Below are 72,089 nucleotides of genomic sequence, written 5' to 3' on the forward strand. Positions count from 1 at the left end.
TCGGGAGTGGTGTTAGGTATTAAAGAAAGTGATCATGAACCACTAGGGAAAATTTATCTTGAATGAGGAGGAGTGACTGAGGAATCAGTAGGCGATGAGCATCAGAGACTTCTGGTGGCTGATGTAGTCTGACGATGTGGAAAGAAGTTAAGCAGATTTATAAAGAAAAGAGGAAGAATGATGTGGACTTCAATGAAGCACAAGAAGGACGTTCAAACTATCTCTATCATCACTCCCAGGGGTACAAGAGGAAAAGGAAAGAAAACAGACTCATCTAGAGAAGGCTGAAAGGGAACCAGGGAACCAGGAGTCAGATCAGTCACAGGAAGAAGGTGAATTTCACGGAAATGGTTAAAAAGAGAAAGAATTTGTTGGTGACAGTGAGTTCAGTGGACACAATGAAGGGATTTAGAAGTCAGGGACAGACAGGAGAGGCAACCAGGAAGAAGGACATTCACAGACATTATAGAAATGAAAGCCAGGGGCTCAGGGGTCACCTGGGCTTCTGGGAGTATCTGTGTTAACACAGGAATAAAGAATATCATGGGGTGGGTGTTTATCCTGGGGTGGGGGTGGGGATGTGAATGTTAAAGAGCCTATGAGTCCTCCCTTCACTCCTACCAATGGCTACCAATGAGCCAGAGCGGACAATGGTAGTGTTTCCAAGAGGGACAGCAGCTGTGGGCTCCTTCTTGACTCCTGCAGAAGGAAATGTCTCTATCTGCCTGAATGCCGAGATAGAGCCATAGGGTCCTAAGTAAAGCCACACAAAAAGAAGAGGAAGAGGTCACTGCCCCACACTCACTGGCTCTTGTGTTTGCAGCCGAAAGAGGCAACAGAGCTACGAGGGAGCTCAGGAATTTCGGAATTGAATGTGCTCATTTTAGGGTGGGGGAAACTGAGGTTCAGAGAAGAAGAGGGAGCACATTATTAGTAGGAGCCTGTGTGATATCTCTTAGATAGTTTGCCTTCCAAAACCATTACCCAAGAAGAAAATATTGCACCACTTAAAGAAGTACTGATTTAGTATTTGGAAAAACTGTTAATGGGAGGCAAAACTTGCTTTAAAATATCACAACCTGCCTAAAATTTTTGCTAACAGCATTGTTATTGGTAGCTGCTTCATTGGCAGCACTAATAAATTCACATTACAAAATAATAGGTTTTTTTACATTTAGTATTACAGTCACAATTACTGTCTCTGAAGTAAAATATCCTAGAATAATAAATTTAGAATTTACCATCACAATAGTCTCAAGTAATATCTTTTGAAAAGCTATAAAAATACAAGTGAATTAAATTCTGAAAGCCTTTAAATAACACTAAAATTTCCCCAGATTTTAATTTTAAACAGTGTAGAAATAATAACAGATAAGCCAATATTTTTCTTAAACATATTTTGTTTCATTGGTAGTTGTAAAATTTCACAACTGTGATAAATCTAGTTTTTTTGGAAAGCACTCAAATAAATGCTATTTCTCAGGAATTACCTTGGCTATTTTGATAACCACAACTATAATACAGTATAAGCTGCTGGAATTCTGAATTGATACTTTGAGGGACAAAGTAATTCCCAGCATAAATGAAAGCAGCATTTGCAACAATTTTTAGAAAGCACAAATTGACTTTATGTAGAGTACCTTTTTGGGTTTTTATAATTTATATGTTTATAAAATTTATAACCAGAATGTTACCAAAAATCAAACTGTTTCTATAAGTAAGCAATAGGATCACATAAGTTTTGCCATAACTAGCTCTTGTCCATTGATTTGGAAACTGCATTCAAGATAATCCTCTTACCCAGAATTGGCCCCAGTGCGGCAATGAGGTGCCATTAACTATCATTTCCACTGAAGGCTGAGGTTGTGGTTTTGGATGCAGCACTTTTTTCCTTATGTGGAGTATAAAGTAACAAATGTTAGTAATGTAGTAATGTGAGTAATCAACCAAACCCATGGTTACTACCTCCATGAAAAGTTACCTTTCTGAGTAGATAGGTGTCATTGGTCATTCCTAAGATGTTATGTATGAACAGGAAAAAAGTCAGTATTCTTGGCCCTTACATTTTGTCTAGGAGATAAAACGTAACTCTTCACTTGTGGTCAAAGGCAAGTTTCTGTGTGACATACGCTGTTTTTGCATTAAAGATGAGCTAAGCAGGAAACAGCAGTCTAAGATGTATCATCTGTGAATTTTACACTTAAGATACTCACTTTAACAAATACAAGTAGTTAACATAAAAACCAATGTTCATGTACTTAGATATTTTCTTCTTCTAACTTCCTCAAAATAACACATGCTACATTAATGTATTGCTTCTTTAAACATTTTTCTTTTTTAAAAAATCCAGTGTTTGTTTTTGTTTGTGTTCCTCTTCATTGATTATACATTGATTCTTCCATTTTCCCATTGAGTTGAGAAAAGAGAATATGAAGACTAGTCTCTTTGTTTTTAGAATCATGCTTTGTTCTAGAGCCAGGAAAAATAATTTGGGATTGGATTCAGTTCAAGTGTCTGTAAAGTACGCGGTTGCTAAACCAAGGCGATAGCTCCAGTTTGGACCGCTCATACACTAACCTCCCAAAGCTTTCAGTATCCAACCTTCTCCCATCTCCACTGAACTTGCCGAATAAACTCCAACCCTACAGTCACAGCAGAGAGCCAGCAGCCACAGCTCAGTCCTGTATAGTTGGTCAGAGCCCCAGCTATATGTTCTGCTAAGTATTTTTATTAACATCTCTGTCTACCATCTTTTTACGACATAGTAGCCCAAGATGATCCTCTCTGCAAAAATCATGGTTGCCACTCCCCTGACTATAATGGTTTTATCTGGTTGATAACACCTGAAACCACTAATCTCTCTTAAGAAAAAGGAAACAACCAGGAATTACTCACTTTCTGAATTGATGCAATTAGGGAACTCACAGCACACCATGAGGAATTCTTGCCAGAAACCTCAAAACTCAATCTGCTCATGCCTCTGCATCTAATTGTCAGTTTACAGAGAATTTGCGGGGGAAAGGATATTAATGGTCCCTGTATGGGGATATCAGCAACACAATGCAGAATGTAGAAAATTCTCTAGGAAAAATGACCTGATTTATTCAATAACTACTAAATGGGGTGGGGGCTGTTATAGACTGAAGAAATATATCTATTCATTTACTTTGAATTTCAATTTAAGCAACACAAGTATAAAAAGACACTTATGAAATGTTAGATTTGATGCTGTTAAATAAGAATTCATTTTATGTGTGATAATGATATTCCAGCTGTGTTTTTAATGGTCCTTATTTTTTAGACATACTTAAGTATATGTAAGTACTATGGATAAAATTACATCAGGATTTTTCTTTAAAATAACCTGGAAGACTGGAGAGGTAGCATAATGATATAGCACTTGTCTAGCATGTGCAAGGTCTTGGGTTCAATTCCCAGCACCAGAAACAAAAATGCACTTCAAAGGGACCTCTCCCCTGAGGAACAAAGGGAAGAAAGAGTCAGAAGGCAATAAAATACAATATTGTGATTTTAGCAGGGCATGGCGGCACATGCCTATCATTCCAGTGCTCAGGAAGCTGAGGCAGGAAGATCACCAGGAGTTCAAGCCTGGACTTTTTAAGCTGAGTGCTGAATCTTGGGGTTTGTTGTTTGGGATATTTTTTCTTTGTATCTTTCTCTATTTTTTGGTAAGATTTCAAATTATGTAATAAAGAATTGATATGTCAATAAAAACAAAACCCTAAAGAATAAAATTCAAACTCCTCACCCTGCCCAACACCTACCTGATCAAGTTCCTTCACCAGCCCCATCTTGTCCCATTCACACTGCTGCTGTGCTCCAGCCACCCTGACCCCTTTTCTTCCTCTTGAACTGGCAAGGTCTTTCCCACTCCAAGGCCATTGGCCCTTGCTCTCTCCTCTGCCTGCATTGCTCCTTTCCCAGCCCCTCATAGAGCTATCTCAACTCAGATCCACCTGAAGTCTCAGCTCAAATATCTACGTCATTACTTCTTGGCAATCTGTCCTAGCACCCAATCTAAAACAGCCCCCTGCATACCCGGCCATCCTCAACCAGTTCCTTTTTATCTTACCTTGACAATTTCCTTCGTAACACTCTCACTTTCTGAAATTGCCTTTTTTGGTATTGCAGTTGTTGTTTGTTTGTTCCTTTGTTTGTTTTCCCCCATTAGATTGTAAGCACCTTAAGGATAGGGTTATCGTCTATTTTAATAGCTGTTTCTCAGCACTAGAAAATGACCTACCGTGGAATGAACACTCAATAAATGGGTATTGAATAAATAAATGGCTTGTTGAAAATTAATGAACAACCAGGAAAAAGAATCAGTATTAAATACCCTGAGTAAGCTAATCAATAGAGTATTGCTTCAAACTAAAATCCAGACAGTAGTATGAAGATTCCCGGGATGCAAGAGAATGGCTCAGAATATTCAAAAGTGTTCTTCTTAGTTGGCCCAGAGATGACTGTTTTCTAATAAGTGGAAATCTCTGAAACAATGGCTCAAAACAAATCCTTTGGTCACAGCAACAGAGAGCTGACTAACACAGAGTCTTTATTATACCACATTTACATCAAGAGGAAATGATATTCTTTCCTTTAATTACTGGTTAAAATGTCTGGGCTTCAATAGGATTGGGCCACCTTGAAATGAATTCCCATGGCCACTTCCACTGGTCCTGAGTTGCCTCAACTTTTCCACATGACAAGGGCATTGACCAACTTCTGTCCTCCCCCATCCCCACTTCTTTTCTTCTTTGTGTTCCTTTAACTTGGTCCATATCTCTGGCCACTCAAATATTACCCACTTGTGTTTTTCGATTTCTTGCCTATTTCTTACCAAATGAATATGAGCTCCATGATGGTAGAAATTCTTTGTTCCCTGTGCCCAGAATTGTACCTGGCAGAGTAACTACTTGTTGAATGAATGAGTGATGAGGGCACCATGAGTAGTGAATAGCTATTGAGGAAATAGAGGATAGCCGTACTGTTCTGGCAGCAAATCAGCTGTCAATAGGACTGTAGGGCTGTGGACAGACATTGGAGTAAGCTCAAGGCAAGGTTCCTTTTTATGAAAGAGATTTTTCCACAAGTTCATATGCTGAAGAAAGAAATCCAGGGAGAGTTTGAAGTATGAACTGTGTGCTCTTTTCCTAGTGAATGTACTTGGAGGAACAAAGTGTTTTCTTATTTTAAGAAGCAAAACAAATCAGTTTTAATCCCTATCTTCCTTTCCTTGAGTGATATCTAGAGTTAGGTCAAAAATACTCTTTTCTATCTCTGCTTCATCTCAACATTATCATTTATATGGATTGATGTTTCCCAAACTGTCTTCTGTAAAAGAAAAACAAAAGAAGTTCCTAAGTACCAATAAAGCTAACATATTCTTAAAGCACATAATCTTCTAGAAACTCATGTCATACAAAGTTGAAGAGATGGATTTTTTGAGGGGAGAGAGGGTTGGTTTTTTTATTTATGTTTTTATTTTTTGAGACAGGATCTTACCGTGTGGTTCAGGCTGGCCTTGAACTCATTGTACAGTCCAGGCTGGCTTCAAACTCATGGTGATCCTCTGGCCTCAGCCTCCCAAGTGCTGGGATTACACACATGTGCCACCACATCTGGCTAAGAAAATTATTAATATGATGGGGAATTGTTTAATGAGCCACAGAACAGAGTGAGAAAAGCTGGTTTCAGGCACGTTTGCCTTTTCTTAGGATCAAGATACTCTGCAGTTTGTGTCTAGTACTTACTGTTAGGTCCAAGGGACCTGTGTTACTATCATGGCCATATGTTATTGATTTACTGTCAACTTCAACTAACTCAGTCCCCATAAAGCACTTTAGAATTTTTCAGAGTTTCTTGTACAATTTTTGTTCAGAAAATATATTCACTAGCTATAGAGAGAGATAGTTTGGTGACTCAAGAGAACTTAATTTTCCAGTTAAGAAATTATTCCTGCCATTTATTAAGTCATCAGAGATAACTGAGACACCTGAGAAAAAGTACAGCCCAGCAGGTGATTCACAGAAGTATAAAGTCTTCTAGACTCCGGCCTTAGTCTGCTTTATAATCATTATGTAATATCACTGAAAGTATTTAACCTTCTGTAGCCGGTTTCCACATCCATGTAAATTATAAAAATCAACATCAGTAACACAATTGCAGTATATCCTGGTCATTATGAGACCCATCATATTACTGAGCCTTTTCTTGACCATATTCTTTATTTTTAAAATTCATTTATTGGTACATTTTAGGTATACAATATAATGACATTCATCATTGGAGATTTGTACCTGATTTTTGTTTTTCCCCATTCCCCTGCCCTTCCTTCAACCGGTCCACCCCTCTCTATCTACAAAGACTTTCTTTCCATTTTTTCATTTTCTCATATTAATTCCATTCCCTTCTTTTTGCACCTTTTCTTCCTATTTCACATTAGTATAGAACTAATTATTCTAATAGTATATTAGAACTAGGACTAGAGGTCCCATTGGATCTGGCTATTCCCTTCCTGAGGATCTTCCCAAAAGAATTAAAAGAATCATACCACAGCGATATATGTGCACCCATGTTCACAGCGGCACAGTTTGCAATAGCTAAAACTTAGAAACAGCCCAATTACTCATCAACTGGAAACTGGATAAAGAAAATGTGGTTTTTTTAATAAAATGGAGTACTACTCAGCCATAAAAAACAAGAAATTAGAGATATTTATCGTTTAATAGATGCCCATTGAGGTGATACTCTTAAGTGAAATAAATAGGACACACGTGTGTAAATACCAAATAGTTTCTCTGGTGTGAGAAACTGAAAGCATAAATAAGGATCAAAATATAATTGATCATTTTCTTTAAACAGCAGATTACCCCTGCCAGCCCCCTCCAACTCCCCTTACTTAGTTTCTGTTTTGTTTTGTTTTGTTACAGTGTTAGCCAAGCACTTCATATTCTATACCAGTGAGCCACATTGCCAGATTCTCTTTTCTTCTTTATATTTGGTGTCTTCACAATTAGAATATTTTAACCTGGTTAACCTTTAAGACACAATCTGACACATGATAAGTAAAAAAAATACATCTTTGCTATCTAAATGAATAAAAACTGCAATGAGATACAAGTTGTGAAATTACTCGTAAAGCTATATTAGAATAAATTGGCAAAATTGAAAATAATATCTACAAAAATCAGGTATATTATGAAAGTTCAAATATGTGTATATTCAAATCGTGGTGGTAACACTGGGCAATTAACTGAAAGGGAACTCTTATCATGGGCTATAGTAACCACAGAAGACTTTGGAGACCAGAGGAAACCATAAACAAAATACAGAATTTGATTGAAGTAAAAAAGTGAGAAAGACATAGCCATGAACAACACATGGAGACAAAGTGAGCAAGCATATCTCTTGTGGGGCCTGGGTTATTAAAACTGGGCTGGCCTCGAGGGAAGTGTACATGCCAAAGGGTATTGAGGGATGGATTTGGATAAGCATTGAGTCACTTATACTGAACTTTCAGGATGAATGATCACGGAGGCCAAAGACAGGCTTTCTGAATGTCAGCCTCACCAGTAGGGAAATGCTCATGCTGTCTCATGGGGTTATTTTAAGGATTAGCAAAATGGTGAACTCAAAGTGCCCTGTTAGCCACTTTTCTCTATGATTCTCTAAATCTGTATTGTCATTCAGCTAGAGACTGGTCTGGTGAAAGCAACATGTTAGACCATGCATTTAACCAGTTAGCCACAGCCAACGTATTTCTGAAGTTTACACGATGTGTCAGAATTTAGAAAGTACAATGGTGGGGAAAGTGGGAAAGCTATAAAATAGATTAAGTATCACCAAGAAACAGACCTGTTTCATGCTTTAAGAATGGAAACTACTAGAAATATGTTATAATGTCAACCTTTCCAAGATTGGACCCAGACTCTGAAAAACAAAACAAAAAAAATCTGTTGTGAAACTTAGAAAACATTCTTGTTACCTCATCTAGAAGTTGCTGAGTGGAAAATTATAAGTGACTTTTAAAAAGTAGCTATTTGCAAGATCCAACATCTACTAGAAATATTTAGAAAAAATAAACTTATGTCATACTCCTCAAAGCACTCTTCTGCCCTTGCTAGTTTAATAGCCAAAATCATTATTCTCAAAAGATCTATTATGAAAATTATTCCTATTTATTAGTCCTTATTTTCTAAAAAGTCCTTATTTGTGCCTCTTTCATTTGAACAAGCTTGTTAAATGCCTAATTCATCCATTTTACTTTTTTGAACCCCTATTATGTCCCAGGCTGTCACTTTAAATGCTGGTGATACAAAGAATAACAAGTTATACTCCCTGCTGTTAAGGAACTGTGGATTTAGAAATTCAAGAAAAGGAATCAACAAGTCAAAGGTTGCAATATAGTGTGACAAGCAGCAGATCACAAGCATTTAGTATTTACCAAAGCAGCAAGAAGAATCCAAAGAAGAACTCTAACTGGGGCAGTAATAACACTGAGAATGTCGAGTGGCAATAGTGAATAAACAGGGAGGATCATAAGCCACATGAGCGAGAACTCTATTTTTATGAAGCTTACACTTTAGTAAGGTCAGAAAAAGGAAGATAATGAACAAGAAACTCTATAAATAGATAAAATAATTCCTTAGAGTGGAGATAATATGAAGGAAATAAGCAAAGAGGGTGGATTCTCCCTAGGGGGAGAAGATGAGCCTTCTTTGACCAGGTCAGGAATGTCATTTCTGAGGAAAGGACACTGGAGTTGAGGTCTAAATGACGAGCCAACTGTGCAAAGAACAGAGGGAAGGTTTTCTAGGGAAAGAAGTGGCAAGTTCAAGTGCTCAAGACAGAGCTGAACTTGCACACCTCAAAAACAGAAAGGTCAACCAAGAGATGGGGTCAGAGAGGAAAGCCAGGCAGTTCATGTATTATTACATGATAAACTCCAAAAGACCAGACTATTTAGTCTTTTTTGGCCAGATAATAAGATTTATTCTCAGTGCAAGGGACAGTGTCAAAAGATATAAAATAAGTAGGAATATGCTTTGATTGTCACTTTCTAAGTTCTTATTGGAAGCTGTGATGAAGCTGGGTTTGAGGGCAGAGGAAGGGTGGAGACATGAAGACCAGCTAGAGGTAGGGCTTTGGCAGTATCCACCCAAGAGATGGCCCAAAATATTCGATCAGTGTAGGAAAGAAGAGCTTAGGGTATATTTGAGAAGTAGACCTGAGAGGAGATGCTGATGGATTTGGTTTGGAAGGGAGAAGAAGAAATTAAAGACCCTTGCAATTAAGATGTGTGACTCTAGCAATTGAGTATGTGGAAGTTTCTTATAAAATTTGTATTACATGCTAGTCTTGATTCTAACCATGCCACATATATTATCTCACTTAATCTTCACAAACACAGTAGCATCATCCTTATTGTAAAGATGAGAGAAGAGAGGAATATAGGAATTAGGCTCATTTAACTATGTTACAACCTGTATTTGAACTTAGATTTAATTAGCTTCAGAGTCTGTGTGCCTGAACATGACAACAGTCTACTAAGTTACCAAATGCAAAAAGATGAACTGATTTTAGAAGGATAAACAAAATCTATGGTTTTAACATTATTTTTGAGATGCCTGACATGGAAATATCAAATACACAGTTAAACTTGAAATTCAAAGAATGGGTCAGTCTAAGGGGCTTTAGCACATGAATAGTATTTACAGTCATGGAACTAAATTGGATAAATCTAGAGCAATAGATATTAGGAGATGCCCAAGGCCTAGCCCTGAGTCCTCTAATTTGTATTATTTCAGTAGAAAATGAACCCATTTGTGAGATCAGGAGGCAGCATTCAAGTGAGGGAGAAGGAATCCCAGAAGAGGGAGGATTCCTAGAAACTGAGTCATGAGCATGTTGGTCTGATTCTCAGTTAGGATCTGTCTTCCCCACAGTAACAAACTAGCTGCAGTACTTCCGGTTTATATCCTTTCAAACTTCACATACTTAGAAAAGAGATATTTTACCAGGGGTCACTGGCAAATCCTGGGCTTCACTTCTGATTGGGCTTTCTTGGATCCCAGGTGAATTGAATTCCTGAATTCCGTACCATGCATTTTGACTAGGGGACCCTTCGGTAGTGTCCCATGCATAATGCAGAGATGAAAAGCTGAAGCTCCACCATCCTCTACGCCCTGTTCCTTAATGGAAATTATCACCAGAATTTTTAAAATTATCATGACTGAAAATTACTGGAGGGATCTGAATTCTGTGGAGAGAATGCTTTCCCACAAGTTCCAAAAAGACTGTCCAAAGATCTTTTGACTATGCAAAAGTTAGAGGCACTTGGGGCTGTCCATCTCCTTTTAATCTTCTCAACCTAAGCCACTCCAACCTAATCATAAAAGACTCAATCACAAATGATGTGGGTAAATGGAAAATAGAAAGTCACCAGAGCCTCGTTGTGAATCAGCTGCTTTGAAAACCGTTCTGTTAAAGGAAATGTGACCACAAGTTAGGAAGCCATTTCACCCACTCCCCGCAAGAATTTCTATCCTGTCATAGAAGGTGAGGTTAGGGAACAGCTGCAGCTGGGATTTTTAGCATCCTTAGCCACAGGGGTCTCTGGGTTTTTCCCTTATCTCTGAGCACACCATCCACTCGCTTATTTACTCAACAGAAGTTTGTTGAGTGTCTTTTCATGTAAGACCCTGTTCAGATACTAAAGATAAAAGAGCAAACAAGACAAATGAAAATCCCTACATCAAAATTAAATTCTAGTAGAGAAAACAGATTATACTAAATATTTAAAAAGTAAGTAATTTATATAGTATTTTAGAAGGTACTACATGTTATGAAGGAGGACTAAGATGAGAGGAATGTAGGAGGTTTTCAGCTCTAAAGACAATGAGTACCTGTACACCTTTTCTACCTTTATTTATGAAAAACGTATTTATGCCAACTACCTTTATTTACAAAGAACTTTTCTGCTTAGTGAAAACATAAAACCACATGACACAAGAAGGTATTTAGTGCACAGGAAGGGTAGGGCTCCAGAAGCCAACAGTGGACCAGCCTGGGCCCTCAAAAGAGGCCGGAAGTTCATGGATCCAAATTCAAAATGAAAAATTAGAGTAGGCATCACTCAACTCGAATCCACTGGGGTTATCTGATTTCTTGTTTTGGGGGGTTGGGGAGCAGAGGGAATTGAGAGCAGCTTTGAATAGGACCTGAATAGACAAGTGAGGAAGGGGTTCCTTAACCCTGGAGAATTCTGTCTCCACCTCTACCTCCCTCCCACTGCTGATGCAAATAACATTTATGACTGGGTTTCTTCCTCTCCCATGAGCATTCAGGGCTAGTATGGAGCGCTCTCAATCTAGGCTGAGGAAGCAGAAGAAGCCATCCTCACAGCAATCCCTGCTGAGAGATGTTGACCTTGTAAGACTGGAGGGGAAGCACAATGTGCTCACTCAGGGTGTGTTTCTCTCTAGTGAATTTTTGTAATGTTTAAATCAGTTAAAGTGTACCATTTGTATTTAGGTTCAAATAAGAACTCAAATATTATTAAATAAATGACCCATAGGACATTTTGGGGTATAGTTCAGAAAAAAAAGGAAATGTAAACAGAGTATATATCTGAAAAGAAGATCAGTTTAACCTGTTTTAAGTGGAACACAAGCTAAAACAATCATTTTCAACCATTAGACGAAGTTTTCCAAATATCAGTACCATCTAGCTCTAGCAAGAATGTGTAGGAAATCAGTAAAAAAAAAAATGTTGTGAAAAGAAATTTGACAATACTTAACCTATCTTCTAACTCCACAATCCAGCTTCTCAGAAGTAGTCGTATAAAAATAGAAAGGTAGATCAAGATACACATATAAAGATACTCATTTCATTCTACTGCATATGAACAATAAAACTGAGACAACAAACTGGAAGTCAAGTAAACTGTACTTTCATAAACACACAGACCTGCATTCCTACAAAGATGTCCCTGGTTTGTTAAGTGGAATAAAGTTCGTTGATGGGTAAATAGGGTGACACCATTTATGTTTCTTTAAAAAGGAAAAGAGACTCTATATACATATATAGTTTTAGGACAAACACTGGGAAACATTGGCCTCATAGAAAAGCAGAGGTGGAAAGTCAGGAAGATATGATTATGTTTAGTTTATGCTTTGATGTTATTTCAACTTTACAAGCACATGGTTTGGTTTGGTTTTGTAAGATATAAAACCCCTAATAATGTTTGGAAAAGAAAATCAAGGACATGACTGAAAAAGCATGGCCCCAAGAACTCAACAAAGATACATCAACCCTGTGGAGGTTGCAGGTCAGGTGTTAGCCCTTAAACAATATATAAGCAGAGTTTGCATTTCTTGGATCAACCATTACCTCAGAAGGGTTAAGAACAATCGGGGATACATCTAGAAAAGAATAAACACTAGCTATGAAAACACCCAAACCATGCTTTTGAAAACTGATAGGGAGGGCTGGAGTTATTTAACCTCAAGAGGAAGATGCAGTGGGAGGATATGATGAACCTGGGATGGGAACAAGGGGGAATCATGGCTACCTGTAAATATTAAATAGGTGGCTTCCTTACCTAATATCCATAATCCCCCCAAGACTCAGTTTTTATCTGGATTCATGACTACCCAGAATAAAGCCACTTTCCTTGTAGTTTTGTGTGACTATGTACCTCAGTTCTGGTTCTGAGCTCTCATATACACAGAGTGCATGTAACTTCCAGCTTGCCCTTTTTAAAGGATGGGACAAGGCCTCCTCTTCCTGACCAGGGTTACTAACCAATCCACCTGTCCTATGAGGTAGGTCACAGCCATTCCACACCCTAAGTTATGGAACTAGAGAAAAATGTATAAGTTTCAAGAGGACAGATTTCAGATCTGTATAAGTAATTTCCTAATAAACAGGATTATTTAGAGACACAGAGGGCTGTTCAAGAAACCTCTCCTAATAGTCTCTCCTAATAGTAAGTGGCCAAGCACATGCTGGGTAGGGGCAGTGTTACAAAGAGGAATCTGGTATAAGATGGACAATACTTAGTTCAAATTGTGAAATTCTTTACATCTAGGAAGTCCAAATCCCAAAACATTTTTTTTTGCCAAAATGAGATGCTGAAATCTCATTTACAGTGCATTTTTATGAGTCTTCATTTTCTATAAAATCAGTGGAAAACATAAAACCTTAGTGTCATCCTAGATTCCTTCCTCAGCACCTGTGATGTTTAATCATGGTGGCCAACTTGACCAGATTAAGAAATGCCTAGAAGATTAGTGAAGCACATTTCTGGGTGTGTCCCTGTGGGTCGTGGGGTGTGGCCTTGGGAACTACATCTGATTCCTGGACCTTTCCTTTCTGCTGCTTGTTCCAAGTTGTTCTGCTTCCCAGCCACCATGAAGTTAGAACCAGTTCCACCATGCCCCTCCACCATGATGTTTCTGCCTTGCAGTCAGCAGCTGACCATGGACTGAATTCTCTGAAGACATAATCAAAAATAAACCTTTCCTCCTCTAAGTTATATATGTTGAGTATTTGAGAAAAAAATCTGACTAATATAGCACTGGGCACCTCTAATCCAGTAGCCATCAAGTCCTGTCAAATTTATCTTCCTAATACTCCCAAACCTATTTCCCTTTTTGCAGGCCCTAGTACCTTTTTTAAATTTCATTGTTTCATTTTAAAAACTAATTCCTGGATCCCTGCTTGTGAAACAAACTCTATGTTAGGGACTGAAAAGATAGTGCTGAATAAAAGTCTGCACCTTCACGGAGAAGATAAGCAAGAACACAGAAAATTACAGTGCAATGTAAAAATGTTATTCTGAAAATATGCTATACAAGAGGCATCTAACCCAGCCTAGGAATGGCTGGTATAAGGGACCAAGGAAGGTTTGCTGAAAGAGGTGACATTGAACAAGTCTCAAAGTGTAAGTTATCTCAAACCTCATCTCTTCAGCAAAATGTGTGTGGACCTCTACTACCTTGCACTTTGTATATATTTCTTTGATTGCGTGCATTACACTGTCTGTTTGATTGTCTTCATATATGTCTCTCTACCCAGCAATTGATAGAAAGAAAGTAAGTTTTATTTATCATCACTAACCTCACTGTGACTGTGTGAGTAGCAGATTGTAAGCATTCAGTAAGTGTTTAGAGAACCAATTGGTTTCTACCGTAGTTAGTAACTCAACCATGGTGAAAGGAATCAATTCTTGTGGATTCTAATGATGTATACTCATTAACATCACATTTCTACAGTTGTAAAACGGTCTGATGCTCTTCCTGTTCTGCATGACCAGGCTTTCACTTTTTGTTCCTATCACTGTGTGCAACATTTGAACAATCCAAAAGCTTGATTAATCATAAAGCAGTACATCTTATAGCTCCCTTTCTAGGAGCTGCATCCACCAAGGCTATCTGAGCAGGGATGATGGGGAATGAAGAGAGCCATATGACCACGCCACCATCCTGTGTCAAGAGCCACAGTCATCAGACCCATGGAACGACTGACTGGGTGAGTACGCTTGTCTCCCTCCATCTCCGGAAAAAATGACAGGAGTGCTGAAACCAGTTTGAAATCTGACCATGGAGGCTTGACTTTTTCTAAACTGGTATCTGTAGGTAGGTAAAAATGGTCTGGTTCCAATTTCATATACTTCTAAGTTGGACCAGAATGAGACAGTGGAAATTCATAATAACGAAGTGTTTCCCAGTGTATCAGACACATTTTACCCAGAGGTTTGCAAGATGATTCCAAATGGTCTGCATGTGAAGGCATTTTAGTTAAGAATAATCTTAGAAACCTATTTTTTGAGTCAGATATTTATTTACTTTTCATTTAGAGGAAGTAAAATATGTCAATTTAAATTCATTGCTGTGCTAGTCATAGAATAGGTGCTCTTAAAAAATTAAATCTGGGAAACACTGCAATCCTCAAGGTTTGTGTCAACTAGTGAAATTATGGCAGCAGAGAATGCCAAGGTGGAAGAAACCTTGGAGACCATCTAATTCGATTTCCTATTTTATTCACTTAATCACTCAACAAATATTTACTGTGTATTCACTATGTGTAAGATCGTAGGCAGAACTGCAGTGAATCAGAGAGACAGGCCAGACAGAGAGACAGGCATTAAATACACACTCAGTAAAGGAATTATAATTGTGTAAGTTCTATGAAGACATACAGCATGTATAAATCCGTTAACAGTAGGGTGATGTTGGAATGAAATCTTAAAGGATCAGGAGAAATTAACCAGGCAAAGCAGGGCCTGGAGTTAGTGTTGGAAACAGGTGACAGGAAAAAAACAGAGTAGGGGAGACCTGAGAGTGTGGACTACACAAGGCTACAGGATGTCTACATGGGGCACCATGGCAACTAATTGCAATCAGGACCGTTTCACAAACAAAGACCCAGGAGGCAATGGGACTTGACCACAAATCCTAAGACCATTCACAGACCCAGGCCCCACCACTGTCTCCTGGTCCAGCACATTCCCCGCATGCTTGTGTATTGTCCTGTGTGGCTCTGTTCAGGTGCTAGGGATGTTATAGAGAATAAAGCAAACCCAAGCCCCATCCCACAGAGCCAGTATTCAGACGCTGAAGAAACAGGCAATAAACAAACAGACGCTGGCAGGAGACATAGTGGCTCAGAGAAAAGTAAAGCAGGGAGAGAGATTTGTCAGGGAGGGTGCAGTTTTGTGTGATGTGAAGAAGTCAGGGCTGGCCAGGTCTCCTGAACTCGCCAACGGATCTTTACCACACTCGGCACTGCTCACTGATACTCAGGCTACTTCTACTCTACCCTGCGCTGAGGATTTGCTTCATTGCCTAATATATCCTCACAGATGCAACATTTTAATGCGATAGATAGTCTCCTAGAAATGATCCAACAAGTAGGAATCTCCTTCTATAACCCCTAAATGGGTTTATACATTACATGCGCATTCAAGATAGTCAAGCCATTCCCCGAAAGGAATCATGTCTGGTTCTGATAAAGTCCAGAGTGGGACCAGTACATCAGAGGGCTTCATCCCTGAGGCCACAGTGACCTTTCCAAAACATAGTCCCCTCCCTGAACACAAAGACACCAGCTGTTCCCTTCTCAGCTGCCTCTTCAATAATGTACTCTCTACTCAAACACAACAAACTGTACTTGTTCCCTTGGAGTCTGAAAATAGCTTATTTGTAAAGAAGCACCAACCCATGGACATTGGTTCTTTATTCACTCATGACTTGTCAATTTCTGTACAGTGTTGCTGCTGACTAAGCCACCTTTCAACTGTTCTAAGCAACCAAAAACCTTTGGGAAACAAAAAAATCTAAAATCGTGTCATTGAAATGCATATAATAAATACTCCTCTGTTAATTGGAAAATGAAAGCTTCCCAGCCTCACTGATATCTAGAGACTCTCAGTAAATGGGGTAGCTTACACCTAACTCAGCCATGCAGGGAGCCTAGTTCTGAAAAGCATCAAGTGCCTTAAAGTAGAGCAAGCAGGGACTTTGAGGCCACCATCTCCTCTCTGGTCCACAACCAAGTCGGAGAAAAGATTCCTGGTCCCCTGGATCCCAGCTTTCGCAAATATCCTCAGGAAAAAAGGCTGCGCCACTACTGATAATCTAAGAGCCTGCCTAAATCCTAGGTCCGGGCATGAGATGAAGACAATCCTGCAGGCTCCAGCTCATCATCCCTTCTCCATACCTTCCATGCTGTGCACCTGCTAATAGTGAGGTCCCCAACAGAAGCAAGACATGGGACCATGATGGGTTGTTAAGGAAGGCAGAAAAGGGTAACTCTGGCATATAAGATCAATCAAGAGAGATGGATCCTCATGAATGTAAGGATCACATGGATCACAAGGATTGAAAAGAACTAGATGATGGGAAAGCAATGGGCAGTTGCCAAGGTCACCATCCATGAAAGCCTTGTTGAAGCCCTGCCCATTCATTCCACAGGACACCAAATCACATGGGTGTGGATGCACAGTGATGAGGACAGAACTGGCTAGTGATCGGGATGCACTCTCAGAAACTGCTCGTGTGCCCTGTGCCATGTCCCAACAGTGGTGAAGCAGAGTCCCTTCAATGAATTATTCAATTAACTAAAGGGATAACTGTGCAAATAAGGTTTTAGACATTAAGGAGTGGCCTCAGAGCTGCATTTTGGCTTTTATATGGCCTCTCTCAATGTTTCTAACTGTATAGCATGCAGAAGGAATGTCATCAAATTTCAGTGTAATTTCAAATTGGTTACTTGTAGTTTTTTTGGCTTGGGTATCTGTTAAAGGTATTCCTGGTAAATCATTCCAAGTAGTTAACTAGACTTATACATCCTATTTGATTTCATATGATTCTTTTTTTTTTCTCATACCAAGGATGGAACTTAGGACCTCAAGCTTGCCAGGCAGGGGCTGTACTGCTGAGCTATATCCCTGGACCTGGTGTCATACAGCTCTTACCAATGGCACCCAATAAAATTATAGTCTATTGTCATGGAAAGGACATCCAGCAGAAAAAACAGTGTTCAATTAAGTTCAAAATGTTAAAGCAAATTCACGCTGGGCATAACTTGTAGTCATCATATCCTTAAATAGACAATAGTCATTCATATAGGGTTTATTTAAGTCTCAGTAACATTGTATTGTATCTCAGAAATCTGTCATCTTTCTTCCACAAATAATATGAGGTGTGATCACAATATATGGTGAATCTTTACATTTTAAAAATTTATTACAGCAAATTAGTACATTACCATTAACTTGTCTCAAAATACTCCCCTTTGCTTCAAACACATTTGTCCCATCATTCTTGACACTTTCTGAAACAGTTCTGGAAGTCCTCATTTGTGAATGTCTTTATGAGTTGTGATCAAAAATATAGTGAATGCTATTCCCCAATGCCACTCAACCAAAAGGTTCGTAAAAACATTACATTAATCTTCCACCTTATTCACTGAACCTGGAATCATATGATTTCTCCCTCTTCCCCTAAGTGAAAAAAGAGCCAATGAAGGCCACCCACTGAAACCCTTCCCGAAAATTTAGAAACTATTCCTTTATTATTTCCAGTAAAACTCCCTTAACCTCCAAAAAAAATGACAATGAAAAATAAATATTTTTATTTGATTCAGGACATTGAGGCAGCCATAACAATGCAATTAAAGACACTCATGAAAGAGTATTCCAGAAGTTCTTCAGAAAATGGCAAGAATAATGGAATAAATGCAGTTCAAGCAAGGAAGATTATTTTGAGGGAGACTCATGGCAAAGTATCTTTTACTGTAAATTTAAATATTCACCATATTTTTCTTCACAGCTCATATATGAGTATACATCTTTAAATAATAGATTTATACAATGTACTTGCAAATAATGAAATTTGATCAAGGTGAAAACATTCTCTGAAGAAAATGTACAAATTTGTGACAATTTACTTATCTCCAAATTTTATTACGTTAAATCTCTCTCATCTATTCTGAAGCACCTAACCAACTATCAGTAATATATATAAAACTTTCAAAACTGAATATGCAGTTATAAATTGTTTTCTAGTGATTCTCATTGTATTTAAAAATTACTATCAAATCAGTTGTAGTTGGCTTCTTGATTTATGAAATATTTTCTAAGAGTTCTTTAATCCAGGACAGAAGAATATCCAATTCACTGATGGCTTTATAGATTCCTTTGTATCCAATCTGCAGATAAAATAGAAATATGAAAGCAGGAAATTTTCATATTTTGAAACACAAACTATTCAAAAACAAGGATTTGGAATACTTACCCTATAAAAGGCTCTTTACATACTGGTAATAGATTTCATCTCTCCTCCTGATGAAACACAGGAAATCTAAGAAACCAACAGTAAATACAGATAAAACTGTTGTGTCTGCAGAACTTATTTTCCCCTGTATGTATAAAGTGGTATGTTTATACATGCAAATGTTAAGATTAAATGATTATTATCCTTTAAAAAATTGTTGAAGTAGCAACAAAAATGTTCTTCCATCCATTCAACAAATATTTATTGAGCAGGTATTATGTACTAGCACTGGCAAGTATATAGTGCATGGTCCTGTCTTTTTTTTTAGAGGGGGGAGGGTACCAGGGGTTGAACTCAGGACCTTGCGTTTGCAAGGCAGGTGGTGGAACCACTGAGCTAAATCCTCAGCCCCTAGTCCTTTCTTACCAAGCTTATAGTTTTATTGGGGGAAGCAAATGATAAATAAGAAAACAAAAAAATTTTCCAGATTACAATTAAAGCTATGTTTGTGATGTACAAAGCTCTATGATAAAGATTTATGATAACAAAAATGGTTGGAGGTGAGTCACTGGAGCATGATCTGGAAGGGTATCTTCTTGTCCCCAGCTGCTCCCTTCTTTCTGCTTCATAGCTGCCATGAGGCTAGCAACTTTCCTCCACCATATCCTCTACCATGCCATTTCTGCCTTGGAGCCAGCCAACTATGGACTGAATCCACTGAAATCATGAACTAAATAAACTTCTCTCCTCCTTTAGTTGCAGGTTCCTGATATTTTCTCCCAGTGCCGGGTAAGTCAATAATACAGGAATTGAAATTAAGATCTAAAAGATGGAAAGGAGCCAGCCAAATGAGGAAGCAAGGAGAAAAGGATGGGAAAGGAAGCATAAAAGGGAGCAACTCAGGCAGAGATAAAGGTGTTGCAAGGGCCCTGCAACTGGTAAGAACTTAGTGTTTTCCAGAAAATGGAAGACAGAAAGCATGATGGAACAATTAAGCAAGAGAGATGTAAATTTACTTTTTGAAAAATTATACCAGCTATCATGCACAATGCACAGTACAATGCTCAGTGCAGACTACCAGGAGAGAGCACCAGGGAACTCATGTGTTTTTCCAGCAGCAGGCTGATACCTGGAGAAGTTGCCTCATAGCCTGGCCAAAGAAGCTGCCAGTCCCCTCTGTTCAGGTAAATTTTCAAACCCTATCTGAGCACAGGAATCACTTAAAAATCAAGTAGAAAAAAATTAATATCCTCTTTGATTCTGTCACATTTTTCTATATGGTAAGGAAAAAGGAAGAGAAGAGAAAACCACAGACCCCTAACTTATTTACTTACCTTTTATTCATAGAACCTTAGCACTGGAATAGATCAAAGATATTTTGTGGGCTGATTATTCTCAATTTGAGAAAAGGAAGCCAAGGCACAGGTAAGTTAGTTACTGATTTAAGGTCCCACAGAGGTCCCGTCCTAATGATAAGATGTCAAAAAGATAACACTTACTTACAACTCATAACATCGAAGTGGCTAAATGACAACATTTATTAAAATGAATAACACACAGCCAAGGTTAACAAAAGATTTCTTTAATGATATTAATGATAGTGGCAATATTCATAGGTTTGCCCAAATAGGGTCTCTACCTTCAAGTAAGATTCTGTATAGGAAAGAAGAGATTTCTATGAGAAAAGTTCTTCATGATTAGCCCAGGAGCACTGTGGGTTCAAGTTCTACAAATATGTAATCCTCAGAGGAAGGGGCTATATGTGGAATTCACAATCACAAGCTTAAGCCTTCCTGAGCTAAGAGCCCTGAATTAAGAATATGCTTGCATAGGAGGCTTCTGGGCCAACCTACTCCTAGCACAGAGGGGGCTTCCGGGTCAACTTGGTGCAGCTCCCAGTGCACAGTAGGAAGCTTTTGGGGCAGCCTACCACCACTTCCAGCACAAAGGAGGTGAGCCACGTGGGCGCCAGCAGCAGCCCCCCCACCCTGCCCCCAAAATGAGAAGACACATAAACAAGCCTCTAAAACAGACTTCCAGATCACTTAGAGCAACCTCAAAGGGAAATGAGATGGAAGAATCTGATACTCAACCACCTGGACTCCCTGAACTGGCAACAAAAGAGGATCTGAAAAAAATGAAATCAGAAATAATTTCTCAGATAACAGCAGAGATTATGCCCATAGTGCAAGACATGATTAATAAATCTAGAGAAGACACAGATAAAAAAAATAGAGGAGCTGAGGAACATGATGGGATCCCAACATAGGAAACAAATGGAATCCATAAAACAGATGCAAAGACATTTCCAGGAGATTAAAAACTCCATTGAAAGTCTACAGAGCAGAATGAGCCAATGTGAGGACAAAATTTCAAATATAGAAGATAAGATTGCAATTAGTGACCAGGAAAAGAAAAATTACTTTAAAATTGTAAGGAATCATGAGAAATCAATAAAGCAGCTGCTAGATGGTGCAAAGAAGAATAACATAAGACTGATCAGAGTCAATGAAGAAACAGGAGAGAGTGCAGATGAAATAAAAACAACTGTTCACAGAAGTGATAGCAAAAAACTTCCCAAGCAGGGGGAAAGAACTTGACATACAGATAAGGGAAGCATATAGGACTCTGACTAGCCTTGATCAAAAGAAAAATCTGCACATAGGCATATAATAGTTAGGATACCAGAAACCCAACAGAAGAATAAAGTTCTACAAGCAGTGAGAGAAAAGAAACAAATCACATACAAAGGAAAGCCCATCAGAATCACAACAGACTTCTCAGTGCAAACCCTCAAGGCAAGAAGAGCTTGGAGTGATGTATTTCAAGCCCTAAAGGAAAATAGCCTCCAACCCAGATTGATGTACCCTGCAAAACTATCTTTCAAAATTGACGGTGAAGTAAGATACTTTCACGACAAAGAGCATCATAGGAACTTCATGCATACCAAACCAGGACTCCAAAAAATTTTAGACAAAATCTTAGGAAAAAGACAATGAGGATCACAACCTCAGGAAGCCCAGCAGAATGAATACAACAGGCACGACAATAAATTAAATTCAAAGGGGAAGAATCCAACAACAACGAAGAGTCATGACAATGATAAGTCAATACATATCAGTTATAACCATCTATGTTAATGGTCTCAATTCACTAATCAAAAGAAATAGACTGGTAGAATGGGTCAAGAAGCAAGATGAACAATATGCTGCATACAAGAAACACATTAATTCAAAAAGAAACTCACAGACTGAAAGTTAAAGGGTGGAAAACAATACTCCATGGGAGAGGAACCCAAAAAAAGCAGGAGTAGCTATCCTCTTTGCAGACCAAGTGTATTTCAAACCAACACTGATTAAGAGAGACAAAGAAGGACACCACACCCTTGTAAAGGAAAAATCCAAGAGGAAGAGATGACAATCATAAATATCTATGCACCAAACACTAGTGCACCCAACTATATAAAACAAATACTAATGGACATGAAAAACCATATAAGCACTAAGACAATAGTAATGGGGGACCTCAATACCCCACTGTCACAAATAGAACAACTAGACAAAAAACAAGCAACAAAATACTAGAAATCAATCAAACTCTTGAGCAAATGAACTTAACGTGTTTACAGAGTGTTCCACCCCACAAAATCAGAATACACATTCTTTATGGCTGCACATGGGTTGCTTTCCAAAATAGACCACATACTCGTTCATAGAACATATTTAGGTAAGTGCAAAGGAACTGAAGTTATCCCCTGTATATTATCAGAATATAGTGCAATAAAATTTGAGATCAATAGCAAAAGAAACCACAAGAATTTCAGAAACACAAGGAAATTGAACAACACACTTCTGAATAACCAATGGACCACAGATGAAATTAAAGAAGAAATCAGATAATTCCTACAATTAAATAACAATGACAATACAACATATTGGAACCTATGGGACATAATGAAAGCAGTCTTACGAGGGAAATTCATAGCAGTGAAGATGCATATTAGGAAAACAGAACAAGCCCAATTAAACAACCTGATGCTGAACTTCAAGCTTCTAGAAAAAGAAGATCAGGACAAACCCAAAGTTCATATAAGAGAGGAAATTATACAGATCAGAGCAGAAATCAACACAATGGAGACTAAGAGAACAATCCAAAAAATAAATGAAGCCAAGTGTTGGTTCTTCAAAAGAATAAAACAACTGACAAACCCTTAGCCAACTTTATCAGAAAAAGGAAAGAAATGGCCTAAATCTATTCAACCAGGAATTAAAAGGATGAAATTACAACACACCCAGCAGAAATCCAGAGGATCATCAATACCTACTTCCAGAAACTATATGCCAATAAGATGGCAAACACAGAAGAAATGGACACATTCCTAGATACATATGAATTACCAAAGTTGAATGAAGAAGACCTAAAAATTCTAAAGAACCCAATATCAATCAATGAAATTGAAAATGTAATTAAAACCTTACCAACTAAGAAAAGCCCAGGTCCTGATCACTTCACTGCTGAATTCTGTAAGACATTTAGAGAGGAACTACTGCACTACTGTTTAAAACTCTTCAATGAAATTGAAAGGGAAGCAATACTCCCAAATTCATTCCTGGAAGCAAGCATCACCTTCATCCCCAAAGCAGAGAAAGACCCAACCAAAAAGGAGAACTATAGGCCAATCTCACTAATGAACATGGATGCAAAAATCCTTAATAAGATACTGGCAAATAGAATGCAGAAGATCATCAAGAAGATCATACACCCTGACCAAGTGGGATTTTTCTCAGTTATGCAGGAATGTTTCAACATAAGCCAATCAATAAATGTAATACACTATATCAATACAGCCAAGGACAAAAACCAAATGGTCATCTCAATAAATGCAGAAAAAGCATTTGACAAAATCCAATACACATTTATGATAAAAACCCTACAAAAAATTGGAATAGACAGTCTCTACCTCAATCTGATAAAAGCCATCAATGAAGAACCAACAGTCAATATCATACTAAATGGTCAAAAATTGAAATCGCTCACACTAAAAACAGGAACCAGACAAGGATGTCCACTATCACCACTCTTGTTCAATATAGTCTTGGAAACATTAGCCACAGCACTTAGACAAGAGAAAGTAACAAAAGGAATAAAGATAGGAAATGAAGAAGTCAAATTGTCATTATTTGCAGATGACATGATACTCTATATAGAAGATCCCAAGAACTCCATTAAAAGTCTTCTAGACTTAATAACCAAATTCAGTAAAGTAGCTGGATACAAGGTCAACACACAAAAATCAATAGCTTTCCTCTACATGAACAACAGACTCACTGATAGAGAAATAGGGCAAACAATTCCTTTCACAATAGCATCCAAAAAATTGAAATACCTGGGAATCAACCTAACAAGAGAAATCAAAGACCTCTTCTCTGAAAACTATAGCACTCTGAAGACAGCAATTGAAGAGGAGATCAGAAAATGGAAAGACATCCCTTGCTCCTGGGTAGTAAGTATCAACATAGTGAAAATAGCCATACTTCCAAAACTGCTCTATAGATTCAATGCAATCCCAATTGAAATTCTAGCAGCATACTTCATGGACCTTGAGAAAACAATCCAAAAATTCATTTGGAACCAGAAGAGACTCAGAATAACAAAAGCAATTCTAGGTAACAGAGACATGGCAAGGGGTATCACAATCCCCAACCTGCAACTATACTACAAAGCTACTGTGATAAAAACAGCATGGTACTGGAAAAGAAACTGACCTGAGGATCAGTGAAACAGATTAGAGGATGCAGAAACAACTCCAGACACACTCAGCTACCTCATCTTCGACAAAGGAGCCAAATGCCCTCACTGGAGGAAAGATAGCCTCTTTAATAAATGGTGCTGGAAAAATTGTGTTTCAACTTGCCAAAGACTAAAACTAGACCTATATCTCTCACCAAGCACTAAACTAAAATCAAAATGGATTAAAGATCTAAATATTAAAACAGAAACACTAAACTGGCTGGAAGAGAGGTTAGGTCGAACTCGAAGTCATTGGGGTAGGAAAAGACTTTATGAACAAAACCCCAGTTGCCTGTGAACCAGCACAAATGATCAACAAGTGGGATCTCTTTTCACTAAAAAGCTTCTGCACAGCAAGAGAAATCACCAGCAGTGTGAAGAGACAACCCACAATGCGGGAAAAAAATCTTCACCTGTTCTTCCTCAGACAAAGGTCTACTATCTCAAATCTATAAAGAACCTAAAAAAATCAGACCTCCCAAATTTAAAGACCCAATCCAAAAATGGGCATCTGAAATGAACAGACATTTCTCAGACAAAGAAGCAGAAATAGCAAATAAACATATGAAAAAAATGTTCAACATCACTGGTCATTCAAGAGATACAAATGAAAACAATGCTGAGATTCCACCTCACCCCAGAAATCAACCAATAACAAATGCTGGCGGGGCTGTGGGGAAAGAGGAACCCTGCTCCACTGCTGGTGGGAGTGTAGACTGGTGCAAGCACTGTGGAAATCAGTATGGAGATACCTCAAAGAAGTAGGACTGGAAGTCCCATTTGACCCAGCTATTCCCCTGCTGGCTATCTTTCCCAAAGAATTAAAAGAATCATACCACAGTGATATATGTGCACCTGTGTTCATAGCAGCAGTTTGTAACAGCTAAAACTTGGAAACAGCCCAAATGTCCATCAACTGGAGACTGGATAAATAAGATGTGTTTTTTTATATAAAATGGAGTGCTATTCAGCCATAAAAAATGAGAAATTAGAGACGTTTGTAGCTAAATGAATACACATTGAGGCCATACTCTTAAGTGAAATAAATAGTACACACATGTGTAAATATGGAATAGTTTCTCTAGTGTGAGAAACTGAAAGTGTAAATAAGGACTAAAAGGTATAATAGATAATGTGAAATAGGAAGAAAAGGCGCAAAGGGGATGGTGAAGTGGGAGGGGTAGGGGAAAGGAAAGAAGGGAATGGAATTAATATGAGAAAATGAAAAAATGGAAAGAAAGTTTTTGTAAATAGGGAGGTATGGAGGGGTTGAAGGGAGGGCAGGGGAAGGGGGAGAAAATAAGAACCAGGAGAGATTATGTAAAGGTGCAAATTTCCAATGATGAATGCCATTATATTGTATACCTAAAATATACCAATAAAATAAAAATTTTTTAAAAAGAATATGCTTGCACCAAACTATGCAGCACAGGACCCTCCTTTGGAATGGTGGGGTATTCTGATCTGCCGTGATGTGTATATGCACCCTGGGTAAAATGTTGTCTCTACACTACATGCACCTAAGCCTCCGTTTTTAACAATAATAGCATCATTCTTCACGTTCCTACTATCATGTGCTAAGATTTAAAGATTTAACATTGAAAAGGGAGGCCAAAGAAACCCACTGAATTCTGGACGCTACAGAAGGTAAATAACACTTTAACTTTGAGAAGTACCAGAAGACTTCCCACACCACTGTCATCACCCAAGGTAAAAAACTAGAGTTTGTTGACAGAAAAACTAACAGGCTAGTGTTGCCCTTAGAGTTACACCCTGGTTTACAGGATTCTTTCTGATGCTTTGAGCTCCATTTGCTGTAAAATGGTCCCTCTCAAAGATCTGACCCAGAAGGTTCTCGTTTTCTTAACTATTGTAAATACTGTCCAGAGATCTGGTAGCATAGCTAGATTTTACTGCCACAATTCAAATTGCTTTGCTCAGATGGAGGAATTTGTGCAAAGAATTATTTCCCTTTGTGTATAGTTGCAGTTGCTAAAATGAAACTAGATGAGAAAAGAGGGAGCAGTTTTATTGTAAGAATGGCTGGACAATTTGACTAGATCAACTGGAACAGACATGATTTAGAGTAGCACTAGAAAAACTAAAGACCAGCTCAAAGAAAAGTGTGAGATGGTCATGCAGTAAGAAACAGGCAGAGAGCAGCCTAATCGTTCACTACTTAGTCAACACATATTTAGTGCATTGTTTTTTTTGCAGAAGTGCCTCTGCCACACAGCCCTGAAATTAATTTATAAGTGTGCTACACAATGAAAATGGATCAGGACACACACAATGACTCACAGTCTGCCAAAAACAGAGTGGCGCACAATTATGGTACCATGTGACACATACAGTGATCAAAACAGAAATACAGCCTCTTTGGGAGACAGAGGAGAGCCAATTACCTGTGGAATTCAGAGGACATGTGGAAGGAGAAAACAAAAGGGTTGGGTCTTAGAAGATGCAGAGACGAGTGCGGAGAAGTGAAAAGGCAGCAAGGCCCCCCAAGGCTGAAGACAGCAAGGATGATTTAAACACATTTCAGACCTCAGCTGAAATCTCCAGATTAATTTATCAGCCCCAGCCTGCAGAATGAGGCAACACATCCTCCAGTCTGCTCCCCTGGGGCCCCTGTCGTAGCCTCAGACCAGACCAGCCAGGGTGAAAGCATTTTCAGAGACCTCTGTGAGAACAGAGATATTAATTGTTTTTGTTTGGTTTGGTTTGGTTTGGTACCAGAAATCGAACTCGGGTCCTTGTGCTTGCAAGGCAGGCATCGGAACAACTAAGCTAAATCCCCGGCCCTTAACTGTTGATTCTTGTTGAATTGAGACTCTGGAGTAATGTCCAGCAAATACAAGCAATAATTGTCAAGTGACTCAATTAGCAGGTAAAATGCACTCATCAGCCTCCTGCTTTGGCATCCACAGCCTCCTGACTTAATAAATGTGTGAAATGTGCCCTAGGCATTAGTGAGCATTAAAATTGTGCTTAAAACAACCTGATTAACACATAAAATAACCCTTAGCTTGTGGCCCTGATACCTTCATGTTTTGGGGTAGGGGTCTTATTATAATATACTATATCTTATTATAAGCATATAGCCATTGGGAGAATAAAAACAGTGTACATAACAGTTTCTATTTTAGGTACTTCTGCATACAACTTCAGATAAGTGCAACCACTATTTGTGTGTGTGTGTGTGTGTGTGTGTGTGTGTGTATTTGTTTGTGGAGAGTTTCTTAGTTGACCCTAATAGCTAAGATAATTCTTACTCTGGCCATGGTCTTGGTTTCCTGAAACTTTTTCTCCAAAATACAAATAATAAATAAAGAACTAAAGATTAAATCAGTGTAATTGTATTGTATGACTACAGACAGAATTTAAAGCAAATCTTATTTGCTGACTTTTTAGAAAGATTTTCAGGTAAAGACCTACAAGTATTATCCAAAGTGTATTTAAAATAACAAATAAAAAAGTGTGTTGGGATAGCCTATTTTGAAAATGGACTAAATAGATCAATATCAGTTTGGCAAAAAGACAGGCTCTCGTACACCAATACAAAACTATGGAGATCAGAAAGGCTTACAAGAAACTAAAAAAGAAAATAACAAAAGGAGCAGATTTCAAGGAAAGCGTGACTATATTTAAACCACGTTTTCATGAAAAGTGGAAAAAGTGACTAAGCTATTGACCAAGTGTCTCTCTGCAAAACTGAATTCACAATTAGGTGCTTAATTTTACCAAGCAAATGGCAAATATGTAGCAGTCAGGTAAATAAGTAACAGATGACTTTGTAAAACATTATCAAATTTTATATTCTACGTAACTGCAAAAATGCTCTGATCTAAATGAGCATAGATGGTAATCTCACTTAATTAGAATAATCTTACACCTTCACAAAGCATCTCTTCATGTTCCAACCATAGATACAAGAGTTAAAGTTTTTAAAAACCTGAACTATAAGCAATCTAGGGTAGGATAACTTTATCACAGATTTTTAAATTTTCAGTGTCAGTGTAATTAGCATTAATCAATATTAGTTCATGTAATTTAGCGTGTGAAAAATATTCCTCACACAGCAGTAGAACTGTGTCCATAATATTGAAAGAGATATTGTATATCATTAGCCAAGGAAAAAAATTGTCAGCAAAAAAATTCATAGCATATTGTGAAATATATTTATCAAGATTAAACCCATTATTCATAAATTATCTATTTTTAAACCAAAGTACTACTACAAATTATGCACATTATGCATTGTAACTAACATTAGACAATAAAAAATATTTAATTTCAGAGAATCACTCTTTCAGAAATTGTAGGAAAAAAATGGAAATGAAAGAAAATCAGTGTTCTGTGTATATAAAGTAGTAAGAAAAGATACAATTTTGCAGAACTATCACATGCTAGGCACTTTGACATTATTTTATTTAATTCTCCCAACAAACTCATGATGAGGTTACTGTTTTTGTTAAAGAGATAGGTTTTGGACTTTGTAGTAAAATGTGTGAATTTACAAGGATGAATAATTGGCAATGTTTTACAACCTGATAAGCTAATTGCAATTGATGATATAAACTATTCAGCAAACTGCCTACAGGAAATAAAGATACAAATATTCTATTTGACAAGACATCAGATTTTAATGTAATTGCACCCAATAAATATAGGAAAATGTGTCTTTTTAATTACCAATTACTCTTCAGGCTCTCAAGATGTCAAAGTAGATGATGAAATCTTGAAAACTAAAGGAAATTTTTTTTCAGTTTCAATTTTGATCACTAGCAATTAGGCAAATTATTTCATGAATACAATGAGGTAACTGCTAAATTGTCTTCAAGTCTGAGAGTATTTTAGTTCTGTAAGAATCTTTAAAATGTCCTCTTATATGCACAGGACAACTTTTTAAATACCATCGCTAGAAAAAATTATAAAAGCAAATGAAGATTACATTCAAGTTATGTTCTTTGAACAATTGTACCATCAAAATAATTATACTGAATTACTCAGATCAAATTAATTGAAAATATAATATTTTCTTAGGTGCTCCAAAATACTTGGAACATTACTGAAAATGATGAGATGACGTTCAAATTCAGTGGTACTGAGAACTCCAGATATACCAGTCTATTACGATAACTGTCATGATACTGTATCTTTTCTTTTTTATGTTTCTGGTACTGGGGATCCAACTCAGGTCCTTGCAATTGCAAGGCAGGTGGCGGAACCACTGAGCTAAATGCCCATCCCATGATGCTTTATCTTCAAGAGTGACTCAAGAACATACCAAGATTAAAGGACTTGCAAAGAAGCAATAAAGGTAGGTAGCTTTAAAAAAAATTGGAAAGGTTTTTAAAAAATGAAAAAAAAAATTAAGTCTATGAGTTAATAATAAAACAGACAAAATGACAACAAAGGGGCCAGGGATTTAGCTCAGTGGTTTTGCTGCCTGCTGCGCAAGCGCAAGGACTGGAGTTTGATCCCTGGTACCAAAAAATAAATAAATAAAAAAAATAACAACTCATTAGTCATCATAGAAGAATTTTTTTTTTTTTTTGCTATCGGGGATCGAACTCAGGACCTTGTGCTTTCGAGACAGGCGACAGCACCACTGAGCTAAATCCCCGGCCCCAGAAGAATATTTTTTTAAAAGACCAATCCCTTACGTGTGAAACCGGCAAATAAAGAAAAGCAAGTAAATATTTACCCTGCTTTTTTTTTTTTTTTCATTTTTTGAGACAGGGTCTCACTTTGTAGTGCAGGCTGGCCTTAAACTCACTGCATAGCCCAAGTTAGCCTCAAACTCATAGCAATTCTCCTGCCTCAGCCTCCCAAGTGTTGGGATTATAGGCATGTACCACCACTCCCAGCTACCCTGCCTTTCTTCTATGATAAATTCTTGAGTCAGACAAATAGTGAGGTATAGATACTATTTGTAGAATTACTTCAGGTTATGAATAAAGAAGATATAATAGAATTTAAAAATCATTGCTTGTTTTACTATGTCATATCAATTAATGGATCTGGACAATAATCATCACTGGCTAGTAATATTATAAACCTAGAGACAAAGATGGGCATGGTAGTGAATATCTATAATTCCATCTATTGAAAAGGCTGAGGCTGAAGGGAGGGGAAGGGGAAAGGAAAAGAGAGAAAGGAAAAACTGAGAAAAGAAAAAAATTGGAAATGAAATCTATGTAAATAGGGAAGGGTGGAGGGGGTGAAGGGTGCACAGGGAATGGGGAAGAAAAATAAGAACCAAGATACACCATGTACAGGTACAAGCACCCAATGATAAATGTAAACGAATTGTATACCTAAAATGTACCAATAAAATGTACCAATAAAATTAATTTTAAAAAAAAGAAAGAAAAGGCTGAGGCAGAAGGACTACAAGTTCCAGCACAGCCTGAACAACATAGCAAGGTCCTGTCTCCAAAATAATAAAATAACCACATATTATGTGGCCCAATGTAAATACATAACACTACCTATGAAGTGTTCTAGCCAAAAGAAATCAAGCCTGATTCTGGCTATGTCTCTGTATGTAATTATCAAAGTATGGAAAATAATATAAAGGATGATACTATGCGAAAACCTGGCCCTAGACAAAAGAATGAAAAGCCTCAAGAACTCCAAAACACAGAAGAATTATAGCCAAGAAGACAAGAAAGGTGACAAAATGGAAATGTTAAAAATAAATCAAGAAGGCAAGAAACAGAAAAATAGAATAAAAATAGGCAGGATAAGTAGAAAACAAACAGCAGAGGAGTAAATTTAACCCCAACTATATTAACAATCACCTGAAATATAAGTTACCTACACTTAACAATAGAAAGATTGCCAGAGTAGAGTTTTTTAAAAAGCATAGCCTGAACAAATTCTGCCTACAAGAAACCAATTTTAAAGAAAGGGCACAAATAAGAGTAAAAGAATGCAAACATATCTATCACACTAATGCCAATCAAAGGAAAACTGGAATGGATTTATTAGTATTAGAGGTAGATTCCAGAGCAAAAGATACTATTAAGGATAATAAGGGTAATTTGATGATAATGAAAGGGTCGATTCAACAAGAGGACACATCAATAGCACATTTTAGTAGAGTGTATTGTGAAATGCAAAGTTAGCTCAACTTTGAAAATCAGTCAGTGTGATTCATTGTTTCAATTGTCTAAAAAATAAGTTATTGATCATCTCAATAGATGTAGAAAGTTATTAGCCTCAAAGTGAAATTTAAAACTAGAAATCTTCTACATAAACACATAGCAAAAAGTCTTTATGATCTTCGTTTAAATAGATTTCTTAAATATAACAAAAAGCATGTTGATTAAAGAATAATTGAAAATTAATTATAAATTTTAAATGTCATCTCTTCAAAAGACCCTATTAAGTAAGTAAAAGGTGTAGTAGACTAGAAAAAAATACTCACAAACTGTATAAGGAGTGTTCAAATAGATGATGAATTTTTTTTAATTTATTACAGTAAAAGATACATTACCATTAAATCCCTTCAAAGCACTTTCTCTCACTTCAAACATACTTAACTCATCATTCTTGCCACTTTCTGAAGCAGTTTTAGAAGTGCTCTTTTGTGAGTGTCTTTAGAATATATGATCAAAAATACAGTGAATGCTGCTCCCAAATACCATCCAGTGGAAAAGCAGGTTCATGAAATTATTTTGGTGTGTCTTCATCAACCTTATTCACCAGATCTGACACTATGTGGCTTCTGACTCTTCCCTAAAGTCAAAATGACCACAAAAGGTAAACATTTTGAATCATTTCAGGACATTGAGGCACCCAAAATAGCCCAACTAAAGACACACATGAAACAGAACTTCCAGAACTGCTTCAGAAAGTGGCAAGAACAAAGGGATAAGTATATCTGAAAGGGTGGAGAGTGGGATTTTGAAGGGAGTTAATGGCAATGTGTCTTTACTGTAACAAATTTTTAAAATTTAAACACTCATTGTATTTTTTACCACAACTTGTAAATCTGACAAAGAACTTGTATTGAGAGCATATTTTTAAATACGTACTCAAAACTCAATAAGAAAACAATGATCCCTACTTTAAAAGAAGGGGCAAAATATCTGAACAGACACATTGTTATGGTTTAGATCTAAAGTCCCCCAAAATGTTCACATGTTCAGAGGTGGGGCTCTTAGAAGGTAACTGGCTCATGAGAGCTCTAACTTATCAATGAATTAATCCATTGATGGATTCATAAATTGATGGCATTATTGGGAGATAATGAAAAATTAGGAGTGGGGCCTAGTTAAGAGGAGTGGATCATGGGGCATGACCTTGGGGACTGTATCTTATTCCCAGCCTGTTCCCTCTGGCTCTTTCTCTATTTGCTTCCTAGCTCCTGTGAGGTAAGCAGCTTTTCTCCACCACATCTTTCTGCCAGGATGTTTCTGCCTAAAAGCAATGGAACCAGCTGACCGTGGACTGAAACCTCTGAAACCAGGAGCTAAAATAAACCTTTCCTCCCTTAAGTTTTTTTTTTCAAGTCTTGTCACAACAAAAAGCTAACACATAACTAATCAAAAAAGATACATGGTTGGTTAATTCGTAAATCAAAAGATGTTCAAAACCATTAGCCATCGGGCAAATGCCAACTGAAAACACTACTGTCCATCTAGCCTGAATAACATTTTAGATACTGACTAAACCAAGTGATAGCAAGGGAATGAGCTCTTTGAACTCTCATACATCCATTAGCAATGTAAAGCTACAGAGGCACTTTGGGAAAGTTTAGTAGTTTCTTATCAAGTTAAATATACATAACCTATGACCGAGCCATTCCACTTCCAGGTATTTGCCCAAGAAAAATGAAAATATCTCTTCAATCAAAGGCTTGCATATGAATAGTCACAGAAGCTCTACTTATAACAGCCAAAATATGGGAGAGGTCGGATAAATGTTCATCAATAGGTGCATAAACAAACTGTGGTATATCATTACAATGGACTGTTACTGGTAATAAAAAAGGAAGGAATTACTGATGCATCTATTAACATAAAATGAATCTCAAAACAATTACAAGTGAATGACTGGGTTAAAGAATCCTGAACACTCCCCCCAAAACAGTACCATTTACATTAAATTCTAAAAAATTTAAACTAACCTATAAACACAGAAAGCAGATCATTGGTTTCCTGAGGATGGGGGGAGAGAGGCACAAGAAGACTTTTGAAGATGATCGATATCTTAATTACGGAGTGTTCTCTCAAGTGTATATGTAGTCCCTATATGTTAAAACTATCAAATTATACACTTTGAATATACTCTGTTAAATACATGTCAACTATACTTCAATAAAATATTAATATATATTAATAAATATTAAGCATACCCAAGTCATATATGGAGCACATGCATACTACTGTTATGGTAACACCTACATATAAAACTCTTCAAATGTTTTGCAGGTCTAAAGTGATGAGCTGACCTTCCTGTAAGCTTTCTACTTCTGTATCTTAGTGATGACACCACCCAGCCAGCATAGGCTCATCCCAGACTCTACCCTCCTACTGGGGCTCTCATTCACATTTCCCTGTGACCCCAATACCCACCACTTAGTCCAGGCATATTAGTGCAATGCTCTCTTCATGTTTCCTCTGTCTTTAGTCTCAACGCCTGCCTACACCCACATATATCCTCCAAATAGTTCTTTCTAAAATAGTCAATATTTGATCATGCCGTGCCTTTCAATGGCTTTCCATTTTCTTCAGGATAAAGTCCAAACTCCTCAACTAGTCTTACCAAGCTGTCCTTTACCTGCCTCTGTCAGAAACTCCTGGTTAAATGCTACAAGGTCAGCTTCCTCTTCCCATTCTCCACACTCATACTCAATTACTCGTTTTCTGAACATGGCACATTGTTTTATACCACCAAACCCTTACTTAAGCTTCTCCCTTTTGTGTTCCCCTTATTTCTCTGCAAATCAAACACAAGCATCACTTTCTTCCATAATAATCAGTTTCCCCCATGTGGACCTAAGTCTCACAGCAGATAGAATTAATCATTTCTTCCTTCGGGCTTCCATGGTGACTTCTTCAGTGAGAAAACTTTGAGTATGTTTCAGGATTCATGAAGCTTTTATTTACCTCTTTTGTAATGAGAGTTTAAGTTTTAGAGAGCACAGACAAAATCATACCTGATTTTCTTACTCCAGCACCTAGCATAATACCTGGCAAATATTAAAGTAGGCAAAGGTAAGTTAGTTTCCCCAAAGTCAAGTCACTGCCCAAACAATTTATAAATTACACTTGTTTCAGTAGATTAAATTTTCATTTTGTCTTGGTAACGCCATTCTAAAGTTAGTTCGGGTTTTCTTTGTCTCTGTTCCCTTCTTATTCATGAGAAGAAGCTATCCATAAGAAGACACCACTCACTGTTATGACCAGGCACACCCTGCTCTGTCAGGCAGGACATGCCCTGCACAGCAATGTTCAGCTCAGTGACATGCAGCATTCACCACACCATGCTTCTGCAAGCCTATATCCTTTCTCTAACTTGCGCAAAGACACCCTATAAGCTGAGTGACTCTGGTTATAAATAATAATTTTAAATTCTTAAATAATTTGCATAAACTACTACTTATTAGCCAGAATTTCTCTCTTCTTCCTAGCCATAAGCTACACTACATTTTCCAGGATTTGTTACAGTTATTTGTGGCCATGTGACTAGTTCTTACCAAGGAGGGGTTCAGAGTGATACGTGTCATTCAGGAAGCAAGGCTGTAAGAAGCTGATATGTCTTCTAGCTGCTCTCTTCTCTCTTCTCCTTGGTATGAACTTAATGTTGATGGCTTTAGAAATGACAGAAGTGCATTCTAAAAGGAGCCTGGATCCCTGGTTTAAATGTAGAAGAAAGTGACTCCATCTAGCAAACCTAGACTAAACTTTCACATGAGTGAAAAATAAAAGTTTAAAATGCAAAGCCACTAAAATTTGGGGAAGTATTTACTACAGCCGTCAGTATCATCATTTTAACACCAAAAGTGGTACAAATACTCAAATGCAATCTTGACTATGGAGAATTCTTACACTCTTCCTGTGGATAAAAAGCATATTAATGTTAAATGTGTTGATAAGAATTGTGCATGCTCAAAGACATTCAATTCTTATGACTTTTATGTCCTCTAGTTTCCCTTCTCTCTATCATTCAGTCTCTAATTCCAAAGCAGAGACAAACAGAATAGACTCCAGAATGAAGAACTTATTTCTTTTTTCTTTTTCTTTTTTTTTGTACCAGGGATCAAACTTGGGACCTTGCACTTGTGAGGCAGGAGGTGGCACCACTGAGCTAAATCCCTGGCCCAGAAGGACTTATTTCTTACAAAGACAAAATTAAAACCAGTCAACTAAAACAAAATAAGTAAAATAAAATAAATTCAGCGAGTTGGTCATTTGGCAAAATGGCCTGGATCAGGTACATGAAATATTTTTAAAATATTTGGAAGGAAGGGAAAATTTAGAGGGAAGAAGAAAAATAAAGAGGAGGAAGAGATAAACACTTGGTCCCCATTACATGATGGTTATAAATTCTAAAATATGGTAGTTATTGTGTTGCCTTTATCAAAAAATAACAAGTGATAAAACTACCTGATTTCAAACTCTATTACAATGTGATAGTAATTAAAACAGCATGATACTGGCAAAAAAAAAAAACCATAGGCTCATCAACTAATGGAACAGAATAGAGAACCCACTAATGAACTCAGGCACATTAACTCAATTGACTTTCAATAAAGGTGTAATGTATAAGCATAGGTAAAAGGACAGTATCTTTGATAAGTGGTGTTAGGAAAACTGAATATCCATATACAGAAGAATAAAATTGGTCCCACACCATCTACAAAAACAAATTCAGAATCTATTAAAAACTTAAATATCAAACCTGAAGCTGCAAAACCAACCACTCAAAGTAAACAGATGGGAAACTACAGGACCCTGGTCTCAGCAATGATATTTCAGATCTGACTCCAAAAATGCAGGCAACAAAAGCAAAAGTAGACAAACGGATTACATTGGAATAAAAAATCTTCTGCAGAATAAAAAAGGAAACAATCAACAGAGAAAAAACAAACTATGGATAAGGAGAAAATATTTTCAGTGTATGTGACAAGGGAGTGATATCCAAGATTTATAAGAAACTTAAGGAACTCTATTGAAAGAAAACAAGTAATCTGATTTTTAATTTGGTAAGAAATTTGACTAGATATTTCTCAGAGGAAGACATACAAATATGCCATATACATATACACATATATTATGATATATGTATATATGATGGACTACTGCTTTGCTGAAAAAAGAACTTTTGTCGAGAAGATCATGGCAGCTTGGGTGGGCCAGAGGGTTTTTACGAGGGCAGCCTTAGGATGCTGCTAGAGGCCAGCGGGGTCCTGTGCGGCGCATCAGATATTTAGCTTCCTGTGGTACACTGATGAGCAGAACTCTCACACTACGGACCTCAATTTTGCCTAAGGAGATACAGGCAAGAACTTTCTTCAAAATCACTGCACCATTAATAATCAAAAGAAAAGAATATTCAGAGAGAAGAATTGTCAGATATTCAATGCAGGAAATGTATGATGTGGTGTCGAGAATGGAGGATGACAAGCATTTCGTTCCTTGGTGCAAAAAGTCAGATACAATAAAATCAAGAAGATCCGGATATTGTAAAGCCCAGTTAGAAATCGGCTTTCCACCTATGCTGGAGCGATACACATCAGTAGTAACCTTGGTGGAACCACATTTCGTAAAGGGGTCCTGCACGGATGGGAGATTTTTCGAACATTTGGAGCTGATTTGGCATTTCAGCCCGGGCCTTCCTGGCTACCCAAGAACTTGCACCTTGGATTTTTCGATGTTGTTTGAGTTCCGCTCACTTCTGCGCTCTCAGCTTGCCACCGTTTTTCGATGAGGTGGTGAAGCAGATGGTGGCTGCCTTTGAAAGGAGAGCGTGCAAGCTGTACGCCCGGAGACGAGCATCCCCGGGAGCTGATGCTGCACCACGTGCACCAACGTAGGGTGACCGGTGGCTGCACCTGCGCCTGCGCCTGCGCAGGTCCCTGTGAACAGTGCTTTCGGGGTTCGGTTTGAGGAGTCAGGGAGCACTTGTTAAGCCCAGCCTGGATCATAAGCCTGCTCCACTGAGAATTTGCACATAGAACATGGACCCACATGTACATAAGAAGTATTTGTTCAATCAAGTATGATTCCACGGTTCTGCATTTGCAGTAAGGGGGAGGCCACCACAACTATAGATACTGACGCCATTCTGAGCAGGAATTAACACAGTAATGTAAAATACCTTTTAATTAGGACTTTCCCTGCGAGAGGCTTGTTGGATACGTAGTATATAGTAACCATATCATGTTTAAGTTATTAAATTCAGAGTATGTGTAACATTGCTGTAAGGGCTGCCATATGGCTTAGGATAGTTGAGTAATCATATATTTCAAGCAAAAACTATGATTTAGCTGGGCGTGGTGGCACGCGCCTGTCATCTCAGCTATTTGGGAGGCTGATGTAGGAGAATCACAAGTTTGAGGCCAGTGTGGCCACCTGAGTGAGACCCAGCCTTGAATAAATCTGAGTGCTAGAGCATTTGCCTAGCATCCTCAAGGACCTGGGTTCAATCCCCAGCACTGCAAAGGAAAAAACTCATTAATGAAAGTTCCCTGGCACTGTTGATCAGTGAGGCTGGCTCTTGGAGGCATGGTGAGGTATGTGCTTTGGTTTCTGAGTGGCCCAGAGCGTGGAGCTCCCTTTGGGGGGCAGCAGCCTCCTGGGGCTCTGGCCAGCCCGACTGCAGAGACACTCAGCACGTGTAACAGCTTGTCTCCCCTTGGGAGGCCGCCCAGGGACAAGTTGATGACTGTCCTCCTGCACCAGCAGCCCCTTTTCTATTTATTGTGTGAATTCACTTTCAATAATATATTCCAAATTGATGTTTTTTTAAACAAATCAATGTAAGGACTGAAATAATAATTTAGTAAAGTTAATTTGTTTATTTTTGGTTAAAAAAAAAGAACTTTTGTCATTTGCAGCAACCTGGATGGAACTGTAGAACATTATGCTAAGTGAAATAAGCCAGGCACAGAAAGCAAACACTGCATGTTCTTACTTACATGTGGAATCTAAGCCTAAATCAGAGAAGCAGAGAGTTAAAGGGTGACTAACAGAGGCTGGAGTTGGAAGAAATGGGGGAAAATGGCCAAATACTACAAAGCCTCAATTTGACTGGAAGAATATGTGAGGGACTTTTTCACTTTGAGATATGTATACTATACAGCATTGTGAGCACATTAAACAATAGTGTACATTTCAAAACTACTAAGGTCCGGGATTTACCTCAGTGGTTCTGCCACCTGCCTCGCAAGTGCAAGGTCTTGAGTTCTATCCCTGGTACCAAAAAAAAACTACTGAGAGCAAATTTCAAGTGTTCTCATCACACACAAAAAATGCTAAGTATCTAAGGTGATGGATATGTTCAGTATTGACTTCATTATTCCACATTGTGTTCATAAATCATAACATCACTTTGTGCCTCACAAATGTATACATCCATGATTTGTCAATTTAAAATAAAAATTTTTAAAACAAAATAGTAATAAGTGATACAATGTTGCCTGAAAAGGAATATGGGGAAAGAAAAGAAACAGGACCACAGTGATGCTTTGTTCAAAATATGAAGCTTGCCTGGCAAACATGAGACCCTGTGTTCAATTCCTAGTACCAAAAAAGAAAAATGTGAAGCTGGTTGATTCCATCGTTGTACGGTTGTGTGAAGATCCTGCACAGTGTCCTGGACCCAGACCTGATGTTAAGCCAATCACTTCACTGGGACTGTCTGGTATAATCAAGAGACACGGTGCTCAAATAATGTATGAGAATTCCACTGCTCCCAGGGCAGAGGAGGTGAGCCACATGGGCGCCAGCAGAACACCCCCCCGCTTCTGTGGAAATGAGAAGACACGTAACCAAGCCTCAAAAACAGACTTCCAGATCACCTAGAGCAACCTCAAAGGGAAATGAGATGGAAAAATCTGATATTCAACTACCTGGACTCCCTGAACTGGCAACAAAAGAAAAAATGAAATCAGAAATAATTTCTCACATAACAGCAGAGATTATGCCCATAGTGCAAGACATGATTAATAAATGTAGAGGGGACACAGGTAAATAAATAGAGGAGCTGAGGAACGTGATGGAATCCCAACATAGGAAACAAATGGAATCCATAAAACAAATACAAACAGATTTCCAGGAAATTAAAAACTCCATTGAAAGTCTACACAGCAGAATGAACCAATGTGAGAATAGAATTTCAGATATAGAAGATAAGATTGCAATTAGTGACCAGGAAAAGAAAAAATTACTTTAAAATTGTAAGGAACCACGAGAAATCAATCCAGCAGCTGCAAGATAATGCAAAGAAGAATAACATAAGACTGATCAGAGTCAATGAAGAAACAGGAGAGAGTGCAGATGACATAAAAAAAGAAACTGTTTATGATGATATAAAAAAACTTCCCAAGCAGGGGGAAAGAACTTGACATACAGATAAGGGAGGCATATAGGACTCCACCTAGCCTTGATCAAAAAAAAATCTACACATAAGCATATAATAGTTAGGATTCCAGAAATCCAACAGAAGAACAAAATTCTACAAGCAGTGAGAGAAAAGAAACAAATCACATACAAAGGAAACTCCATCAGAATCACAACAGACTTCTCAGTGCAAACCCGAAAGGCAAGAAGAGCTTGGAGTGATGTATTTCAAGCCCTAAAGGAAAATAGCCTCCAATCCAGATTGATGTACCCTGCAAAACTATCTTTCAAAATTGATGGAGAAATAAGATACTTTCATGATAAAGAGCACCTTAGGAACTCCATGAATACCAAACCAGCACTCCAAAAAATGTTAGACAATATGCTAGGAAAAGACAATGAGGATCACAACCCCAGGAAGCCCAGCAGAATGAATCCATTGGGCATGACAAATTAAAAGCAAAGGGGGAGAATCCAACAAAAAGAAAAAGTCATGACAAGGCTTTTAAAATTTTTAATTTCATCTCCCTAATGAGTGTATAATTCAATCTTGTTATTGTACTGATTAGTATTTTTCTGATTCTAGTGTTGCGCACCTTTCCTTGTGCTGTACTGGCTATTTATCATCTTCTTGTGTCTACTTTTTCATCAGGTTGTCTGTTAATGAGCTGTAAGAGTTATTTATGTATTCTGGTCATAGGTTGTATGCATTGTAAATATGGTCTGTTTAAGGACTACTTTTCATTTTATCGATGTCATTTAAAGTTCTAAATTTTGATGGAATCTCATTTATTAATTTTTGTTCTTTTATACATCATGGTTTTTGTATTCTAGGAAGTTCTTGCCTACCCTAAATTCATAAACATTTTCCCTTATAATTTCTTCTTAAAGTTTTATACTTTTAGGCTTTCATATTTAGGTTCATAGATCCTTTCAAGTTATTTTTATGTATGGAAATAAAGGATTGAGGTTAATTTTTTATATACAGATACCAGGTATTCTAGTGCCATTTGCTGAAAACACTATCTTTTCCTCTGCTCTTGAATTGAGTTTATATTCTATAAAATGTTAATGTTAAATAATCTTTCAAAACTCAGTGGACCATATATGTATGGTTCTATTTCTAGATTCTCTGTTTTATTCCAATGATCTATATGTTTTTCCTTACACCAACATTGCCTTGATTACTGTAGCTTTAAAAGAAGTCTTAAAATTAGGTACTAAACCTCCTCCAACACTGATTTTTTTCTTTTTCTTTTTAATTTTCTAGGTCCTTTGTATTCCTATATAACTTTTAAATTTCAATGTCCAATTCTTCATTTGTAGCAAATATACGTAGACCTGAATTTTTACATGTACCTTGTGTTTTCTAATCCTGCTAAATTCAAATATAAGTTCTAGGGGTTCCTAGAGATTTCTTAGTATTTTCTCTGTAGATGATCATTATATCTATACATAAAGATTTTGCTTCGACCTTGACAATCCTATCCTAATTGTATCATTTTATTGCCAGATTATTTTAGTTTAATGGACAGATAAAGAGTAAGCATATCTGCCCTTGTTCCCCACCTTAGAGAGAAAGCATTGTATCTTCTCCATTCATATAAGGTGTTTTTGCTGGAAGTATGGAGTACATGTCTTTGATCTGCTGAGAAGGTTCTGTTCTACTTCTAGTCTCCTGATAGCTTTTACCATGAACAGCTATAGAATTTAGTCCAATACTTTTTCTCCAACTAGTGACAGGATCATATATATGGCTTTTTCCTTTCCTCTGTTAAAATGATGACTTTTCTTCCAATGCTGAACCAACACTGCCATCCCTACAATAAAACCACTTTCCACATACTGCCAGATCTGACTTCTAATAGTTTGTTTTGTTAAACAAATGTCTATGTTCATACTTTTTTCTTCTATTATCTTTATCCAGTTTTATGATTACCACAATGTTGATTTCCTAAAATGAGGGGAGAAGTGTTCCTTCTTTTTTCTGCTTTAATTGTTTGAAATAATTTATCAGTTAAAATGTATATGAGCCTATTGTTGTCATATAGGTAGGTTTTCAAGCTAGGGATATACTTTCTTTAATAGGTGCTATTCAAATTGTATATTTCCTCCAGAGTTAGTTTCATTAATTTGTCTTCCAAGGTACTTCTTAGAAGTTGTCAAATTTATTTCAAAACAGATTTTTGAAATATGCTTTCTATATCCTTTTAAATTCTGTAAAATCTGTGGTAATGTCTCCTAGATCTTGATATTGTAATTTTAAAAATGTATAATGGATATTGTATAATAGGAAGAAAAGGTCTAAAGGAATAGGGGAAGTGAGAGGGGTGGGGGAAGGAAAGAGGGGAAAAGAAAAAATATGGGCAAAGGAAAAAAATGAGAACAAAGTCTTTGCAAATAGGGAAGAGTGGAGGGGGTGAAGGGAGGACAGGGGAAGGGGAAAAAATAAGAACCAAGATACATCATGTAAAGGTGCAAAATCCCAATGATGAATGTAACTGTATTTTATACCTAAAATGTACCGATAAACTTAATGGGGGAAAAAAAAGATGGATCAACTTAAGCACTAGCTCCTGAGTTCAATCTCTGGTATCAAAAAAAAGATGTATGAGGCTTTTGACAGCCTTAAGCATACAATTTCATAGTAAACATTTCTCAATAAGTTAGGAGTACACTCCAGAATTATTAATAAATGTATAGTACAGTAAAGACACAAATTTTCAAGCTGTACATTCTATACACAATTGTATATGCTATACTCATATGGCTGGCAGTGCAGCAGGTTTGTTTTCACCAGCAGCACCACAAACATGTTAGTAATGCATTGTACTAGGATGTTAGGATAGTAGGATATCACTAGGCAATAAGAATTTTTCAACCCCATTGTTATTTTATGGGACCACCACCATGTACACGGTCCATTTTTACTGAAATGGCATTATGTGGCATATGTCTGTATTTAATTGTCATGGACATTTACTTTTATACATGAATTTTGAAATAAAGAATCTAAAACTGCTCATTGATCAGTGGGGTGATGCGAATATCAGAAGAGTTGTACCATAGACTCTAGCTGGCAATCATAAAGTTCCATACACAGGAATAGTAAAATGGGGGAAATACTGACAACAGTTGATCCACTATCTAATTCCTTGTTGTGCTCGAGTTGTTCTTTAAGTTTTCTCTCTGGTGACACAAACCAAAAATAAGCCAGTCCAAACTAATTACATCAAGGAAGGCCACTGTAAATTTTAGAGCAGGAACTTAATACTTTGCTCTTTACCACCATACAATCCACAAACTCACCCAAAGTTAAGTCCTATTTCATAAAATAGCATTCTCTGAAGAAAAAAATTCTATCAAAATTAAAATAGCATTTCAGCTTTAACCAAGAAATGAGTTTTAAATACTCTGATGTCCATTAAAAAGTGTCAACAGAGGAGCTGGGGATTTAGCTCAGTGGTTCTGCCACCTGCCTCACAAGAGCAAGGTCCTGAGTTTGAGCCCCGGTACCAAAAAAAAGTGTCAACAGAAATAGAAGATCTGTACAGATCAGAATATTTTAAAATGCCATATGCAACATAGCAATTTATAAAAAGCTGTAGTAATTCTTATTATTACCTTTAAATTATGGTATTAAGATTCAAAATAAATAATTGCTGAATTTGCTAAGTAAGATACCCTGTAATATGTTTACCATTTTTGTTGTTACATCAAGATATTTTTCAGCAAAGCATTACACACCCATGTTTTATTGTTGTCATAATTTCAAAGACTAAGTAAATACACACATTAAGCAAATGGACTGTATATCAAAATGCTGTATCTGAATCAACTGTGCCGAACACAGACAGCAGTGAACTCTGCAACTGCAGCAGAAAAAAAGTATTAGTTGTTCCATAGCCCCTCAAAATCCAACTGGGCTGTAGCATCACACTAGCCTTAGGATTATTCCAGAATCCTAGAAATAAAAGCTGGCCATTTCCTCTTGTCTCCTGATCATGGAAGATTTCCACCGGTTCTGAATATGCCCAGGTCCTGTGGAAAGAGCTCCCACAGGACTCAAGGGCCTCCTCAGAGCCCCCCTTCTGGAAAGAAACCTTTCCTATTCTCCCATGACCTGGACACCTCTGCTCCGCGTCCTGAGAACTGTGCTGCTACCACTCTTGAGGCACCTTTACCCTCTTCCTCCTGAGAGACCTGTCTGCGAGGTTACCTGTCCTCCCCTCCCCGTGTCTTCCTACAAAACTCACAGAGTAAACCGTCTAGTGGGCACCGTCTGTTCTCATTTTTCTCACAACAGTAGGGACAACAGGGGAAATACAGCAAGAACGATTTCTATATACGCCATTTATATATTGACCATATTAGGTGCCCGTTTTTATTTTTAAAAATATAGTTTCATTCATGTTGCCTATTTCACATGTTTTAACTTCTCCCTGCCAAACTCTTCCCCGATTACTAACTCAGAATTCGTTATAGAGCAGTTGCTCAGTAAATTTATATTAAACAGACACAAGCTTCTGTTGACAAAAATATAAAATTATGATTGGCAAAAAGATTAAACCCAAAACAATGTCTATTTCCCTAAAGCAATGTCTGCGGAGGCTGTCCAAATCTCAGGCTGATCCTATCACTTCTTTTTCACAGGGTGTTTTACCCCGGGGCCTACACACCAAAGCTTGAGAAACAAACCAACTGTAGCTGACAAGACGGGCTTGAGAGGGAGATGGAAGAAGGAAAAGCCCCCGTTCCTCCGCTCCGGGAGGTTGTTGGAGGGTGTGTCTGCATTTCACCACCAGGGGGAGCCAGCACCTTTGAAGCTGCAGCCGCTGAGAAACAAAAGTCCCTGTTCCCAAACACACACACACACACGCACACACACACACACACACACACACACACACACGGTGTAGCAAGTCTGGAAGAAGCATGTCTACTGACCGATTAAGTTTCCTTTAGGGAAAAATGCTCCAAAATCAAATTAAAGAAAACAAGATTTATTAGATCTAAGTTTTGGAAGTTTTCATTTAGAATATTATTATTGTAATGTGAAATAGGAAAAACAGGGGCAAAGGGGAAGGGGAAGTGGGAGGGGGTAGGGGAAAGAAAAGAAGGGAATGGAATTAATATGAGAAAATGGAAAAATAGGAACAAAGTCTTTGTAAATAGGGAGGGATGGAGGGGTTGAAGGGAGGGCAGGGGAAGGGGGGAAAAGTTAGAGGGGTAACGTATTGCAAACATGTACTAATAAAAAAGGGGAAAAGCATAAATAGGACCTTTTATAATTCTTTATACTTTACAACATGGTCTGAAACAAGAAGTACAAACAGCAAATAAATATATGAGAAATTTTTCAACACCACTAGTTATTTGGAGATCAAATTAAAACAATGCTGAGTGAGATTCCATCTCACTCCAGAAAGAATGGCTAGTGCTTGCTTTGGTAGCACATATACTAAAATCAGAAGGAATGGCTAATATCCAGAAATCAACCAACAACAAATGCTGACAGGGCTGTGGGGAAAAAGGCCTTCTCCACTGTTGGTGGGAGTGCCGAGTGGTGCAATCACTATGGAAATCAGTGTGGAGACTTCTCAAACATCTAGGATTAGAGGTCCCATTTGACCTAGCTATTCCCCTTCTGTGTATCTCCCTGAAAGAATTAGGAGCATCATACCCCAAAGATATATGCTCACCTATGTTTATAGCAGCACAGTTTGTAATAGCTAAATCTTTGTAATAGCTAAATCTACACAACAATGCCATCAACTGATGAATGGATAAAAAGATGTGTTTTTTATACAATAAAGTACTACTCAGTCATAAAGAAGGATAAACTTGAGACACTTGTAAGTAAATGGATGCAGCTTGAGACCATATTCTTAAGTGAAATAAATTGAACACATGTGTTAATATCATATTTTTTCTCTGGTGTGAGAGACTGAATGAGTAAATAAGGGCCAAGATGTATAATAGATAATGTGAAATAGAAAGAAAATGTTCATAAGGAAAAGGAAACTAGGAAGAGGGGAGGGTGAAAAGAAGGAAGGGAAAAGAAAAAATGAGAAAAGAAGGAAAAAATGGAAACAAAGCTTTTGTAAATAAGGAGGGGAAGAGGGTTTGAAGGGAGAAAAAGGAGAACAAAGATATACCATGTACAGGTACAAATTCCCTATGATGAATGTGATTACTAGGTAAATTTAGATTGTACCAATAAAATTAATTTTAAAAAGAATATCATTAGCATCATATGTTTGAAGTCAAATCATTGATAAAACAGACGTGGATTGGGGGCCCAGGTGTCCACATACACTGCATATATCAAGCTGCTTTTAGGGTAACATAAATTAGACAGCTAATGCAAACAAACCAAGAACTCTATTTGAATAGCCAGAAAAGAAACAAAAGGTCTATTTTAACCCCCACTTTAAAGGTCGCAGAGGGCCCTGTGTTCCAGATCCTGGGATGGGAAACCCTCACCTGTCTCTGGGATGGCCCCAATTAGCCTACAGCACTGGCCACTGGTCCCACGATTTCCCCCAATGGCGAGTCCTTCATCCTCCTCTTCGCATCTTTTGGTGGTTAAAAACTCTTACTGGGGGTAATAACATCATCAACTGGCAGTAAAGGAAATGCAAAATTACATAATTTAGCTTTATGTAGAAGACTACTTAATTTTTTTGTAACCTTAAGAAGATGACCTCCTGGGTTAAGTATGGAATGAGCCAACAATCCGCGATGCTCTTGCTGTTTTTGTAGGCAAGGAAGGTGGGCCAGGGCACTCTCCCTAGTTCTACAAACTGCAGCACTTATTTATAGTTTTATCATTGCTATTTTAACAGAATAGGAGAATTTATGAAAAGCCTTAAAAGTCCCAAAAACAAACTAGACAAAGACATGAAAATGTAAATTTTTTTTCTTTTTCCTGACCAGCTCACATTCGTAAAATGCCTCCGCCCTAAACCCTGAAATGTGGGTTATGAGCCCTCTAGTGGACCACAAGAACAAGACACCCTAACCCAACAAAAAACACCTCCAAGGGCCAGCGTTGAAGTCTCAATGTCAGGATGCTCAGAGATATAATGTTCATTTCCACCCGCATCCCAAAGAGCTACGGTGGTGGTCACCACCCACCGTCGCGCCGTCTGCCCGGTACGAGAGTAAGAGGCTGGAAGAGGCTTTCTGGAGCCCAAACAAGCCACAGAAAGGACCCAACACTTCACAAGGTGCAACTCAACTAACACGCCACAGATCTTGGCTCCCCCCCGGCAAAGATGTTTTAATTCCATGGATGTTTTTGGAGGACTGCAAACACTTTCACCTTATTAATTAATTTCCCATTACTTCCTGTGACAATAACCATCCGGAGGCATCAAATAATTTAGGTGTGGAAGAAGACAAGGCCCTCCTTTTCAGGTTTTGGCTGTAACTATGCCTTCAAAAGAGGGTACGACTATTTTAAAAATTAGATAAATAAGAAAGGAAAAATCTAAAGGTTCTCATCGTTATAGTACAGAAAAAAGAAAGAGAAATAGAGGAAGGAGAGAGAAGAGAACAGAGAGATAAGAGAAATGAATAGAGACAGAGACCTAGAGTAACGGTTGACACAAAGTTGGTGCTAAAGAAATATTTGTGGAATGAATGAAGGAATTACTTGTGAATTAGAGAATGGCTTAAAACTGAATATTTACTTGAAGACCATTCCATGTTATTTCAGCTTTTCTTTGGTATGTAACACGTGCTAATTTTGCCAAATACTAGTGGCGTTAGGAGCCACCAGTGGTCCCTTGGTGCTGTTGCCTGGTGAAGGACTCCCCTTTTGGACTGCAAGCCAGCAGGGAGAAAACCCTTTCTACTCAACAGCTGGTGTGGAGATGGTTGTTTTTAGGTAAATTTCTAGGTTCTAACTCACAGCATTTGTTATGCATACTTACACAGCGCCTCAATTTCTGTCTCAGGCTATGAAAGTCTTCTACAAAATGTATTTCTTTGCAGACTTATAATTGGAGTTGATCAAGAACATCTTCCATGAAGAAGGAAAGAAGCTGTTCCTGGAACCTGCAGCTTTTCTATGAATAAGATACAAGAAATTGCATCTGTATGAATAGCTTGGGGTTTTTTCATGTCGCTGAGACATCTCCCTGATTATTACTTGCTATCTGGAAAAATTTAAATGCAGGAAAAAGAACATCAGACAGGTAGAAAGATGAAAATTAAAAAGGCTTTCTGGCTTACCATAAATAGCGTCTTTGTTTTCTTTTTTAATAATCTTACATTTTTTATGCGGTCTTCCTACAATAAAATAAAGAGAAGTAAGTTGTGTCCAGAATTACAGCATCCTTTCAGTCTTCCTTCTAAGCAGAGCCCAATACTTACTGGAATGGTTGCCTTTAGCCTGGCTGCCTTGACATAGAGCATGTCCACAGCTTGAGACAGTGACTCCCCTGAATGACAACTTTTGGTGAAGGAAGATTGAGATGGCTTGTGCTTGGCAATGGAAAGAAACAGAGTAACACACAGCAATCCAGACCTTAAGATGCAGTTCACCCACATCGCCCCTTCCCTACCCTAAGCTTGAGTCACTCACAGCGGTCTGCTAGTTGTGTCAGTTAGAGGATAACCTACTTTTTAGCCCTTAAAGCCACCTCTCTCATGAAATGCTGTGAAAGATAACTTACAGTTTATATAGAGAACCATCACTTTGGTTTGCTACTTTTCTAGTTTGCTTCATAATAAAAACACATTGACCACACCATCTGCCATGTTATGTAAAAGCTCAAGTTTACTGGCAAGATGAGGCCCCTGTTTCCAAAAATAATTGAGAACTTCAGATACATATCTGAAGCAGATTGCATTATTTTAAAAATCACGCCATGCCATTAAGAGAGCATGAGATCCAGGAGGCTGTGTGATAATCTGTTTTAATCCTCATGTGAAAATCTCCTTTTCTAGCCAGAATCCTTTAGAAATTGACCCAAGGGGTAGAACAGGCAGCTCAAATGCATTTTAAGTTTATCTTTGCCAAATCTTTCACCTGGTTCATCCTTCTTCCTCAGAACCATTAATCTACACCCAGCAGCAGAATTTTTTCTAGCTCAGGAATTGTAACTTCCCTAATATTTTCAGGATTTTTTTAATTGGCCCTGGGATGTGTGCAGTTTAATAAGCACTATATCCCAGTGCATCGCAGTTTATCATTCAGACTTTCTCCCCAACCAGATATCCAGCAGTGTGAGAATTCCTTGAAGAAAGGGATTATATCTGTTCATCTTTGAATCTTCAGCATCTACCATGGTGCCTCAACTAATGTTCATCCAATATTGATTGAATAAATACTTCCCTTTCCTAATCATGAGATGATACTATAACTGCTTGGCTTTTTGAGTTGATTTAATTCACAAATTTTTCTTTAGGACCTCCTACACAAGGAACAGTTCTAGGTACTACAGGGGTAGCAGGTGAATACTCCATGGACTCCTACCCTCTATTCTGTCCCAACTCTTCCTATAAGTAAGGCAGCTCCCACATAAGAGGCAGTCACGGCCCAGGGTGATACATTGAGAAGCAGCAATGGCTCACCAAGGCCCAGAAGGAATAGAGTTACTCTAGCAGCAAGAGCTGGTCAGCACTGGGAATCTGGTTGTAAAGAAATTACTCAAAACTAGGAAAATCAGTAACAAGCATCAGAACCCAAAAATAAATTTTAAATCATGGCAAGCTAACTAGCAAAGGAGCAAAAGAGAACAAAAAATAAGATGAGAAGTTTAATGCTTTGGGAATACTTTCTGCTGTTCCAAAAATAGTGAATCCCTTTGAAGAGTCCAAGCATCATTTCCCAGGAGGATTCTGCTGTTAAACACATTCTACCAAATGCCATGGGAACATTTCACAAAGAGCGACAGCAAAAGACAGAGGATGGGGAATGCTACCTGAGGCTCCATGAAATTTTATAAAAACCCAGAACAGGGCTGAGGATTTAGCTCAGTGGTTCCTGTGCTTGCCTTGCAAGCGCAAGGTCCCAAGTTCGATCCCTGGTACCAAAAAAAAAAAAAAAAAAAAAACCCAGGACAGGGAATTATTTTTGTCTGGGAGGGGCTGAAAGGGTATTTGAACTGGAAAACAAGATGCCTGAAGGTTTGTATGAGAACAGGAGTGCCTGGTGTTCCAAGTCCCTTTAGAAAGAAAGGGTGTGCACGCCAAGGGTCAAAAGCTCGCATGCCTTCTGAGAGCATGGGGTTAACATAAACACCCCGCTGGCTGCTCATGTTGTCACCAAGCTGAACTGCATAGTCTATTAACACACTGTGTGGATGCAATAAATGGACGACACAGAACACTTCCAGGCTGCCTTGACCAACCAATTCAAGATGCCCTGTGTGTCCCAACAAAACTTCTGTGCAATTCAAATTCTGGTATTAATAAATAAAGTTGATGAGGAATCTAGATATTTTGTAATCTCTGGTAATTCCATTTCCGTAAATGTCCATAGCCTTCAAATCATATTACCCAAGGAAGATCACTCATTCCCAAGAATCCCAGTGCTTTGGTTTGCAGCCAACTTAAAAAAAAAAAAAACTGCCTCTGTGTGTTCATAACTGAAAACTCTGTCACCCTATTGACCAACCCCAGTCAGTAGCTCTGCCTCATGAGGCTCTTTCAACCTTCCAGAATGAATAGTGGCAATAGTCACGGATACTCACTACACAGGCCCTGAAGGCGATTCCAAGGGGGACCTCAAAAGTGTCCTAAGTAACAAAAGAACCAGTCGAATAAGTGTAGAATATCATTGAGGCAACAATCTAAAAGTGTTTCTCTGTTCGTTGGTTCTCTGTTCATGTTTTATCACGTTCACAAGTTTATCATACAGAAATGTATAAAAATTGCTATTAATTACAAGGAGATTTGGCTTTGAAATGCTGACTTACCCTTACTAGTGGGGTCCTTGGTAAAGTTACTAATCCTCTGTAAACTTCAGTTTTTGTCATCATTATGGTTGCTCTGAGCAAAAAGCTACAATAAAAAAACAGAATGTTTAGCCCAATGACAGCCATAGAAATGCTCTGGAAGTGATTTGCATTAATATACATCAGACAATAAATAACAAATGCACATGTAATACTCTGAATAATGTTAAAACTCATCATAAGACTTTAAAGATTTGAGGAACATTAGAAGAAAATAAGAAAAATGAAGGATGTCCAACAATCGAGACTTCAAAATGGATGAGCATGAGGATTCAGTTACCCCATCTGCCTCTAGAGGCCAGACAAGGACCATCGAGCAGAAGGGAACCCGCTGCTGCATGCTGTACAGGATAAGATTCAAACTGAACTGCCCAAGACTTACTGCTCCAAATCCCCAATGCCACCTCGGTAATCATTTCCCTTAAAATTTAAGTCCTTCCCCAGTCAAAGAAACTCGCTGCCCTCTCTGATGGTTCACCATGTCAGATGAACAAAATGAGCTCAACAATTCATGAAAAGAAGCACAGGTTCATTTGGAGTCCTTATCTGATTTCCCTTTACGAAGGAAAAAACAACAAATGCTATACAACAAATTCTATATTACTAATAGACTTATTGACTCTAAAATACATTCTTTTGCATTTTAATGGCTCTAAAATCACAATGTGTTTTATAATCCAGAATCTTAAATTATTCACTGTGATCAAAATATACAGTTAATGTTAAAGTTTTAAAAATGTATTACAGTAAAAGATATATTGCCATTAATATCTCTCAAAATATTTCTCCTTTCTTCAGAAACGCTTGTCCCATTGTTCTTGCCATTTTCTGAAACAGTTCTGGAAGTCCTGAATGGATTCAAAATGTTTACCTTCTGTGGTCATTTTGACTTTGGAGAAGAGCCAGAAGCTGCATATCAGATGTGGTAAATAAGGTGGATGAGGACACAACATCAAACTTGCCTTTTCTACAAACCTGCCTTTCGGTTGGATGGCACGAGGTGGCGACACTCACTATATTTTTGATCACAGCTCATAAAGATATTGACAAAAGAGGACTTCTAAGAACACTTCAGAAAATGGCAAGAACAATGGGATAAGTGTATTTGAAATGAGAGGGGAGTATTTTGAAAGAGATTAATAGTAGTTTGTTTTTTACTGTAATTGTTTTTATTTAAACCCATGCTCATTTCTCGATCAGCCCTTGTACATCTCTCCATCAGAATCCACATGCATTTTCCTCGCCTGAGCAGTCTCACATTGCTCATAAGCACTAAAGACATCACTTCTATTGAACTGTGTGCATGGTTGTTATACCAGTGTTTAATTCCATTGCTGTTTAAGATGTCTTCAAAAAGGTTATTCCATGATTCAGCTTTGAAATCAAAGTTCATGTGCTCACAGAAGGCACAACACAGCAGTAATGCACAAACTTGACAGAACAAAAGCAAATATTTTCTTTTGGAGAAATGACTAAAATTGCATATTTATTTGCAAAGCAACAGCCAACTGCTAGATGTTAGAAAGTATCACATCATAGTTTATAATCAGCAGCATTTTTCCCTTTCCTAGCAGTAAAAAACAGTGCAACTTCTAATATACAACGCATGACCCAGTGTGTTAAAATATGATATTTAATAACCTCAACTGTTGGTATAATTACCTAGAGTCATTAGTCCTAAATCAGTGCACTGCTGTACATAAGAAGTAGGTGGAACTATATTAAACCCATCATCCTTTTTAAAAACTGAAATCTCAGATATTTTTTCCAGGATAGAACCAGAGGGTATAGGTAAGAAACTATTACAAATACTAATTCTGTTTAATACAATGATAGCATTTTTTTACCTCTCCAGAAAATGTAGGTCACACTCCATTGTATTCCACCCAGGAAACCTGTTTATCTCATGTTTGCATAATCAAATAGACAGATGAGAAGAAGGCAAAGAAATAACGAAAAGTGGTGCAAATGTACTGAAGAGGAAAGAAAGGAATATGGCACCTAGATAAAGGGAGAAGAATGGAGAGAACTGCATGAAAAGTCCCTGAAAGCCTTGTCCCAGAGACCTGTTCTAGATGCCTTACAAAGCACCCTACAGGTTTTCATTCATCATTAAATCATTCATTCACCAAGTACTTAGTGAGTGTGGATTATCTTCCAGGTATTAAGGCTCAGGATGCATCAATAAATGATAAAATTCTTGATTTTTTAAAATATTCTAGTGGCTGGGGGCAGGGGGAAGAAGCGACAGACCATAAATAAATATGATAGCTACACATTACAATAATTTCTATCCATGCTGTAGTTTGAGTGTGGTCCATATATTCCCCAAGGTCCCATTGTGCTTAAAGGCTTCGTCCCCGGGTGGCTCTGTTGGGAGGTGATGGACCCTTTGGTAGGTGAAGCCTCGTGGGAGGTCTTTAGGTAATTGGTACCTGCGGTATTTCTCAAGGAACCCCTTTGGTGGCTTTCATGTGATCCTTTGAGTTCTCCTGAGAGGACTGTCATAAAAGGAGTAAGGCTGGTCCTACCCAGTCTCTTGCTTTCTGCTCTCATTCAAGATGTGACCATGTCTTGCTTCTACATGTGCTTCTGCCACAATGTGCCACCATCCATCACTCTTAGCAGAGGCCAACCCAATGGGACCACCCAATCTGGACTTTGAATCTCTGAGACTAGGAGCTACATAAACCTCCTTTTCTTCATAAGCAGCCTGAGTCTGGAATTTTATTAGAGTGATGGAAAGCTAACAAACACAATAGCATAAGATATTTGGGGAAAATAGTTTAAGGTGGTATTGGCCTAAATAACAATGAGCAATTCTCCAAAAATTAGTAAGTTTATTTGGGAATAGGTATTCCAATGAGAATACACATTCCATAGTAAACTATGTGTTCATATTTTTAAAAATTTGAGGCAAGTAGAAGTTTTTAAAGGCAAAATGAGGAGGATTGCATAAGTTATTTTAAAATAATAATCTGTGGCTACAGTGACTGTTATGGTTTCAATGGTAAATGACCCTCAAAGGCCATATGTTGGAGACCTGATCACCAGGCTGTGGCACTACTGGGAGGTGGTGAAACCCTTAGGACATGGGGCCAGTGAGAGGAAGTTAGGTCATTGGAGGCTGCCTCTGAAGCAGATATTGGAACCCTGCTCTTTTTCTTCTCTCTTTCCCTCCAAGACCATGAGGTGAGCAGTTTCCCCTGCTATGCACTCCTCACCATGTTGTGCTCTGCTACAGGCCCAAAGGCAACAAGGCCAGGTAACCATGCACTGAAATATCTAAAATTGTGAGATAAGTTTTTCCTCCTGTAAGTTGAGTTTTCTCAAAGTGAGTTTTCTATCGTTCTTTACAGTGATAGAAAGCTGATGAACACAGAAAAATGTTGGGGTCATTGAAGTGGAGTGGGGTCATTGCTGTGACTATACGTGATCATGTGTTTCAGAAAACTTTGGAACTGTTTTAGAGAATATTTAGAAAAAGTTTGGAGAAGCAAGCTAGAGAAAGCCCGGAGTGCTGTAAGAGGTTCATGGGCAATTCTGGTGAGGGCTCAGAAGACCAGAACACTGATATAAATGTGAAGAGTTTCAGATGAGAATAAAGACTCTGGGAAATTGGTCTAGAGCAATTCGTGTTACATTCTGGCAAAAAGTCACGTCTACATTTTGTCCATGCCTTGAGACTTTACATGAGCTGAGTGTAAAAATACCAGACATGTTTGTCTGGTAAAGGAATTTTCAAGGCAACACAACTTTCAGACTGTGGCGTGAGTGCACTGGCTGCTTTAGCCAGAATAATAAGAATCAGGCACAAAAAGCAAAGTGAAGAGATCTGAAAATTTTGCAGTTTTGCCAGAAAAAAAGAATACATTTAATGTTATGGCCAAGGAGGGTGTTGTTTCTCATGAGATTAGCACCATTAAGTAGAAGCCAAATTCTTTGTGCTGAGACAATAGGAAAGATTTTTGAGAGAACCTCAGGAATTGGCAAGATTTCACCCATAGCAGGCTCATGGGCCCTTGCTTGAGAAGAGAGTCCCAGGGTAACCTGCTCACATAGGGTCATCTAGAGAAATGTTTCTTTGAGATTCATTCCCTGGGTTCAGCCATCCATGTACTCAGAGTCTGCTGGTTACTGCTGGTTGTGTTGGTTTTGCAGGCATGAAAATACAAGAGTTGTGGGACCACGAAGGCTTCCGCCTAAATTTCAAAGGAAAGGCCAGGCGGTCAGATAGCATACAGCAGAGGCAGAGTCCATGCAAGCAGCCCTTTAGAGAGAGGTAAACGAAGCTATGAAAGTAAAGCTGCAGCTGCAGGTGAAGATCCAGGAAATTAAAGATGCCAGAAACATGGACCATCTATTGAGGAAAGCTGCAGGCAGTGAGTAGAGCAAGCCTTAGAGAGTGATCATTTGGGCTGCATCCAGCAAGACAACAGGGGTGGGGCTGTCCAGGCCCTTCGGAGTTCACATCATGCCACCATATGCCCCAGGTGCTGCACATGGAGCTACAGGATTTAATGTTTACCCTATTGGGTTTCAGTCTTGCTTTGGTCTAATCTCTTGTTTCTAAGCCCCTATCCCTCTTTATTAGAATGAAAATGTTTACCCTGTGCCATTATATCCTGGAAATATATAATGTTCATTTGATTATTAGAGAGGCTTATATCTGAGCTTGGCTTGAGTGGCAGAGGAGACTTTGGACTTGGATGTTTGAGCAGTACTGGAATTGTTATGATTTTGAGGACTCTTATAAATAGGCTGAATATATTTTGCATTGTGAGGTAGATATGAGATTTGGGGGATCAAGGGTAGGATGTTAGGGTTTGGATCATAAATATTTCCCAAGGGCCGTGTGTTGAAGGCTCATGACACTATTGGGAGATGATGGAACCTCTAGAAGTTGGGGTCTAATGGAAAGGAGTTAAGTCATTGGAAGTGTGCCCTTGAAGGGAATATTAGCCTAGCCCCTTCCAATCTGTTTTTGCTTCCTAACCAACACAATTTGAGCAGTTTCCTTTCCATATGTTCTCTGCCATGATGTATTGCTTTGCCTCAGGCCCAAAGGTCACAGGGCCAAGTGACCATGGACTAAAACCTCTGTAACTATGAACCAAAATAAGTCTTTCCTACTTCAAGTGTATTTCTCTCAGGTATTTTGTCAAAGAGAAGGAAAGCTGGCTAATATAATGACTAATAAAAAGGGTAGAGCTAGTCCAAGGTTGAACAGACAGTTTCCGGGCAGACATCCTCATAGAAGTATTTTCTGTGGAAGATTGCAGTGGATTTTGTGCAAGGCTGTGAACTAGAAGAATCTTTTCTGATATTTCTTGTTATCAGGGTTATGTGCAGGAAAGCCTCTCCTTCTTAATCTTCTGGCTTTGTTTGTTTGTTTCTTTGTAGAATTTGACAAGAGTGACTCCATTTTGATTCTGACAATTTTCATAGGGGATAGAGGTGTGGAGCTGCATATGGAAATAGGAAATAGGATGATCACAGAAGGCTTTGAGGTAAAGATACCATTTAAGCAACAGCTTAAAAGTAAGGGGTAAATTATGAAGATATCTGTTTCATTCTAAAGAGAAAATGGAATAATCTTAGTGTGATAAACTAAAAGTGTAAATAAGGACTAAAAGGTATAATAGATAATGTGAAATAGGAAGAAAGGGGGCAAAGGGGAAGGGGAAGTGGGAGGGGCAGGGGAAAGGAAAGAAGGGAATGGAATTAATATGAGAAAATGAAAAAATGGAAACAAAGTCTTTGTAAATAGGGAGGGATGGAGGGGTTGAAGGGAGGGCAGGGGAAGGGGAAAAAATAAGAACCAAGAGAGATTATGTAGAGGTGCAAATTTCCAATGATGAATGTCATTATATTGTATACCTAAAATGTACCAATGAAATTAATTTTTTAAAAGAACATGCACAAGCATGTTCAATGCAGAGGAGCCTGTGAGGCTGGACTTGGGCAAGTGAAGGGAGTGGGAAGGAAGTCAGATCAGACAGAGGACATGGGCCAGGTCACACAGGCCTTTCAGGTTACTGGTAAGATTTTGTCTTCTATTCTGTGTTATATGGGATTTGAGCAAAAGGGTTCTACCATTTGCTTTATGTTCTTTTAAAGAAAATGGAACTCAAATGTCCACCAGTGAATGGATGAACAAGCTTATTGTGGGATATGCAGACAGTGAAATATCATTCAATCATAAAAAGAAGGAAACACTGATACAGTCTACAACATAGACCAACCTTGTAAAGACTATTCTAAGTGAGACACTAGACAAAAAAGGCCATGTATCATATAAGTCTCTTTATATGAAACATTCAGAAAGGACTAATACAGAGACGGAAAACATATTGATAGCTTTCAGGAGTTTCCTGAAAGTTATTTTCCATTACTGCTTAGTAAGAATGGGGTTTCCTTTGGAGGTAATGAAGATGCTTCGGAAGCAAATAGAGGTGGTTTGCAACATTATGAATTAATTAATTATTCATTTTTAAATGATCCATTTTGTTATGTGAATTTCATTTTAATTTTTTAAAAAAGAGAAAAGAGAGGGAAGAGGAAGACAAGGAGAAGGAGAAAAGGGAGGGCAGAGAAGGAAAGGGAAGAGAGAAAGAGAAGGGTGGAGAGAGACGGAGGAGAGAGAGAGAGATTAAGGAAAGGGAAGGGAAGGGAAGGGAGGTGAAGAAAAGGAAAGCAAGCCCAGCTGCTGATTCAGCAGGAGAGAAAGAAGTCACCTCTGAGTCAATACCACACCCATATCACATCTTGATATATCAAGTTTATATGACAGCTATACCAATCCTTATTTGTGGCTCTGGCACAACAGATAAAGATAAACTTGTATAATCTGGAAGTGTATTTTTCAACCAAGTAATAGATGTGAACTTTTTAATAACTCTAGAAAAACATTTTTAAGTAGAAAATCCTACTCATCCAATTATTAAAATAAATTTAGATCCATTTAAATGCCTTTTTAAGAGGTGAAATAATGATCCAGTTACTTGTTTATCTGATAAACTAGGAGTTAATGCAGTGTATCAAGACCTTGAGCTTCATGTGTGACAATATCCAACAGACTGGTTGGGGGGGAAGTGATTTTTATATCTTAAAATATGGGGTATAACTGAATGTTTCTTGCTGCGATTATTTGAGAAAGGCATTGGTCCTTAGAGCAACTGGTGTTGAATCTGAGCTCCTGGGACATTGAATCATGTCGGGAGCAATGCTACATAATTTTAGGGAAAAATCATTTGATTAGGCCTAGTTCTCCTGCCTACAGGCCAGCTATGGCATTTCGAGATATGATTCCATTTTGGCCTCTGGTCACAACTGAGACCTCAAAGATCCCTTGATGCTGTGATGCTCCAGGGCAAGATTACACCTGCGGGAGGCATCCTGGGAGGAACCAAATCTTCATCTGCGTAGTTCCTCATTGATCTAGGAATACTGCCACTCCCCATTCATCTGTTACATTTGTTTCTCCTGATGTACTGAATAAAAGGTGCAGAAAGCTCAGGGGCTTTTGTCTTTGCCACCCACAGCAGCACTGACCAGGCCCAAAGCTCAGCTTCTTCTCCAAGTCTCATTTTTTCTACCTTTCCCGTATAATAAGTTAATTCGGCTTGTGCTGCTGTGGCTTGCAGGAGACTAGGACTCACTGCAGAGGTTCTACTAACGTCCTCTTTCCCTGTTCCCTACAGAATCACATGCCCACACAGTGCCACACAGCATCTAAAGAGGCAGAGGACAGAGTATGTCAATCCATGTTTGTGCAACTTCAAAGCCCATGTTTCTCATAATCTGTGTCACATGGTGTCACACTGAGAGCAGTACACAGGAAAGCCTGCAACTGTGGTAAACGCTGTAGAAAGTGAGAGATGGGACCATGACCTAAGTAAAAATGAAAGAACAGAACAAGAAAAAGTTCTTGTGTTCCAGTTATTTCTGCTGTTAGTTTCCAGTTGCATTTCAATATGGTTAGACAGCTCACTGTGCAGTATTTCCATTTCTTTAGATATGTTAAGGTCTACATACTCATTCATAGAATATGTTTAAGTAAGTGTAAAGGAACTGAAGTTATCCCTGTATATTATCAGACCATAGTGCAATGAAATTGGAGATCAATAGCAAAAGAAACTACAAGAATTTCAGAAACACATGGAAATTGAATGATACATTTCTGAATAACCAATGGGTCACAAAGGAAATTGAAGAAGAAATCAGACAGTGCCTACAATCGAATGACAATGACAATACAACATATCAGAATCTATGGGACACAATGAAAGCAGTCTTATAAGGGAAATTCATAGCAGTGAATACTCATACTAGGAAAACAGAGTGAGCTCAAATAAACAACCTGATGCTGAACCTCAAGCTTCTAGAAAAAGAAGAGCAGGACAAACACAAAGCTCATACAAGGGAGGAAATAATAAAGATTAGAGAAGAAGGGGCTTGGAATTTAGCTCAGTGATTCTTGTGCCTGCCTCGCAAACACTAGGTCCCAAGTTTGATCCCTGGTACCCAAAAATTAAAAAATAAAAACAATATTAGAGCAGAAATCAGTGCAATGGAGACTAAGAGAATGATACAAAAAATCAGTGAAGCCAAGAGTTGGTTCTTCAAAAGAATAAACAAAATTGACAAACCTTTAGCCAATCTTATCAGAAAAAGGAAAGAAAAGGCCCAAATGCATGCAATTAGGAATGAAAAGGATGAAATTACAATGGACCCAGCAGAAATCTGGAGGATCATCAATACCTACTTCCAGAACCTATATGCCAATAAGATGGAAAACACAGAAGAAATAGACAGATTCGTAGAGAAGTACGAATTAACAAAGTTGAACGAAGACCTAAACATTCTAAACAACCCAATATCAATGAAATTGAAAACATAATTAAAAACTTACCAACTAAGAAAAGCCCAGGCCCTGATGACTTCAGTGCTGAATTCTACAAGACATTTAGAGAGGAACTACTGCCACTACTGTTTAACTCTTCAATGAAATTGAAAGGGAAGCAATACTCCCAAATTCATTCCTGGAAGGAAGCATCACCTTCATCCCCAAAGCAGAGAAAGACCCAAGCAAAAAAGACAACTATAGGTCAATCTCACTAATGAACATAGATGCAAAAAGCCTTAATAAGATACTGGCAAATAGAATGCAGAAGATTATACACCCTGACCAAGTGGGATTCATCCCAAGGATGCAGGGATGGTTCAACATATGCAAATCAACCAGTGTAATACACTATATCAATAGAGCCAAGGACAAAAACCATATGATCATCTCAATAGATTCAGAAAAAGCATTTGACAAAATCTAACATGCATTTATGATAAAAAAAAAAAAAACCCTACAAAAAATTGGAATAGACAGTCTCTACCTCAATCTGATAAAAGCCATCAATGAAAAACTGTCAATATCATACTAAATAGTCAAAAACTGAAATCCTTCACACTAAAATCAGGAACAAGACAAGGACGTTCACTATCACCACTCCTGTTCAATAGTTTTGGAAACATTAGCCACAGCAATTAGACAAGAGAAAGTAATAAAAGGAATAAAGATAGGAAATGAAGAGGTCAAATTATTATTATTTGCAGATGACATGATACTCTGTATAGAAGACCCCAAGAACTCCACCAAAAGCCTTCTAGACTTAATAATCCAATTCAGTAAAATAGCTGGTTACAAGGGCAACACAAAAAATCAATAGCTTTCCTCTACATGAACAACAGACTCACTGAGAAATAGGGCAAACAATTCCTTTCACAATAGCATCCAAAAAACTAAAATACCTGAGAATCAAACTAACAAAAGAAATCAAAGACTTTTTCTCTGAAAACTATTGCACTCTGAAGAGAGCAACTGAAGAGGAGATCAGAAAATGGAAAGACATCAATTGTTCCTGGGTAGGAAGAATCAACATAGTGAAAATGGCCAAACTTCCAAAACTGCTATATAGATTCAATGCAATCCCAATTTAAATCCCAGCAGCATACTTCATAGACCTTGAGAAAACAATCCAAAAATTCATTTGGAACAAGAAGAGACCCAGAATAGCAAAAGCAATTCTAGGCAACAGAGACATGGCAGGGGGTATCACAACCCCCAACTTGAAACTATACTACAAAGCTACTGTGATAAAAACAGCATGGTACTGGCAAAGAAACTGACCTGAGGACCAGTGGAACAGGTTAGAGGATGCAGAAAGAACTCCAGACACATTCAGCCACTTCATCATTGACAAAAGAGCCAAACACCCTCAATTGGAGGAAAGGTAGCTTCTTTAATAAATGGTCCTGGAAAAATTGGGTTTCAACTTGCCAAAGATTAAAAGTAGACCTATATCTCTCACCATGTACTCAACTAAAATCAAAATGGGTTAAAGATCTAAATATAAAAACAGAAATGCTAAACTGGCTGGAACAGGGGTTAGGTAGAACTCTTGAAGACACTGGTGTAGGAAAAGATTTTATGAATGAAGCCTCAGTTGCCCATGAACTAGCACAAACAATCAACCAGTGGGATCTCTTCTTACTAAAAAGCTTCTGCACAGCAAGAGAAACCACCAGCAGTGTGAAGAGAACCCACAATGTGTGAAAAAATCTTCACCTGCTGCTCCTCAGACAAAGGTCTACTATCTCGAATCTATAAAGAACTTAAAAACATCAGATCTCCCAAATTTAAAGACCCAATCAAAATGGGCATCTGAAATGAACTGACATTTCTCAGACAAAGAAGTAGAAATAGAAAATAAACATATGAAAAAATGTTCAACATCACTGGTCATTCGAGAGATGCAGATGAAAACAATGATGAGATTCCACCTTACCCCAGAAAGAATGACTGCTATCATGAAATCAACCAATGACCAATGCTGGCAGGGCTGTGGGGAAAGAGGAACACTGCTCCACTGCTGGTGGGAGTGTAGGGTGGTGAAACCATTGTGGAAATCAGTATGGAGATACCTCAAAGAACTAGGACTGGAAATCCCATTTGACCCAGCTATTCCCCTGCTGGGTATCTTCCCAAAAGAATTAAAAGAATCATACCACAGTCATATATGTGCACCCATGTTCATAGCAGCACAATTTGTAATAGCTAAAACTTAGATGTAGCCCAATTACCCATCAACTGGAGACTGGATAAAGAAAATGTAGGGTTTTTTATAAAATGGAGTACTACTCAACCATAAAAAATGAGAAATTAGAGACATTTATAGCTAAATGGATGCACATTGAGGCAATACACTTAAATGAAATAAATAGGACACACATGTGTAAATACCAAATAGCTTCTCTAGTGTGAGAAACTGAAAGTGTAAATAAGGACTAAAAGGTATAATACATAATGTGAAATAGGAAGAAAAGGGGCAAAGGGAAAAGGGAAGTGGGAGGGGTAGGGGAAAGGAAAGAAGGGAATGGAATTAATATGAGAAAATGAAAAAATGGAAAGAAAATCCTGTAAATAGGGAGGGATGGAGGGGTTGAAGGGAAGGCAGCAGAATGGGGAAAAAAATAAGAACCAAGAGAGACTATGTAAAGGCACAAATTTCCAATGATGAATGTCATTATATTGTATACCTAAAATGTACCAATAAAATTAATTTCAAAAAAATAGATATGTTAAGGTCTTTGTTGTTGCTATGAGCATGGTGTATTTTGAATAAAAAATAAATCAACAAATTCCTATAATAGGAAAATCTATGAAGATAGAAAGTAGCTCAGTAGTCGCCTAGATTTTGTGGGGAAAGATGAGGGAATGATAGCTAGTGGGTACCGTATTTGTTCTGAGATAAAAATGATCAAAATTTGATTGCAGTCCTGGTACAACTCTCAATACACTAAAACCTACTGAATTAGACATTTTAAGTTTGTAAATTGAATTGTAAGCAAATTTTGGTTCAATAAAGCTGTTCTCTAAAAAAAGAATAAAATAAAGAATAATAAAGCTTAAATGTTCATGATATTATATGGCTCTTGCATAGACTATAGCAATACCTAATTTTGCATAGCTTTTCATAAAGGTATTCCTTTACTTGGCCTTTCCAATACTTTTGTAAAAGGTAGAGAAGCCCGTGCTTTCTCTTTAAGTAGGAAAACTCATTCTGGAAGAAGTGATGTGACTGGCTCAAAGGCATGAAGCCAGGAAGTGCATGGCTGGGCTTTGACCTGTGTCTTTGAACATCAAACCTAGAGGTATTAGCACTGTTCCATCTTGCCTCTGGTTCATAGATAACCATTAGTTATGCGTATATAGTTCCACAATATTATTATTGGCAGTATGGAATAAACTTAACTTATCTTTAAAAAGAAAGTGTTGTGCATTCCCATAACAATTACGCAGCCTCAGTATTCACCCATAGCTTTGTTCGTTGTTGGTTATTTTAGCCTTTTCATATTTGACAAGTTGGTATTGTACATATTTGCCATTCATTCTCTGGCAATGGGAGGCCTGCCATCCACAAAACCTGCAAAGAATGTGGAACCCTAACCACGATACCCAATGTAACAAGTCAGAAGCAGAATTTTCCCTAACAGCTTCCACAAAGTGATGCTGAGAAATAGGCTTTTGCTGCCCTTCTGCTCTCAGCCCAGCACAAGGAAAAGGAAAGAACCAAACATCCCCCAAGCTTGATCAAAGTACACAAGACTCAAAAATAGTCTTTCTATTTCATTTCCTAAGCAGATCAAAAAGAAATATCACAGTGATAATGTCCAGAACTGAGACAATATTTTGAAGCCACAACAATCAAAGCCCTAAGATGTCTCTTTTCTGTCACAGTGCATCAACTATTGCTCCAGCTCTTTAGCCTGTGTCCCTAGGGAAATCTGCATAAGTACCCAACAGACTCTGCTCAGGCTGAGCAGTGCTTTTGAACCTGTACTTACAAGTCTCCAGCAACATGATTTCTGTTTTAAAGATATCCCCTTTGCACTCACAGTAAAAATCAAAGTCCTTCCCATGACCTGAGGACCTGCCCTATTTATCCTCTTCTCCTTACTTCCTCGGTCTTTTGTCCTGTTCCTCTCACTTGCTCACCCACTCTGGCCATGGTAGCATCCTCATTTCTGACTCAGAGCCTTGGCAGTTTCTGTTCCCTCTGCTTGGGATGACTTTCCCTCAGATAGCTGCATGGACAGCTCTTTCAACTCTCAAGTCTTCACTCAGATGCCACCTTCCCAGCAAGGCTCTCGCTATTATGCGATGAATTGTGTTTCCCTCTCCATTTCAAATTCATGTAAGTCTTCACCTCCAGGATCTCAGGGTGTTTTTGGAGGTAGGATTTTTAAAAAGGTGATTAAGTTAAAAGAAGGTCACTGGGGGGATGGCCTAATAAGAACAGATTAGCATACAGACATGCACAGAGGGAGGACCATACGAAGACACAGGAGGGTCGCCATGTACAAGCCACAAAGAGGAGCCAAGCACACTGACACCTGGGTGTCACAGTTCTAGCCACCTGAACTGTAAGAGAATATATGTCTGCTGCACTCAGTATGTGGGCCTTTATTATGGCATCCCTAGCAAACAGTACAGGACCCTAATTAAAATTAACCCATCCCCACTCCCTCTATGTCTTTTTTCTGTTTCTTTTTAGGTCAAAGCTCTTATCATCATCTAACACATATTTTACTTATGTGTTTTGTTTACTATCTATCCCTCTTTCCTAAAATCTAAGCTCTATGAGAGTAGACAGTTTTGTCTACTTGTTCATTGCTGTTACACCAGTTCTGAACAGTGCCAAGGAATATGCTCAGTGAATACTGGATGTGGCCCTGGATGATGATCCCAGAATACGCTGTGAGGGAAGAAAAGACCAAAGGGCAGGCAGGGCTCTGAGGAGGAGGGAGCAAGAAACGTGAGCATCTTTGACATGAAGAACACTAAGCTCTGCTTTAGGGGTGGGGGACTCTCTAGAAGTTTCTTCTCGCTCACTTCTGAACTAGACTGGGAAGCTGTAAGTGCCTCTTCATCTTCTGATTCTGCTCCAAGATCTACAGAGCCCACAGTGTGTCTTCCATCCCTGCTGTCATTATGGTTTAGCATTTCTAACAAGACCAGAAAGTTAGGGCACTGAGTTCAGATGAGCATCTGGCTAAGCTGCTCAGGGGCAACTCTCCCCTGATTGATGCTGAGGACACCTTTTTTATTCTGTATCTTTTCTCAAAGAACTTCCTGAGCACCAGCCTTTTTCCAGCTGTTAAACACTTTTTATTTCTTTGAACTGCAGGCCTAGGTGCTCTCTAATGGTGGCAATCTACTAATTAGTGAACTTCTATCATTCTTGCAAGCTTGTTTCAGGGCTCATGTCTTCTGGGTTCTGCCCTAAACCAACACATTCATTAATTCTTTCAAAATGAATAAAACATATATTTAATATACCTCTCCTATGCGACAGGCAATCTTCTAAGCAATGAGAAAAACAGAATAAAATCCTTCCCCTCATGGAGCGTACATTCTTGTAGGAAATTGGCTCAGCTCAAGTTCCAGAAAATAGAATATATCCAGAAAGAAAGATAAACTTGTGTGCTGAAGCTTTTATTAGAGAACAGCGAAAGTGGTGGAAGAGAGAAATGGGAAGCCAGCAACGACAGGAAGCAAATTCATAGCAGTGCATGTGTGATCTGGCCATGCTTTATGGAGGGAAACAGCTATCTCTTGGCCATGCAAAACATTCTAGAAAGACTGTATAGAAATACCATGCCTTGGGTCACACCAGCAGGGAGTTAATATCTTGTACCTTTGGGCATTACCTGGCCCCTCCAGCAGACAAAGGGAAGACAGATTCCACAGCCAGCTCCGTAGTGCTAAAATATGTCTGAGTCCAGTACCATCACTGCAGTGGTGTGACTGGGTATAGTAGTGGCCAGTGGTCCTTTCTGGGTTCTTACTGCGCCGTTCAAAGAATTGGATGGGACAACTGATGAATATGAAGGTTTAACATTTATTTAGGGCAAAAGAAGAAGCATATGAAGTGCAAAAAAAAGTCCCCAAGAAGAAAAAATGTTATGGAAAGAATTGCTGTGCAGAGTAAGTGTGGGCCAGTTAAAGTAGGAAAAGAAGTACACCCTGCAGAGTGCATGGTGGGCTGATGAAAAGGCTCACAGTAGCCTCAAGCTTAGTGTCTGCCTTCTTTTACACCCTGAATCTGACCTCAGATCTAGGCCAAGCCGTCAAAAACCCACTTAATATCATGCCATAAGACTTTGTATCAGAGCTTGGCTTGATCATATGCCAAAAAACCTGAAGACAGCATTCTCTGATTGGTATCAGGTACAAGGCTTGGGAGCTGTTCTACACTGGAATACTGAATCTCCATGATTGATAGTTCTCCAAGATTGAAAAGTCACAGGTCAGGCCCAATTGCCAACCACTTTGCCATGCCCTAATCTCCTGCCTCAGTGGCAACTGAGAACAAAAGAGGCCAGAAAAATCTGAAATGGCTCATAGGATACTACAGAGATTCACCTTCTATTATAAAAACAACAACAACAAAAATCAGGGTAATCAAAAGTGGTGAACAGCAATGTAACAAATATATTACTCTGGTTGGGGATGTGGACAATGGTGGTGGCTATGCATTTGTTGGGGAGGGAGATATACAGGAAATGTCTGTATCTTCTGCTCAATTTTACTGTGAACCTAAATAAACGTTGTAAAATTAAAGCCTATTTTTAAAATGGCTAACAAGATGAAACAGCATATCGTAATGGTTATAGTTCACTGTTCTGCAACAGGAAATTTAACACAATTTTTGTGAACTCTGGGTCACACTCAATTGTGAATACATTTGCCACCCTGCCATTCACTGTAGATCTTATCAGTTGCCCACAAAATGATTCCTCTTTAATCCTCCTAACAAAATTCTTTTTAGGGGCCAATGTGCTTAGAGCCAGGAAATGAACTGTGAATGATCTAAGCCAGAAGTCAGCAAACTATGAGTCAACTCTTGCTCAGATTTTGGTTTTGTAAGGCCCATGAGCTTAGAAGGGCTTTTACAGTTTGAATTAAAGATTGAGAAGGGGTGGGAAGATAAACAGAGGAGGAGATAGAGAAGAAAAGGAAGATGAGACAGAAAAGGGAGGAGAAGAAATAGTCAACAGAGACTATAATGGCCCATGAAACCTAAAATATTTACAAGATTTTCCCTGCACTAAAAAGTTTTTCCATTTGTAATATTAACTGGTGGTTGTCATGAGCATAGGAACCACTCTGGCCAAACGGGTGAGGCAACATCTGCCCCAGTTGGGTCCATTTTGAGGGTAGGAAAAATAGATGCCTCCCTGGCTTGGTGTGCTCCACCACTTTCTCTTTTCTGAATATCTTTAAGATTCAACTTAGAAAATTCCATTTCTTTCTAAGATCACATGATTTAATCCTTCCATGAAGGTAAATACCATTCTCCTCACTTTAAGAAACAAGGAATCTACAGCTCAAAGATTATGAGATTCTGAAGAGTACATCTTTCAAACTCTGGGGGTACAACCCAGTACACTGGAACTACCTTCTGGAAAAGGAAGCGTGGAGAGCCTGGTAAAACCATAGGGAGAGAACTCAGGCCGGTGCTACCAAGACTATAGACAGGGAGAGGAAGGTTCCTAGCTGCCTTTATGTGTCAGTGATTACCAACAAAAGAATCTAAGCAGGCCATGAGTGGGTTTCCTCCAGCTTGAATGTTCCCCTTGAGATAATATTTCTTGTCTGGCTATGTCAGAAATTAATGAATTGCTTTTATTTGGCCTTTTGAATGAATTCCACTCCAGTCCATCCTAGCATCAGCTTTCCCATGTTCCTTGTTTGGTATTTGGTGGTGGGAAGTATTCATGGGAGTCAGCCTCTCACACTCAAAAGAGAGAAAACTAAGTATGGATTGTTGATGCCACAGTCTCATTCAGCAGTGGGTTAGGGTCTGAGGCATGCTGTGAGCCAAAGTCCTGTCAGTCCACTGAGCTCCCTTTTTGTAAGTCCCTCAGTAACTGAGTTCCAGAGACAAGATTTGGAAAATTGTATGGAATTAATGTTACCCGCTGCTGAACATGTCCCGCTGTGCCTGCCCACACAGTCTGTGCTCCAGCCACACTGAACCTCTGGCCTTCCCCTAAGCACTCTGCCCCAGGAGTCCAGCTGTGTGGGCTCAGAACCCCGTTCCATCCTTTGTGCACTCATCCCAAGTATTTATTGAAAGTGCCAGGCACTTTTAAGCCCCAGGAACACAAATGTGAACATTTTCTGTCCTTGAAAAGCTCTCAAGATAAACACATCGCAAATGATTAAACTGTAGTTTGAGAAATGCAAAAAAAGATGCAAATTATGCTGTGAGAGTTCTGAAGAGGTAGAAATTAACCACCTAATAGGCTGCAAGGAGGAAGAAAAGGGGGACATTTCACAAAGGAGATGATATTTGGACCTATTGAAATCATCCCTATCCTTCAAAAAATCAATTCAAATGGAACCTTTTCTGCCTTCCCTAGGGACAGTCAGCATGTCGTTGTTACCCCTCCTGTGTCACATTTCAGTCCACATGTGTCCTAAGCACACAGTGTGTGTTTATCTTCCTCACAAGACCATGGGCTCCTTGAGGATAACATCCACAGATCATCTAACTATGTGTTTTCATAGCCACATTACATGAACTTATACAGACTTTGACCTAAATAGTTGTTTCCTGAACTAAATGGAATTGGAGTTTCTAAGCATGTCATTGAGGCAAATGGCAATATCAGATTAGTGAAATTCCAGGACAGCTATTGTCCCTACGTAATAACACCTGCAACAATGGCAAGCAGAAAATGGTCCAGATGAAATAACAGCTCAAAAAGTAGCTCACATTTTTTGGACTTCCAAAAGAAACAGTACCTACCAGTAAGGACACAACTTGTCAGTTTCTTGGTGGAATTGAGATTAAACTGCATATATAATTTCTAAAATAACATGCACGATGCAGTCAATGACCCCAGGCAGCTAAATGCCATACAAACTAAGGAAGGGGCTGTGACTAGCAGAGACATGTATGGTCACCCTGAATATCTTTAGCAACTATAACAAGGAAAAAGGAGTAAGATCCACCTAGAGAAACAGACACAGGGTTGAAAGAAGTCAGAATTATTTAGGTGCAATAACTCTCTGAACCTCTAGGGAGCATAGGATCCTGATTTAGACCAAGACTCCTAAACACCTGGCCAAGCAGCTGGAGAAAAGAGCAACCGAGGAAAGAGCAGGAACTCTCCTGAGGCCAAAGGAGAGAACCAATTCTTTAGTTATAGTGCAGTACCCTTTAGGTATGCATACATTGACCTAAGCTCCTCTGTTTCCTTGTGTAGAAACCTACTGGAGAAATGAGGAGCATTTTTATTAAATAAAGTGCTTTAATTTTAGAAACCAAAATACTGTTGTTTCTCACTTTGTTTTATTACAGGATTGAAAATGTACACACAACTCAGACATGCTGAAAACTGGCTTTATTTATTGTCTATAAGTGATTTTCATCTAGATTCCTAGTCTCCAACCAGCTGCCTGGTCAGGGTGACAGAAGAAGAGTACATAGGGAATGGGGAAGAGCTTAATATGAGATTGTTTTTAAAGTGTGGAGTCTAAGGAAACCAACAAGAAACAGTGCAATGCCATGGGCTAACAATATCTGGAAACCCATTCAATCTGGGACTGAAAAAGAGAGCTCCATAAGGAGGGCCACATGGGGGCTTTAGCTTTTCAGAAAAATATACAGCTGACCTGAATGGCAGTACGGCAGGAGGACTCCAGGGGAATCACACCTTGACCTGATTCTCCCACCTTTCCATCTCCCACCTTCTTCTGTTAGCCGAACGCAGTCAAAAGCCAGAGAGCAAGCATGTATGTAAAGCAATCCGTAAGTCAGTCTCCCCGGGTGATAAAGAACCAAGTATGAAACCAGAAGGCCAGATAGGCACAATCCATATCTTTGTCTCGGCACCCATTCTCATCTTTCATCAAGTGAAAAAAATATATGTACCCAACACAGGAAACATACAGAATTTCATCTGCTACTATATAATTAAATGTGGTCATATTTCCACCTGACACTAAAATATGGTTTCATCATATAAGGGGAGAAGAAAGGCCAACAATGAATAGAAAGCATATCTGTCATACTTCTGTTTTTACAGCTGTTCAAAAGACCTAAGTTAATAATCACAGATTCCTTCTTCCTCTGCCATTCCATTTTCCCTTCACCCTCTGCTAGCACCTCAGTTGGATGGAATCCTTCACCTGTTAAGTGACTTACAGCCTTGTTCCTGTAGAAATGGAGAGCTTGATGATGCTGCCTTTTGCAATTTCCCATTAATGATAGCACTGGCAAAGGAGTATTACAAGATGATCCAGTGAGCCCCTTGATCCCTGTTGCAGCCTACCTACCAAACCTTCATGGTGTAGCAACAACACAACTGGTGGTCAGGGTCAATCATCTCAGCCTTCCCCACCTTGCTTTCCAACAAAGAACATTCCTTGAGAGTAGATGGTTTTGTTTATTTGAAATGTTGTGTTTTTTTCATATAGGGTCTTGCTTTGCAGTTCAAGCTGGTTTTGAACTCACTCTCCAGCCCAGGCTGGCAACCAATTTGCTGAAGTCCTCCTATCTCAGCCTCCTGAGAGCTGGGATCAGAGGCATGCACCACTACACCCAGCCAAAAATCGATTTTAAAAATAAATTCTCCTCAGAGACAGTAAGACCTCAGTCTTCAATCCTTAGTATCCCCTCATTCTCCTCATCCAATTTAAATTTATTCACACTGATCTTAAACTATAAACCTCCTTTCCGAACAAAATCACATTTCAATCTTTACCTCAATTCCCATATAAAGCACTGTATGCTATCATACAATAAAATGTAAGTGAAAAAACGAAGGAAAACTAACGAATTCCTTTTCCTATTAGTGAATAAGACCCACACGTGACTCTTATTTCCCAGGCAGCCCACAATTGAGTGTCGCAGTAATGATCATACATTGGCTTTCTTTGCCCATATTTCCAATTATTCCAATCTTCACCTTGTTCATGGAATTTTGCCTGGCCTGGCTTCTACTCTTACCCCTCTAGATTTACTCTTCACTGGCAGCTGCAATCATTTTAATAAAATGACCCATACCAACACTTTCTCATGCTTAACTCCTTCCAATGGCTTCTCATCAGCTTTAGAACAAAATCCAAAGTCCTGATTAGGCCCACAAAGCCCTACACATCTTCAGCTTTGTCCTCTACCCACCCTGCTCCATTCTCAGTCTCTTTGCTCTTCCTTGAACATCCCAAACTTGCCACATCTCAAGGTATGTCTCTTTCCTTACCCCAGACAGTCATATGACTCATGCTCTCACTCTGCTCAGCTCTCTCCTCCTCCAGAAGCATTCCCTGATCTCCTGTCTAACATAATCTCTCGTGTTTCTTCACAGCACTTCTCTATGTGTGATATTGTTACACTTACGATGGAACATAAGTTCCATGAGGACAGGGAGTTTGTATAGTGTTCACCACCATATTCATGGTTTAAAGTTAGCACCCAATAAGTGCACATGGGAAACTAAATGTATGGCCATACATACAGTAAAGAAAAGGGTGTGGTGGTGGGATGGAAAGCATGGAGGAGTGATGAGGAGGCAGTTTTGGTAGGGTGGTCAAGTAGGTCCTTCAAAGGCAGGAACATTTGAGCAGGAACCTGAATGAAGGGAAGGAATGATCACAAAGGACTCAAGGAAAGGGTGCTCTTGACATAGGGAACAGTGGGTATAAAGCCTCCTAGGCAGAGGCAAGACTGGTGTGGGTCAGAACCAGCAAGGAGGCTGCATGGCTGAAGCCGAGAGGATGGTAGAAGATGAAGGTAGGAAGGAGGAAGGGGTCATAACGAGAGCTTTAGATTTTGTTCTTAGTGTGAAAGTAAGCCACTGGGGAAACAGAGAAGTGC

At 38.5% G+C, this 72,089-nt stretch overlaps 1 protein-coding gene and 1 pseudogene across 1 annotated transcript; one reads left to right on the forward strand and one right to left on the reverse strand.

The window, feature by feature from the left end:
• Positions 1–14,570: 14,570 nt before the first annotated feature.
• Il26 (interleukin 26) lies at positions 14,571–50,200 on the reverse strand. The gene is given in 5 exon segments (XM_004861391.3): positions 14,571–18,735; positions 18,822–18,887; positions 48,112–48,246; positions 48,413–48,469; positions 48,554–50,200. Coding segments are annotated over 5 exon segments (522 nt in total). The 5' UTR covers positions 48,731–50,200; the 3' UTR covers positions 14,571–18,648.
• On the forward strand, positions 36,947–37,675 carry LOC106010743 (coenzyme Q-binding protein COQ10 homolog B, mitochondrial pseudogene; annotated as a pseudogene).
• Positions 50,201–72,089: the final 21,889 nt, after the last annotated feature.

The sequence above is a fragment of the Heterocephalus glaber genome, unplaced genomic scaffold (assembly GCF_053883595.1).
Source record: "Heterocephalus glaber isolate CG9 unplaced genomic scaffold, H.glaber_assembly_v1.0 deba00001569, whole genome shotgun sequence".
NCBI classification, from domain to species: domain Eukaryota; kingdom Metazoa; phylum Chordata; class Mammalia; order Rodentia; family Bathyergidae; genus Heterocephalus; species Heterocephalus glaber.